This window comes from Citrus clementina, unplaced genomic scaffold, assembly GCF_000493195.1.
Source record: "Citrus clementina cultivar Clemenules unplaced genomic scaffold, Citrus_clementina_v1.0 scaffold_9, whole genome shotgun sequence".
NCBI classification, from domain to species: domain Eukaryota; kingdom Viridiplantae; phylum Streptophyta; class Magnoliopsida; order Sapindales; family Rutaceae; genus Citrus; species Citrus x clementina.
Window position 1 is genome coordinate 17231212 of NW_006261964.1, and position 72089 is coordinate 17303300.

The window sequence follows — 72089 nt, forward strand, 5'->3', positions numbered from 1 at the left end:
TAGAAAAGAAAAACAAACAAAAAAAAGAAAACCTACTATTTAAATAAAACAAGAATGTAAAGATGAAATTAACTAATCCTGATAAACAGGATCATCTAAAAATATCTTTTCAACTTCTGGTGTTCTTAACTCTAAAAATGGTTTTAACCTTTGACCATTGACTTTAAATAAATCACCATTTTTAGGATTTTCAATCTCAATTGCTCCATAAGGAAAGATAGTACAAACTATAAAAGGATTAGACCATCGAGAATGTAACTTACCTGGAAAGAGATGCAATCGGGAATTATATAAAAGTACTTTCTGACCTGGTGTAAAGGATTTTCTCAAAATGTGATTGTCATGAAAGACTTTCATATGCTGTTTGTAAATTTTGGCATTCTTACATGCATTATTCCTGATCTTTTCAAGTTCTGCTAGTTGTAATCTCTCTGAGAACTAGCCTGCTGCATGTCAAAATTGAATTTCTTGATAGCCCAATATGCACGATGCTCCAACTCTACTAGCAGATGACATGCTTTATCATGCACAAGTCTATAGGGCGACATCCCAATTGGTGTTTTGAAAGCAGTCCTATATGCCCACAATGCATAATTAAGTCTAAAAAACCAATCCTTTTTATCTGGCCGAACTTTTTTTTTCTAGAATTTGCTTGATCTCTCTATTGGAAATCTCTATTTGGCCACAGGTTTGAGGATGGTATGGGGTGGCAACCTTATGTGTAATGGAATATTTGTTCAAAAGAGTTTTGAAATGTTTATTGCAAAAATGGGTACCGTCATCACTAATGATTGTTCTAGGGAAATCAAAACGAGACAGAATATTACTTTTCAAGAATTTCACTACAATCCTATGATCATTGGTTTTGCATGGAATAACTTCAACCCACTTCGACACATAGTCTACTGCAACCAATATATACTGATAATGAAAAGATGGAGGAAAAGGTCCCATGAAATCAATACCCCATACATCGAAGATCTCAACCACAAGAATAGGATTGAGTGGCATCATGTTCCTCTTTGAAATGCTACACATACGTTGACACATATCACATAAAGAACAAAAAACATAAGCGTCATGAAAAAGAGTAGGCCAATAAAAACCACACTGTAAAATTTTTGTTGCTGTCTTTTTAGCACTAAAATGGCCTCCACAAGCTTATTCATGGCAAAATGAGATAACACTTTGAATTTCATTATCGGGAACACATCGCCTAATAATCTGATCAGCACAATATTTAAATAAATAGGAATCATCCCAAAAGAAATTCTTCACTTCAGATAAGAACTTTATTCTATCTTGCTTAGTCTAGTGTTCTGGGATTTAACCTGTGGCAAGGTAATTAACTATATCAGCAAACCATAGTACAACATTTACACTCATAAGTTGCTCATCCGGAAAAGACTCATTCAAAGGTAAAGATTCTGGAATAAATTTAAGATCAAGGCGAGACAAGTGATCCGCCACAACATTTTTAGAACCTTTTTATCTCTAAATTCAATGTCAAATTCCTATAAAAGCAATACCCAATGAATCAATCTTACCTTAGCATCTTTCTTAGTAAGGAAATATTTTAAAGCAGTGTGATCAGTAAAAATAATTACTTTACAACCTATAAGATAAGATATAAATTTATCAAGTGCAAACACCACAACTAGCATTTCTTTTTTTGTAGTTGAATAGTTCAACTGTGCATCATTGAGTGTCATACTAGCATAATAAATCACATAAGGCACACGATCTAATCTTTGTCCTAAAACTGCTCCTACAACATAATTAGGTGCATCACACATAATTTCAAAAGGAAAATCCCAATTAGGTGGCTGAATGATTGGTGAAAAAGTCAACAATTTGTTAAACTTTTCAAAAGCATCAAGACAAGATTCATAAAAAATAAAAGGTGCATCCTTAACAAGTAAATTACATAAGGGTCTAGAAATTTTACTAAAATCTTTAATAAATCTTCTATAAAAACCAACATATCTAAGGAAAGATCTTACTTTTTTTACGGATTTGGGATGTGGAAGATTAGAAATTAAATCCGCATTGGCTTTGTCAACTTCTATGCCTTTGCTAGAAATTATATGACCGAGAACAATACCTTATTTTACCATGAAGTAACACATTTTCCAATTTAGAACCGAGTTCTTTTCTTTACATTTCTGCAAAACTAATGTTAGATGCTGCAAACATTCATCAAAAGAATCTCCATGAACAGAAAAATCATCCATGAACACTTCAAGAAATCTCTCAACCATATCAGAAAAAATACTAAGCATGCATATTTGAAAGGTAGCATGTGCATTACATAAACCAAATGACATTCTCCTATATGTAAAAGTTCCAAAGGGACAAGTAAAAATAGTTTTCTCCTGGTCCTCTGGAGCTATAGGGATATGATTATAACCTGAATATCCATTTAGAAAATAATAAAAATCATGACATGTAAGTCTACCAAGCATTTGATCAATAAATAGAAGAGGAAAATGATATTTTCTTGTGAATGAATTCAATTTTCTATAATTAATGCAAATACGCCAACCTGTAGTTACTCTAGTGGGAATTAATTCATTATTAGCATTAGTAACTACTGTAACACCAGATTTCTTAGGAACAACTTGCACAGGGCTAACCCAAGAGTAATCTGAAATAGGATGCATCTAATAATTTGATTACTTCAGCTTTTACCACTTCTTTCATGTTAGGATTTAGCCTACGTTGCATCTCTCTAATAGGTTTAGCATTTTCTCTAAGATGAATACGATGCATGGAATCTACTGGATTAATACATTTAATTCAGCGATAGTCCATCCTATTGCCTCTTTATGCTCTTTTAGAATACCTAACAACTTACCTTTTTGCTCAAGGTCGAGGGAAGAAGAGATAATAACAGGTATGGTGTCAGATTCTCCCAAGAATGCATATTCTAGAGTGTCGGGTAGTGCTTTAAGTTCCAATTTTAATGGTGTCTCCATAGATAGGCTAATCTTCTTATCAGAATGAGTCAGTGGTTCTGACTTTGTCTTCCATTTAGTTGTGTCCATAATTTGAGGTGCATCAAATAAGACGTTGACTTCTGCAATTACACTGTCATCCTTAAAAGATACATGAGAATGAGTTAGACATACTGTTGTGCAAATTTTAATGTACTCGCAAGCGCACGAATCTATTGTAGTATAGACTAATGGTGACGAGTGTCGATCCCACAAGGATGTGTATTTTAATTGTGTGTAGAATTAATTTTGTAAATGGGTGATTGGATTTGTGGTGGAAATGATTTGGAATATGCTAAAACTTAAATTAAAATGGCGAGAATAAATTCTAAAATTGGAATTTAAATGGCGAGAATAAATTGAAGAGAATTCTATTGAAATGACGTACTTAGGTATCTGGATCCGTATCAACATGCACCATGGGCTAAATATTCCTTATTAATACCAATTAAATCATGAGGGGGAAATCCATACCTCATGAGCCACGCTCTAATCAATATAGTGCTAAGGGCTTATCGTGCCAAATAATAATAACCTTGTACTAGGGAGCCGGTGAAACCAGGGCGGTACTAGACAAGACTATTATTATTTATCGACGAGAAGTCAAAACATCCACAAAAACTAGAGGGGAAAAGAAAATAAATTTACCAAATAAAACCCATGACACATGTTGAAACTTCACTTTCAACCCAAATTTGAAAGAAAATTAGCCAATCATAATTGAACTAGGGGCAAAATAAAAATTTATTAAAATACGTAGAAAATACAAGATAGAGAGGGAATTATAGAAAATAGAGTCCAAAAATGGATTCAGAGCTATCAAATTAGGGGGGAGAGGCCCCCTTTTTATAGATACATGGAGTAAATCATGGCCATCGGATTAAAAACAGTTTGGACGCTCAGGATTGCGCCACGTCATCAGTCAACAGTACGCGGTTTGACCACGCGGATGAACAGTAACACGGTTTAACCCGGGTTGAACAGTGACGCAGTTTTGTTGAAAATAATCCTGTGTGATGCATGTACCGTACGCGAGATTTTTCGTCCACTGATATGCTGCCAAGTCACCATCAACAGTACATAAGAATTTTAGCCCAACAGGATCGTGACACCTCATCAGTCAATGCCACATTATCGGTCAATGCCACGTCATCGATTCGTCTATGTGAACAGTGTCATGAACAGTAACGTAGACAGTACCGTACACGTGAATAATACCGTACATGTGAATAGTGTTATTTTTCCTTTTATGCTCCTCCTAAGGTTTTCGACCGTCCTGAGTTCAAAAGTGATGTTCGTTTTGCCGTCTGATCTCTCGTTTATTGTGAAATGACCATGATGCCCCTAAAATACATAAAATACTTAATTAAAATCAAACACACATAATTAAATTGCAAGAAGCTTAAATACATAAAAGTAAGGGTTGTTAGTAAAACTTGAAATGTAAAATGATGATTTTCTCCTTTATAAATATACATTTTCTAACACTCAACACATACCTCTAATGGATCATCAATATGGTTAGAAATGAATAAATCTTCTACTAATTCCTCTATCAAATTTGCTTCGACAAATTCATCCTCTTCCTGTGGTTGCTTCGTAACATTAAAAATATTCAATTCCATGGTCATATTACCAAAAGATAGTTGCATGTTTCCACTCCTTCAATTGATAAAAGCATCAGCTGTAGCTAAGAAAGGACGACCTAAAATAATTGGAGTGTGTTTCTTAGGATCCTGTACATGCTGAGTATCAATAACAATAAAATCAACAGGGTAATAAAATTTATCAATCTGTATCAACATCCTCTTTAATACCACGATGTATTTTCATTGACCTATCAACAAGTTGTAAAATAATAGGAGTTGATTTTAAGTCACCTAGTCCAAGTTGCATGTAAACAGAATAAGGCAAGAGATTAGCACTAGCACCTAAATCCAATAATGCTTTATCAAACAATTGGTTCCCTATAACACATGAGACAGTAGGAGAACCAGGATCCTTAAATTTTGGTGGCATTTTACGTTGGAGTAAATTGCTAGTTTGTTAAGTTAAAAATGCCTTTTTGGTGACATGCAAATTTCTCTTTTTAGTGCATAAATCTTTTAAAAACTTAGCATATGAAGGAACTTGCTTAATAGCATTGAGTAAAGAGATGTTTATACTTACCTGCTTGAAGATTTCCATAATCTCACCTGTTGAATTCCTTTTCTTTACCTTTGTTAACCTTTGATGAAAAGGAGCCTTGGGAATGTAAGCTGGTGAGCCACTCTCTTCTGGATCCTTTGGTGATAAATCTTGTGATGGAACTGGATCTGAAGAAGTAGGCTCAGATGTCTTCTTTGTTTGAACCTCTACTTTGTTGTTAAACAATTTTTCTCTTCTCAACATCATAATAGATTTTGCTTCTTCATGCCGATGGCTTGAACTCAATTCAACTTCACGCACTCCTTTAGGATTAGGAATTGGTTGACTTGAGAATTTTCTTTTTTCTCTCTCAGCTACAGTAGTTGCTAATTAACCCAATTGATGTTCAAGCTTTAGAATAGCTTGAGTGTTTGACTGAAAAGCTTGTTGGGTTGACTGAATGAAACTTTAAAATGTATCCTCTAAAGAAGGCTTTCTTTGTTGGGGTGTAACAAATTGAGACATAGGTTGTTGGGCAGAAGGATATACTTGGTTAAGAGGGACAAATTGTTGATTGGGCAAGCTAAATTGTTGTCCTCCTTGGTTTGACAAATGTTGATTTTGCTTCCAAGAAAAATTAGGGTGATTCCTCCAATTAGGATTATATGTGGATGAATATGGACTATTGAAGGATTTTTCATACGATTGTAAGGCATGTACCTACTCAGAATAAGCCTCTGAATAGGCTGGTAATGATGGGCAATTATGTGCTGTATGAGACAAGTTAGAACAAAGAGCACAAACCTCATTAGCTATACTAGGGTGATGATTCATTGATTGGTTCAGAACTAAGGCATTTACTTTCCTAGAAAGTGTAGCTAGAGTGGATTTCACATCAAAATCATCCTTAACTTTATAGAACCCATTTCTAGGAACTTGAGATGATTTTTCCCTTTGATTTGAAAAATCCCACTATTGAGAATTCTCAAAAAGTGAATTAAAGAAATCTCATGCAGCCCCTTAATGTAAGTTCAAAAATCTCCCACCATTCATACACTCTACCATATCACGATTTGCATAATTAAACCATTATAAAAGCACTGTATAAGTCTCAATTTCTCAAAACCATGGTGGGGACACTTGAGGAGTAAATCATTGAATCTTTCCCAACACTCATAAAATTACTCATCTTCTCTTTGATAAAAATCACTTATCTCTCTCCTAAGGGCATTTGTTTTAGACATAGGGAAAAACTTGGTGAGAAACTTATTACTCAATTCATCCCATGTAGTAATAGACTCAACAAGAAGTGAATTCAACCAAGCTTTTGCTTTGCCTTTTAATGAGAAAGGGAACATACGAATACTAATTGACTCATCATTAAAATTTTGAAAACGGAATGTAGAGCATATGTCAAGAAATTTCTTAATGTGCAAATATGGCTCCTCTCTCTCTAACCCATGGGAATATGGTAAAAGTTGAATGACTGAGGGCTTAAGTTCAAAGTGTGTTGTTGTAGTTTATGGCAACACAATACAAGATGGTTGGTTGGCTGCAAGCAGTGGAAAATATTCTCTAAGGGTTTTCTCTCCTTGCACTGGTGGTAGAACTGGCAATATTCTATTTGAGTCATCCATCACTTGAGAATAACTAGCTTGACTACTATCAACTTTCGACTCCTTTTTAACCAAACGATTTGTTGAATCACGTTCCCAAACACTCATAAACTAATTAGATAAAGAAGAAAAGTAAAACAACAATAATAAAAATAAACAAAATTAAAATAAAAGAAATCAAACAACTAAACAATAAATTCAAAATAAAAAAAATTAATTTGTTTTTGTTTTTTCAATAAAAATTGAATAAATAAAATAAAAGACAACCTAAATTATAACTAGGGGAAGAATCAAATTAACCTAAATTAAACTGACTTTCTAGTACAATCCCCGACAACGGCGCCAAAAATTTGTTGTGAAAATTTTAATATACTCACAAGCGCGCGAATTTAGAGATAGAATAGTGGTAACGAGATCGACCCCACAAAGATTGTTATAAATTGAAAAGTCTAATTTAAATCTAAAATTAATATTAATCCTAATCTAGTTGAGCAAATTGAGTTTTAAAAGAAATTAAACTAATTAAACTAAGAAAACAATTAAAGTAAATAAGATTTCAATAAGACAAAAATTACCAAGGTTTTAGAATCCACCACTATTCAATTAGTAATTATCTAATTATTAATTAATCCCCAATTTTAGAGTGCCAACTCGAAGTCAATTTATGTCATCTCATGGATATAACAATTAAGCCCAAGTAATTAAATCTAATGTAGATTCTTTTTCTACTTAATAGTATGATATCTAAGAATCTCATGTAAACATATTGAATAACAAAAAATTAAAGTTTTCATAAGCACTCTATGTGAACAATTTAATGAAAAACATAAAATCAAAGATAATCATGTGTAAACTTTATAGATCCAAGCATAGATTTAATCGAATATTAATCTTAACAATCAATAATGCATGACAAAATTGATGAAAAGATTTTAATAACATCCAATTAATCATGTGAAATAAAAATCATAATCATCAAAGAACATATGTAGGGAATTAATTAAATAAAAAGAGATAATTATTTCATTAAATAAGATTTCATCCTTAACCTCAGCATAGGAAAATTAACTAGACATACTTGAATTGAATTGAGAGCAACAAAGCAAATAAAAACAGCCATGGAGAAGTGGAGAAGTCGAACTGCTGCTGCTATTCCTTTTCCTCTATGCCGAATCGCATTTGCTTCCTTTTTCTTCCTCTGGCGGCTGCCCTTCTCCGAAGCCCAAAAGCTTGCTTTTATATTACTCTTTAAAATAGGCCCCACCGACCTTGTTATTTCTTAAGCCAAAAGGCTTGGCCTTTTAATTTCCTTTGCTCTCACTCACGTGCTCACCAATTAAGCTTGCATTAGGATTCCTTTTTCCACTTATGAAAGCCAAGTGTGGGTCCCTTTAAGTTGTTTTCCATGCATTACAATAGGGGTGGGCATTTTCGGGTTCGGATCAACCCGATCGGATTTTGGGTTGATCAGGTTAGAAAAGAATTCATCCGAACTCAATCCGAAGTTGTAACCCGATCTGACCCGATCCGAATATATTCGGATCGGGTCAAATAATCGGATTAAATTCGGGTTAATTCGGATCGAGTGAAATAATCTTAATCTGCTTAATCTATTCATTAAAAACAAAACAAAAAAAAATCAATTGATACTTATAATTTAAAGCTTCCACAGACTTGATAAATTAAGCTCCAAAATTTTCCATACAAGAATTTTCCTCATTTTATTATTAACATTTAACAATACATATACTTAACAATTAACAGATAATATATAATATATTATTATATACCATCAAAACATCAAAAAAGAAAAGAATTTGGGTTTGCCGGTTCGCGGTGGAACTTGGTGATGGTGGAGGCTGCAGCAGCAGATCTGATAGCAGCGCAGCATATCCAGCAGCAGCAGATCCGGTAGATATTTAGCAACAATAGATCTGGTAGCTACAGATGTCGCGAAGCAGCAGATCCAGTCGCGGGTTAGGTGGCTGCATGCGTTGGCTGCGCTTCCTCCGTTCTCTTCTCTGCATTGGCTGCTGGCTGCCGCTTTGCTTTTGGCTTTTGCGATGTGTGTGTGTGTGTGTGTGAAGTCATGAGTGTAAGGATAAGGGCTGTGAGGATAAGGGCTGTGAAGGCAGCGAAGATTTGTTTGTGTGTGGCTGTGTGCGTGGGTTATAATTTGATTTTGCTTTTTATTTGTCAATTTTTTTTAGCCAATTGTTTTTGAGTTGTGACTTTGTATGTGCCCGTGTGTGTGGTGTCTGGTGTGTGCATGTGTGATGTGTGATGTGTTTATAGGTTTAGTGAGTTTTTTTTTTTTTTTTGCGACCCGATCACAACCCGACCGGGTTTGCAATTTTTCACCCAAACCCGAACTTTTTCGGGTCGGGTATTTTGCCCACCCCTACATTACAATGCCATGCATGTCCTGGTCACTTGAAAATTTGAAATTCTTTTTTAGTGCAAATTACTTTTGGCTTCACATGCTATAAACTCTTAATTGTGTCACGGCTTTGATTGATGCTTTCCCAAACTTGTTATTCTTTATGCACTTTTCACTCTTAATCTCCAATTAATTCCCTATTCAATAAAACAATTCAATTAATTAAAAATAACTAACAATTATATAATTAAGGGTAAAATATGTATATAAATTATGTTCATTAGGCAACAGAACTAGCTTTGCTTCTAGCCATTGTTTTCTATGGAAACTAATTGATCTTAATCTGTGACCACTTCCTGATCTCGCACACATTAACAATGCTAGTAACACTAGTGTCCTTAACTTGCTGCTTTCGTATAATCATTAACACCCTGAAAATGAATGAATCATTCTAGGCTCAATACTGGAACTTTTTCAACCTTATTACAGCTTATTTAGCAACAAATGGAGATGGAGGAGACGGCATGAATTGGAACTTATTCGAGAGAGTATGGATTACATTCTTACTTGCATCGACAATCCTCATCTTCTACACTTCATACACTTGGGTTCGTTTTTTGCGACAATGGCAAGGGCAGGAGCTAAGGCCTCCTAATCCAGGTACGTCGTCTCTCTTTTAGTGAGCATTTCATATCTATATATGGGAAATGGAGTTGCCATAATGGGAAGATGGTTTATTCCTAGTGAGAGTTTTGAAGGGATGATTGTAGGGGCAGGTAAAATGTTTTTAATTAGCATGATTTTCTTCTGCAATTACTATTTCCATTCTTCTGTTAGATCAGAGTAAGGCTTCGTTTTTAAGATTGATAGTTTGACTATGGAAAATTTTCTTTTAAAATACTTGAAAGTAGATTCATATTTTTTTTTAAATAGGGTTGGCAATTAGGTCCAGGCCCTGTGAAAGTTTGTCCAACTTGAGTAGGTCTAGGCTAGGAAAAAGGTTGCTCTCCTAATCTGATTTCTAAGATCTTCTGCCATGCGTTTTTTAGTGGTAGTATATAGGTAAGATTCAACTTCTTTTATTTTTTTATTTATTAACTACCAATCAACAATTAACTTATTTACTCAGGATATAATCAGATTAGGAAAAAATTCTGATCCCTGGGGCAAACCTGGGTCTTTAATAATTTTAGTAAATAAATTTTTAATTAAGCTATAAATTAAAAAAAATACTTAAAATAAGATGATTATTATTATTACAAAAAAAAAATTGCTCCTTTGAATGAGCCTGTCACCTCTAAGTAAATATTTGTATTTTTTTTCTTTATTCCTTTTTCTTTTCTTCTTATTATTTATTATTATAAATTAAAGTTATTTATTTTTTAGATACTAATTATGTTTATGTATTGTAATTTACATAGAAACTCAAGACCCATCTTTATTAAAAAAGATGTTAATCTGGAATGGAACGAAGAATTTAACTCTTTTAATTAAAAAATAATTTTTTAATTTAATTTAATTTTTTTAATTTGCAAAAACTCTTAACCAAGCCTACTCGGATTGTGCTTTAAATTTTTAAACCCATATCCATGATTTCATGATGCGGACCAAGCCTTAAACCCATGGGCCTGAGCTTGTCCAAACATTTTTACCCACCCCTATTTTAAAGATATTGAGTTTGCACTGTCACAAAGCTCATTTATGACTATTCATTTTAATTTTATTTGTAATGTAATTAACCACAAAAAGGAGGGCAATATATCCTCCTCTGCTTTGTCCGTACTAGGATGCATGCCCGTTCTAATATGTGACAAAGAGAATCAGAGATTTAGCAGCTTTATTTTATTATGTTTTATTTGTTATTCATCATAATAGCATGGAAATACGTTAAAAAATTGTTACTATTAAGTTGTGCAAATTAGTCGTATTGCTTGTAGGTAATTCATTTCTGAAGCAAGTGTTCTACGTTTGAGAATCAACAATATTAACAGTAAAACATTCATCAGGAGCAGTTATACAAGGTAAAAAGTTTATTTACTGCATAAATCAAACCATTATCTTAAACTGGCTATTCCAGAACCAGAACGGACACTGACTTCCACATACAAACGTAATCACCCCATCAATCAAAGCGGTATCCTATCTGGACATAATGGACACCGTTTATTGCCAGAATAGATTAAGATGGTTAAATCCATATATCTGAAGTGCAATCACCACCAGGATACCTCATCTCATGAGCTAGGGCAGGACCATCAGGTTCAGCTTCAAAGTCCACAAAAAATTTTGGATTGATAGCCATACCACCCTTCTCGGAGTTGACATCAATCTGTAACATGTGGGATCCTTTCTCCTTGAGTTCAGGATAAAATTGACAATCCCATGCACTAAAGAGCGAGTTGGTAACATAGAGCCGCTTCCCATCTAAGCTTAACTGAATCATCTGAGGTCCCCCTCTCAAACGATGCCCCTATACAAAATGAATAGAATTTTCACAAGTATATAAGACAATTGACAAAGTATCATCACATACTGAATTTTCAGATTTCCCATCGGCTGATAAGAGGCTGACACCGTAACATTATAGTTTTAAATAGAAAAATGAATATCATACAGACCTGGACCTCTGGAACATCAGACTGATATGGCTGACCATCATCTGTTACAGCCACTACAGGACTTCCTTTCCGAAACAGCCCCCCGACCCAGACTTGGCCTGTCAATACAGGATTTTTGGGATCCTCAATGTTATACTGTCGAATATCTCCATGAAGCCAGTTGGAGAAGTAAAGAAACCGATCATCAAGAGAAATCAGAAAGTCAGTAATAAGCCCTGGCATCTCAGGAAGTATCCAATTTTGCACCTTCAGAGATTTCACTGATATTGCAACCTGAAATGTTATAGCTAATTACCATATGCTGCAGATCATAGTGCAAGACAACAGAACAAAATTCAAGGCCAACCATTCACTCACACTGGCATAAACAGAGATTTACATACCTCATGATTCCATGATCCATCTTGGGTTTTGGAAAACCGAACCATGGTACTTGCTAAGGCACAACCTACAAACCCTATATCTTTAGAGGGATCATGCAAGAACCTTATCTGCATACAAGTGTGACCAAGAAAGCTTGTTCATCCATAGGCACATGTTAATTGTGAAAAATTGACTGTATATCCTGTTTACGATAATTACCTCCAGTGGTATGAGGCCTGTATTACCAAGATCTAATGTCTGTTTCAATTCACCATCCGGCCAGCTGTACACAAACAGATGCCTCCCATAAAGACCATCAGAGACATGCTGAAGGTTGAAGCCTTTGGTGAAAGCCAGGGGTGCTCCCCATGATGAGCTGATCATTGTTTTGTGTCGAGGTTGGTACCAGAAATCATAACCGAAAGCAGGACTGTGACCTGGTTTTTCCCATCTGAAAACATGTGCATGAAAAAGGGTTATACACTGTCACTTGATTAATGTGCGCTTGCTCAAAACTCAATCATATGTGAATATTTTTTATTTGCTGAACTAATGACAAAGAATATCACCGCCTCACATTATTCAAATAATTTGCAACATCACTTGCATGAATCTGTTTTTTAAGCTCAAGTTTACATTATTTAGAATAGTGAATAGCACGAAAAAAGCAAGATAGTAGCTCAAGTTTACACAAATCTATTGTTTTACCTTCCTTTCACATTGAATTCTGAGTCAAGGAGAAGAAATCCATTTCCCTCAGCATTTCCATCCTTATCTCCAAGGCATGACACCAGGATATCACCAGAAGCAAGGCAATGAGCCGTGTGAGGATAAGATAATCCTGTCTTCTGTACAATATCTGCAGGCTCAACAACTTTATGCAAAGAGGGAGCCCTTGGATTTTTTTGTGTGTCAACTACGTATATACGACCAGATCTGAAAGTAACAACGATAATTTATTTAAATTCTTTTTCTTTACAAATCTTGATGCATTTATATAATACGTGCAATGTGTTTTGATTTTCCTAGATGATGCCCTCACTTACCCCAAATGAATACAATTTATATAGGCTATGAATATTGTGCATTGGTATATCTGGTTAATGACAAACAATAACATTGATAACTACGTTAAGGAAGATAAGAAGTGAAAAAAATAGTTATATATAACAGATGGATCCTGCAAACTAAGTTATTAGAAAAAAAAAGGGAGCAAAACTTGTCAAATTAGGGGACATTTTGACCTTTCAAAATCAATCACTGTGTTTAGAGCCAAATAAGTTTTGTCTGTCAGGTAAATCTATGAAAACATTATCCTCAGTCGGAAGCGATATTCATTGACTAAAATGAATTATCAAGCATCTGAAATGATATTCAGATTTTGATATGACAAAAATAGAAGCCAAATTCTAAGTTTATTACTCATCTGGTATTCCTTACACTGAGAATTAGATGCAAGCCTGTAATATAAAGTAGATGTTGATTTCTTACACCAAAGAAGGCAAGACAAGAAAACGCCGTTGAGCAGATGAATCTCCATAGCATGAGCTACATGAATTCCATCCCGAATGATGTAGTTCATCACCAATGTATGGCACAGGGAGCCGATGAATAACTTTTGAATAAGAAGAAGAGCTAGGATCCGCATCCACTGTCGCTAGGTAATCAGGCTTCTCTCTTCCAGTACCTGCATAGAAAAATAGTAGAATCAACAGGGGAAGAAGTAACCTGGTCAGCAAGTCTGTTAATGAGCCAAATAAGTTTATATAAAGCCAGTACAAATTGAATTACAGGATCGAAACAAATAAACCAAACTTGGAGTCTACATCAATAAATCATCAAGAAGCATGATTTATAACTCTAATATAACTTCGAAATCGAAACACATCGTTTTCACCTAACCATCAATCTCACTGTCAAAACTGGAAAAATATAGAAACAGCTTTTCTTTCATCCAGATAAATCTGAATAAAAATAATTTACAATTTTCAGTTAAAATTTTAGCTTTATACGGCTCTAATCTCTTGTAACCCTTTTCCACAAGATTTCTTTATGGTACTATAACTTTTCAAATACTTTCATTTTCTTTTTTCATACAGACGGTAAGTCAGATTTAACATAGATGTCTCTAAAATTAATTAAAAAAATGTAAGTGAATATCCAAAAAATTGTTTATAGGCATCTAGGAAAATCTCGCCATCTGGGTCTCGCGAATTGAATTGCATAGCTAAGTTTTAAAGTATTGCTTCACTGAACACGTGCAAAATAATATTAATAGTAATTCTAAATTATAAATAAGAAGATGTACCAGTGTAAAGACAAGTGACATAGAGAAGTTTCTCTCTAGGACCAGACATGGCATCGAGTGGAGTTGCATACCCAGGCCCTTTCGCGCAGCAACCATGCCCATTATTGCTCGACCGGTGTTCAGCCACCACAGTATCAGTTGCCATTTCTTACAAGAAAAAAAACACAGACAGAACAACACAAAGACTTTGAAGAAAGATCAAGATAGGAAGCGAATGGCTGATAAGAACGCAATCACACGCTGATGCAAGAGCTGCACGAGATTTTATATCTTATAACTGACACATGGGATTTTTTTTTTTTTTTTTTTTTAACGGACAGTGAAGAAGTTACGTCCAGAGTTGGCATTTCCATTGTTAACGTCGTTTGGATGTGGTCAGCTTCCTTGGCTTTATCCTGATGTCTAGATGGGATGTATCGATTTCTGCGCTATAATACCCTTATGGGGAAAAAAACGATCTCGTCGTCGTCTTTCTATTTCTCATGTGCTAATCAAGGGCTGATTATTTAACACGTGTCAAATATATGGGCGTTAACTGATCTGATGGGATCTTATCTCTAGCGTGTCTGAGTTAATGGGACCTACTCTCAACGTGGTAGTCGATGTGTCATAGTTTTTGGATCAAATAATAATACTTGGCGGGAGTCTAGGTCTATGGCTCTGTGCTGTGAGATAAGAGATGTTGAAATTTGGTCAATTGTGATTGTTTGACGATTCTGACGGTGATTGCTAATTGGTGACTGAGAATGCGTTTGAGATTGAGGTACTGTAGCTTTTAAGCTATAGTTGTTGTAAAAAAAAAATTATAATTATGAAATAAAAATTAATAATATATAGTAAATATAAAATTTAAATAATAATTTTGATAAAATTATTAAAGATATAATAAATTTTATATTATACAAGTGAAAAATTATAACAATATAGCTTAAAAATTACAACAGTTAGTGTTTACCAAACACTTTAGTGCTGTAACTTTTAAGTTACAACTGCCCAACCTTAATCCCAAACGCACTCTGAAATTTCGGAGAAAAATTGAGGTTAGACCCGCCAGCCACACATCGGCAGTGGGTCAATAAGCGGTGTTTTATTATATGACAATAGGATTTCACTAATTTTTTAAAATTAGATTTAGTAGGTTATAAAGTAAAATAATACAAGATCTATTATTCTAACAAAGCGTCATTGGATTAATCTTGTGGAAACGGTAGACGGATCTCACGCTGAGTTTTTCTGTTTTTTTTAATCAAATTTAGATGTTCACCCAAAAGCTTAATGCACTGCATTTACTAGGTTGGTGCCATGAACATTCTAGCTTTTTATGATCGCTTTTTATTCCCTTTCATAAAAAAATATGAAACATGGGTGAATATCTTTTCAAGGGAGTAAATTTCTAAACTACACTTATTACAGGTCTAATATATCGCTTCCGACTGAGGATATATATATATATATATATATATATATGTATGTATGTATGTATGTATAAAAGTAGTTAGATTTTCATTGCACTCTAAACTATTATTTATTTATAGATTGTAACAAAAATCAACATCACCATAAACCACTAAAATAAACAAGCAGAATTAGGGATGATAAGATCTTTTACGTATTTGTGCCCCATCTTAAATGAGAAAAATTTTGAATAATTTTTAAGAAATGAGGTGGGGAATATAGGAAAAATAATCTTCATATTCTTAATAGGATGATGTTTGATTTTGTATTCCCACCTCAATCCCATTTTTTATTTCTTATTTAATAATTTTTGTTTCATCAATTTACAATGTTGGTTAATAAATATTCTGTTTATTTTTACCTAATATAAATAGGCTATAACTAAAAAAAGTCTTACACGATAATTCTTATTATTCAATCTTAAAACATTGTTATATTTTCTTTTTTCTTTTAAGATGTTCTTTTCAAATATTTTTCAATTTTGATATTATTTCAAGATATTGTTTCAAACTTTAAGAGTTTTTTTTTTATAAATAATTTAGATACTTTATAACATGGTGATGATTTTATTTAAATATCTAATTTTTAATTTACTGAAATCATATTTTCATATTTATTGTAAAATAAGTAAATGGAAAATGGGGTAAGAATGGAGAAATTATTCCTCACATGAGAATTTCTTATTCCTACCACACTAAATTTATTAGAGAATGGGGTACAGAATATAAGCGAAATTTTTAATTTGGTCGGATAGGCCTCCCCACCCTCACCCTACCCTCCCCACCCTCACCCTATCCCATCGCCATCTCTAAACAGCACAATTTCCGGCAGCAACCAGCACTTCGCCCTTCCAATTTCGAACAAAAGCTCCCAAGTCTGTCCAATTCTCGTTGAGTTTATAGCTTTAAACAGCCTTCTGTAGGCAGTTCCCCAACGAGAAAAAAATCCTAAAAAGTATTCAACTCGTGTGTCTCCTGCAGCTACAACATCACTTGTATAACAAGCCTAAATGTCTCTGAAAAATTTCAGCCCTGCATAAAATACTTTTTGAGGATCTTACGTTACCTTTTCTGAAAGAGCATAATTTCTACTGGTCCAAAGTGACCATAACACTGTGAGGCCATGACAAGAAGCTCCAGCTCAAATTTTGACAAAATTGAAATTACATACATTATTATTAAACTCCACAAATAGAAATTTTCAACCTTTCTCAACAATGCAGCAGAAAGAGATAAACACCATATCTAAAAGAATTCAATACTGTTTTATTTTTCCTGCAGAGCAAAAAGTTTTAGAAAACAGTTTCTTGAGTACAATTCTAAAATCTAGTTAATGTTACATAACAAAGACAAATAAGAGAAACTATACCAGCACAATAATATAATATAATCTATCTTAATCTTTGTCATATTGTCAAGTGTACAATGAACAAGGTCAAGCCTTTTATTATAGAGGTACAACCATAATGAGGTAAGTAGTGGATCATAAGGTAAAAGGGATAATAAGTTTAATTTATCCCAGGAATTTAAAAGGGAGTGCAGTCAAAATGTGTAAGAATGGTTGGATAGAAGCATCAAATATGGATTTAGAAATTTAATCTTTGGGAATGCCATAATCCAACAGATGTGAGCAGGAAGTTCAGATCCTAAATGAACCATGAGGGACACTAGACAACCCCCAAGTCTGCCATGCTAAACAATCCATTACTAGGATAATGAATATCCTGGCAACTGACAACAAAATTATATAATTACCAAAAGTCATTGCATGAACATTTCCCATCCTTGAAATGATGATATCTGGTGGCATCCCGGACAACAATTTCCCTCTTTGTGATATTGCTAATCATTTTCATAACGATATGACAATCTCCACAAACACGAAGGTTTTTCACTACCCTTAAGACAGTCCCTGGAACAGACTTCAGCAGCCCATATGCCACAGCCAACCGCTCACTATGCCAAAACAGCTGCCTTTCCTTCTCTTTCTGTTCCATATCGTGCAATACAGAGCTTGTATCAGGAACATAACCCCTTCTTTTCATTTCGGCATCTAACTCTGTTAACAGTTCGAATATCTCATCCTTCAAAGGATGAGATGTCTCTCCTGCATAAAAAATATGGCTTCCTTTTCCAAATTCAATGTAACTATATCCAGGCTCCTTTTTAACTTCCATAACTGACATTAATTTTCTCACTTTGGATACATGCTGCCACATAGCAGCACTGGCATAAACATTTGATAACAGTATGTAGCTTGAAGGATCTTCAGGTTTTAAACTCAGCAGATGATTAGCAACTCTTGTTCCCATTTCAGTGTTTCGATGGTGCTTGCAAGCACTTAATAATGCCGCCCAAGTTGGTTCATCAGGCTCAAATGGCATTGCTTTTATGAGATTCTCAGCTTCATCAAGATGCCCAGATCGACTGAGAAGATCCAATAAGCATGTATAATGCTGCAAGGAGGGTGTAATCCCATAATCCTCAATCATAGATTTAAAAAGTTTACGTCCTTTGCCAACCAATCCTACATGACTACAGGCATAAATCAGTCCAACAAAGGTTACTTCGTTTGGCTTAACTCCAGCTGAAACCATCTCATCATATAAGGCCAGCGTTTCTTCAGCTTGCCCATGCTGAGCTGTCCCAACTATAATTGAAGTCCATGAAACCACATCTTTTCTTCTCATTCTTCCAAAAATGTCTTTCGCTGCAATTATATCACTACATTTTGCATACATATCCACAATTGCATTGCTTATAAACAAGCAAGATTCATAGCCAAGGGCTATAACAAGGCCATGAATCTGCTTTCCAAGCTCTAACACTGCAAAATTAGCACAAGCACCAACAATGCTTGAAAGAACTAAAGGGTCTACTATATCCACACCTTCTCTTCTCATTTCAATAAATGAATCAAACGCATCAATCTCATTCCTACTTTGCACTAGTCCAGAAACCAAAGCAGTCCAAAGAAACAGGTTTCTTACTGGAGCTTGCTCAAAAATCTTCATAGCATCCTTTTTCCTTCCACTTCTAGCATACGCAGAAAGCATGGCAGTCCAGGAAACCGAGTTTTTCAACTTGATTGAATCAAAAACCGCGCGAGCATTATTGGGTAATCCACATTTCGCATACATGTCAACCAAAGATGATTTAACAACATCGTCATCACAAAACGGAGATAGCACGAAACAGGCATGCACTTGCTTGCCTAGCCTAGTAGTACCTAGGCTACCGCATGCCTTGACGAGGCTAGCAAACACGAAATGGTCAGGCTGCAACTTATCGAGGGCAAGCATGGTGGAGAAGATGGAGATAGTTTTCTGGGGGAGGTTTGCTTGGTTGTATGCTGTAAGAATCGATGCCCATGAGACGTGGTCTCTTTGTGGCATTTCCTCCAACAGGTGGTGTGCATATTGAACAAGATCGCATTTGCCGTAAGCATCGATCAGGGTATTGGGTAGAGGGCCGTATTGATGAAGACCGAGTTTGATGATTTGGGCATGCAATGTTTTGACTGTTAGTGCAATTTGGTGTCTGGCACAGACTCTGAGTCGGTGAAGATAGTGAGAAATTTGCATTCATCAGCTTGCGTTTTTGTACCAAATTTTAATGGGAAACGACCTCACATAACAACTATGGAATAATAATGCCGATACCCATCAAAATATTCAGTGGTTCTATATATTTAATAAATTTATTCATAAAATTTAAAATTTTATCTTTTGTTTTATGAAGTCATTGTATATCTAATATACTCTTATTAAAATATAATTTTTTTTAGGCAAATGATATGTTACAATTAATGTAACATACACACTCAACAACAACCACACAAATTGTGTGGGCTCATTATTTGTGTGGTTGTTGTTGAGTGTGTATGTTACATTAATTGTAACATAGGGGCTCCCTTTTTTTTATATTATTGTTTCTTAATAGTTCATAAAATAAAAAAGATGAAAAATTTTCTTTTACCACGAATTCATGGCATGAACTTACTTTCATTTTCATCAGTTTAGATACCCTACACAGCTGCCTACGAGAAAGATTTGATGACTTGGCTTACCATCTAGGGTCCGCCTACCGTGCAACAGTTACACGGTACCCACTTTTTGTCTTTTTTCAACTCAGCCAATGGATCAATGGCTAAAGTCTTCAACGGCCAGGATGTGTTCAATTGGTTATTAACACTTAAGTCCCTACTGTTTATTACAAAATCATAAAAGCTAAAAGTTTTAAATATTCACTTACATAATTTCTGTTGTTTTAAATTTTTTAAAGTTTGATCCATTGACTTAATTTGATCATAAAAATGATTGATGGTGTAAATATAATAATGTAATATCACATAAAATTTTTAAACACATGAAAATTTGATAAATGTAAATAATATTTTTTGTTATATAATATATATTTAATGTAAAATAAATAAATTGAATATGTTTTAAGAACATAGGTTATTAACCTTGATACTTTAGAAAATTATAAAATAAAAAAGGTCAAATTTTAAAATAAGAAACATGTAAAAAGTCTTAGGTTGTAAAATTTTATTATTTTAATATTACAAAACTTTACTTTTTTATTACATGTTTGTTTTTAGCATTAGTTGACATGTTAGTTTATTTATACATATAATATGTTAATTTACCTATAAAATATCAATATATATATAGCCCAACAAAGTTATAGAAAGATAAATAAAGAATAATATAAAAGGAAGTTAGTTTATTTTTTTAAGAATATTTCAAAAGCATTTGAGCTTCATGTTTCTTGAGAATTATCATTTTTTAAAGATATTTGAGCTTGTGAATCTTGCTGTAATGATAATTTATTATTTATTCTTGATTAAAAATAATTGAATAGTAAATTTATTGATTTCCAAATGCTCTTTTAAATATAGGGTAGTTACTTAATTTTTATTGTATTAGCCTAAACTTTGTGATGATAGCTAATCAACCATTGCAAAAGTTCTACTACGATTATCTTTACTTTCTCTATATCCCTCTAGACCATCTTCACTCAAAAAGTTAAAGGTCCGTTTGACACACTATAATATATTATATTGTATTATATTATGTAATGCACATGTATTATATTATATTATATTACATTAGCAGTATATTATAATAATTATTATAAAATTACACAATGTTTGGTAATTGGTATTATCCTGTACTGCATTAATTTTGTACTAATATTAAACAAATTATTTAAAATTATTATTAATTATATTAAATTATTATTTTCATATTAATTATTTTTAAATAAATATAATATGATATAATAAAATAATATTATAGTATAATTATTTTTATATTTTTAGTTATTACAATAAAAAATAAAAAAAATAATTAAAATATATTTAATGCTTAATTAAGGCAAAATAATAATAATGATAGTGTTATTACTTAAAAGTCAAAACAAAAAAAAATTATAAAGTTTAATGATGATGACGACGGCAATGACGACATTAATATTTATATAATAATTAGAATAATAAGATTAATAAATTTTATTAATATTAATAAAATAATATTAACAATAATTAATAATAAATTTAATATATTTTAATAATAGTGACAATAATAAAATCAATAAATAATAATAATAATAATAACTAATTAAAGCAATCATAACAATTAAAATAATAAATTTTAATAATGTTAATATTAATATAATAATAATGACATTAATAAATAATAATAATAACAGTTAATTTTTTTTCAAAAGTCATTTTATGATTTTATCCAAAGAAAAGGACCTATATATAAAAATTTGAACTCATAGTATTTATTTAGTTTTCTTATAAAATATAGGGTAGTGTAGTGTGATTTTTGGAAAAAGACAAGATTCAGGTAGTGTTTACTTTTTGGAGTGGGAGTGTGGAGTGTGGAGTGTGGATTCCTCCAATTCCAGTGTTTACTTACTTTAAAAAAGGGGAGAGTGGGAGTGGGAATCCGTGGGTCCCACCCAATTTTGGAGTGGGGAGTGGGATTCCCACTCCTATGGGGAGAGGTGGGAGTGGGAATCCACTCCCCCCTCTTCCCATTTTATCCTTATAAAAATAAATAAATAAATAATATTTAATAAAATAAATAAATAATATTTAATAAAATAAATAAATAATATTTAATAAAATAAATAATATCATATTTAATAAAATAAATAATATCATATTTATTAAAAATAATAATTATATCATATTTATTAAAAATAATAATTATATCATATTTATTTAATAAAATAAATATTATATTTAAATTAATAATATTAAACATTAATTTTAATAAATATTAATTAATTAACTATTTAATAATAATAAATATTTTATTCTAAAAAAATATTAATTTTTTACTATATTATCAATAATAATATTTCATTTGTGTTGCTATTATTAATAATTTTTATTCACATAATCTAAATTAAAATTAATAAAAAATTATGATTTACATAATTAAGAATATTAGTAATTATTATTAATTTATAAATATAATAAAATATTTATTTTATTTTTCAAATATATTTTTTATTAATTTTTTAATTACAAATTATAATTCTGTACATAAGGATAAAATTGTAATTTAAAATAATTTACTCCCAGACAAAGTAAACAAATAATTAGGATTCTGATTGACAATCCATAATTTTATTTAGTCTAAGTAAACACCCTACTCCCACTCCCACTCCACACTCCTAATCCAAGGATTCCCACTTCTCAGGATTCTCACTCCAATCCAAAAAGTAAACGCAGCATCAGTGATATCGTGCAACTGTTGCACGGTAGCCTGACCCATCTATCTATTACTAGCGAAGCACGGGGAATGTAAGTTATTAAATTTTGACATATGATTAGCGTACAAAACAAAAATATAACTGCTCATGAATTAGGGTTATTTTCTTTTGGAGAAGAATAGAAGATGATTTGGTTTTGAAAGATAGTTGTAAAGAGTACTTTAATTAAAAAAAAAAATCTTATCCTTTAAGTATTTTATTTTACGGTAATTGAGTAATAATTTTTTAAATTAAACAATAGGTTTAGAGTGTATTTTTGTACTATAATCAACTATCATAACAACAATAATACCCTCAATTTACTAAATTAACCCTGAAAGAAAATAAAAATTAATGTATTAGGGTTAATTTAATAAATTAATATCTATTAAGATTAACAACATAATATCTTGGGATATTTTTCAAAATATGTGACTACACGAAAACTAAAAATATTGAAACTAAACAATCATTTCATTTACCAAAAAGGAAAATAAAAACCTCACCCTTCAAATAATAGTTATAAAATAAACGAAACAAGAAAAAATATAAGTGTGTAACAAATAACAAGATGGTGCTAGATTTAGAAATTAAAGTAACTGTCATTGCTATAGCCATATATTGCTATCTAATTTTTTTTAATTTTTAATTTTCTATTTTAATTAATTAAATATATTAAATACTCGATATATTAATAGGCTTGAGATTAATTAAAAAAATTATTAATTTCATTAATATATCAATAAATTAATTAATATTAATATATCAATAATTTATTAATTCATAAGATAATATCACACTCATAATAGAAACTTTTACAAAATATAAAGGTAGTATAATTAAAGAAAATAGTATGTTAAACTGCATGATACAATTTTGATTTGATCTTAACTAAGTGAATCAATCACTTAATAATCATTTTATTAGATTGCATAGCTAAATTAATTACGATTCCATTGTAAGTAGTAACCCATCAAAGAAGATTTTTTTTGAAGGCAATATATTAACCCTATATTTCTCTTATTTTTCTTAACATACCACAGAAAATACAACAATAACTTCTCATTTAAGCAATAATAACCGATAAAATGTGTATGTGTAAACATTATGTCAGTACAACAAAGAAAATCAAACACATCATATATTTTATTTTCAAATTAGTTAATTATTAATTTATATATTAATTGGGTCTTGTGAAAAAATAATTTTTTTAAAAAAAATTATTATGTAACAAATCAAGAGAATTATTAATTTATCACCTTAGCCTAAGTCGGGACTAATAAAAATTATTATTTAATCAAGGTTGTCGCATTTATCAACATTTTACTGTAACACGGTTAATGTAACAGATATGGAGAAAAAATGAGATCCTCAATACGGAAAGATAAAATATCATTGTCCCAATCTTTGGAATAGTTTATTTTGATACAGGTTTGTCAAAACCTGATGCCTGAAAAGCTAAATCCACCAGTTTTGGCTGCCAAATTAAGTTTCCTTAACAACCATCACGTAAGCACTAGCAGAACCATTGCAACTAGCGTGTACGTCATTATTATAAAAGATCTTCTACTGGAACTAATCTAGGGCTATACGCATTGACCTTGAATCGATACATGATTGGATTTACAGCAAATACAAATGCAATTGTGGTCAGAAATTTACTTGTAGAGATTTTCTATTTCCTCCTTGAACTGAGCAGCAACTCTGTCCCTCCTAATTTTCATGGTCGGGGTCATAAGACCACTATCAATCTGCAATCAAAGGGGGATTTAAGCTCAATGATGGAACAGCTTCAAACGGAAGTCCTGATGACACTGCTAAAGTGCTAAGCATAGAAAGTTTACCGTAAAAGGTTCATCTACAACAAGAATCGGTCCGATCTGAAAAGAACACTTGGAAGTCCTGCATGAAAGACGATCACAGTGACAATACTGCATAAGGCTCATTGAATTTCTTGTTAAATGGACTCAAGTCAATCATCTGATTTTCCTAATTACAAAACATCTTTAAAGAATTTCTGTTATTAGTTTTGTATCCAGAAAGCATGCTGCATCAAATTTACAGCAAACGAATAACGAAATATCAAACAAATAACCACAAGAATACCGGATAAAGAGTTTTAACAAAGGTACTTACGCAAAGAAAACATATCTACAGGCACCTAAATTTCTTATCAAAATTAGCGAGGAATAATTCAGGCTGAGTGTTACCACTTCCGCAGTTCTCCATATAACAGGCTAATTGTCTTTTCTTTGCTGAGTTCGGAGGCTTCAGCATGTACAATGGACAGCCTTTTTGCTGCCATTAGCACCTCTTCTTTATCTGGAACAATGATAGCTCCAGGGCGGCGTTGATCCTGCATTGCACAGATGCCAACCAACTAAACAAAACTATTGTGGATGACATGAATACGAAAGGAGTGTTTAAATAAAAATATACCTGCCCTATAACAACAATCTGCCGAATAAGACTGCTCCTCAAGGCAGCTTCTTCAAGTTCCAACGGTTCAACATTTTCACCTAATGTCTCAAACATATTTTTCATGAATCAAAGTAATTATATACAAGCAGAACACCTGAAAATTTCGAGAAAATTAACTGTTCTACCAGAAAAAGAACAGGATTGGGGTGGGGGTGAGCTAGAAACTGCAAGCAAGCTTGTAACAACTTTATAATGAACAAGCAACATGGAATATAAAGAGTGAATCAATCTGATTAAAGGGCAACGAGAGAAGTGAAAATTTATTTCCAGCCTAAGACAAACTGTTCACTTTTCCACTGAAAAGGAAATTTCACTAGTAGAACCTAAGTATAACAAATTCCTTAATCACCGGGAAAATATAAAAGAAGAAACAAAAACAATGTAGCAGTAATTACCGCACTAGCTATCTCTGGAGATAGAAAATGCCTATTAACTTCTCGACCAAAGTTTGATCACGGAGATTAAATTAAACAGCATTTAATGTTAAAAAATTTACTTCAAAGTTACGCATAAAGAAAATTTAAAGTGATAAAATTCAAGCCAGGATAAATAGGCAATTGAGATCCATTTGTGGGAGTATATGTTTTAACCCTATTAATCGGTATTCTTTGATCTCAGTGATTTATTTGGCCAACAAGATGGATTATATAAAGATAGATGGTTGTTGATCCATACAAACCCAGAATAGATTTCTTAGTTAGGTACCCCTCCAAAAGAAATACATCAGACACACATACACAAAAGATCTATGCATTTTCATGTTTGATCATCTAAGGAAACATGAAGACCTCAGTACACCTGTTGAAAGAACTATAGTGTCCTTTGCGCGTCCTTCGAGAACCAGTACACCCCCACAACGTCGACTTCGCCCTCTTGAGTGGTGAGGAGCAATCCAGCCTATATCACCAGTATTTAGCCAGCCGTCCTCATCTAAGGCTTGCTTTGTAGCAGACGGATTCTAGTCCAACAATAACATAAATCGTCAAATTAGACATAATGATCAATGTAAGATAAACATTAGATGCTACACTAGTTTGTATTAGTGGTAAAACTGTGATAATATTTGAGTATCCTTTTACTCAAACTTATGGTCACGGATGAGTATTTTGTGCAGTACACCATGGGCAGTTAGACAACTCTCGCTCAAAATTGCTCAGTAAGCCTTGAGCTTCTTTGCTTGTGGGAAGAGAAAGAGAGGAAATATGACTAGTGTGCAATTAAGCCAAAGATAAGGGAGTATATTGTTCACAAGAGTGCGTGTGTACAAGTGAGTTGCCATACAATGCTTGAGTGTCTAGAGAATGCTTGGAATTGCTTGAATGAAATCCTAAGGGCCAAGCCTTGGAACATTCTAGAACCTTCTATTCCAGAGAATTCCCATGACTTAGAGAACCCTTATTTCTACTAAACTGTAGAGATTTCTATCTACAAAATGCTAGAGAGCTCTCATTGTACCACTATCTGGAGAGTTCCTAGATATTTACAAGTTAAAGAGAGTTCTAGATTAAAACATCCTAGAATCAAGACTTGCATGCTTGTCTAGTTAACCTCTTGGATCAAAATTGGGCGGTCCATAACATTATGCTTTCTTATCTACCAAAATCAGTGCCACTATGATAATCTAAACATTGTGGATATGGTAAAATACAAATTATAAGGAATGCACACACATGCAGAGTGACCACCACATTCACTAATGCATACAAGACAAATGCATTAGACCAATGCCGAGAAATAGTCAGTTTCGAGGGAAGGGGAAATGGTTTTCATATCGATAATAGTAATGTAACAACCATGGGCCAATTTCCATATCTACTTCAAATGTATATTTCCAAAAGGTTTAAATGACTAGATAAAGGAAAAAAAAAATTTAAGCAAGTTTTGTACTAAAAAAGGTGCAAAAGTAAACTTTTTCTATGACAAATTGATAATGCATCAGTTGTGAACTAAAAAGTTGTCAGTTTTATGAGAGACAGAAATACCTTGAAGTAACCTTTCATCACTTGTGACCCCCTAACTTTCACAATGCCTTTTGAGCCAGCTGGTAGCACTTCATTGGTTTCAGCATCAACAATTTTGATTTCAGTGTGTTTAATTGGATGGCCAACTGATCCAAGAACCTTCAATGGTTAAATCTGTGAAATTGTCATATGATGTACCCTCTATCCAGGACAGATAATTAAAGCCAGAATAATATTAGATAATGAAAACTGGATTTATCAAAAGCAGAAGAAATGCAAAGCGAAAAGGGCTCATCTCAAAAATGGTAGGCACTAGAGAAATAATTCATAATTAAAAAATAAATTTTCTTAATTGAATGAACTAAAACACATTTAGAGATGTGCAAATATTCAAGCTAAATATGTATAGTACACATTAGATAAAAAAGAAGTTAGTTCTAGTTTTAGCAAACTCGGGAGGATCTTCACTGGACTTAGTTGATCTTTGCAAGTAGAAAAGCTTCCAAGGAAGCTGATGAAGAATAATGTCCCTGGTAGCTTCAGAATCTACTTTCAATTTATATCTTGTTGCAAAAGTTCCGATAGCTGAATTATGAGAAATGTTTTATATTGCTGAAATGCAATCACATGCACAAATTGTATGTAAAAAAAATGGTTGAAACCTAAATACAAAGTAGACATGTCTTACATTACAGGTAGGGCGTCGAGCAGCAATAACAGGAGAGGACTCTGTTAAACCATACCCAACCTGCACTTTCACACCAATTGCCTGCATTTCCAGAAGAACACTATAAGAGTTCATTGAGTAGAAGTCTCTTCTTCAGTTAGCAAAGAATGAGAGTGTCTAACCTCATAAAACAAGTCAATATGCATAGGCAAACTACCTCCCCCACTAACACCAGCCTGCACCATGTCAGAGTCAATTGGAAACATCAACATCTACATATTTTCGTAGAAAACAAAATAAAAACAAATCAAGCTTCACCAGTTTAACAAAAAAAAGGGAGAGAATAATCACAAAAACATAGGTAATGAATCAAATGCAGTGTCAGTTGAAAGCAGCTATGAAAAATTCCCCAGATTTCTGCCAACAATCCAGTTTGTTTGAAGCAAAGAAGTGTATTGGGATAAGTCGATTATTATGCAACTCCAAGAAAAGAGCATAGTGTAAAACACTTTCTGTAATATTACGTGCTAGCAACAAACACCTCATCAACTATTAGGAGAAATAGAACTGATAACTTCATCAATGAAAGATATTACCTTTGAAATTCCAATAGCAGATTGAATTTTTTTGTACACAAGCTTCTCAGCCAAAAGATGCAATGGCCACAAGATTGCACAAATGATTCTTGCCCACAACCAGTCAATCAGTGCAACAAGATATGAAGGTTCTTTCTGATTTCTGGTCAAGCAAAACCCCTGGAAACAGAACCAACATGAATTAAGGCAACAAATTGAAAATGTAAACCCCATGTTAGTTACAGATATTTTTATGAGTAATGCTGGGGAATCCCAACAAATAAGTGCCAACTTGAATCCCAACTAATGTCGCATTCAGTTAGTGAATGGTCGAATTTTAATAGATGTGTACTATAGAAATAGTGTTCTTAAGCATTCACAATATTAAAAATGAATTAAGCAGGAAGTGCAATGTCAGCACAAAGTTTGGGAGAAGCTGTGAACCACGGGTAAATTCAGTTTGGTGAAGCTATTTGATCTTCTTGATTATTGGATACAAAATAAGCATCTTTTGTGCAATTATCCTTCCAGAGAGGTTTACACGAACTGAAATGAAAATGGTAATAATTGCATGATATTCAGAGCCTTTAGTTGGAAGGATTAAGCCAGAAACAATGCCTAGAGTCAAACCTCATATATTCTCTTGAATGCGGTATATGCAAAACTGATCCTTATAAGTGCACGTGCAACAACTCTACGAGCAGCGGAGCTTGTGAAAATCTGTTTCTGAATCCCACTACAAAAGAAATAGAAAAGTCTTTAAGGAATGCCCAAAAGTCTTTAAGGAATGCCCAAAAGGCAAATAGAATAACCAATCTAAATTACGCCTGGTAGTAAAGTAACAAGCCAAGCAGGAAATCCAAATTTTGCGAAACATGTTTATCATTTTAAGTAACGGATTCAGAATTGCAACTTAAAATATCAGAAGAAAGGTGCATCACTAGGGAATCTGCCAACGTTTACCGGGACAGCAAAACCTAATAATTTGATTCACATTTTCTCACATACTGAATTTCAAATTCGAAATTTACCCACATGCATGACCTTTTAGTGGATTTAAAATCTTGAAAAACCCCCTCATCAACCATTTATTTCCTACGCATTGACATAGATTTGAGTCCACGTGAGAAGTCCAATAAAACTTGACCATGCATGTAAGAAGATTTAGTTGGGCTCTCCTAAGCATAAAGCTCAATGGTTTCTAAGCATTATGGACAAGTAAGATCCCAATGGCTCCCAGAGATTAGTACATAAGCTTTTTGGAATATGAATAAAATGATAGCAATTTCAGAAGTCTTTTGGTTAGCGACACGCTAACTTCACTTAGGTACAATGCTTTAGATATCTAGGAGAGATTCCTAGGAACTTTTCAAGTGTTTTCAAAATGCAAAAAACCCAAGGTCTATAAAATTAAAGTGTGATAATTACATCTATTGACAAAGTAAAGTAGAGAAGAAGCTGGAAAGAGAGAAGTCTGATTATGTAATGGAAGATACAGAATATATAGGCTAGAAACTAAATAAGAAAAAGAAAGAAGTCATAGTAAAATCAAACCTACTACACCATATCAAATGACATCTCAAATTTCATATCATAGTTTCCAACAGTCCCCCTCAAACTGAAGCAGATAATCTCAATTCCCAGCTCAGAACAAAGATGAAGAAATATCCCTTTGTTCACAGCTATGTAAAAATATCTCCAACTTGATCCTTAGAACTGATATATCGCGTAATGACTTCATCCACCATGAAAATCTCTCAAATCAAATGGCAGTTATGAAATATTGGATTAACGGCAGAAAAGTTCTCTACTTGGTTATCCCAAAACATTCCAAATTTCTCATAATCCAAGAAGAAAAATGAAGTCATTGACAATGCCCACATATATCTATATTCCACACCAAGTCATTGTTTATATGTCTACACAAGCTCAACCCTCAGACCAAGTAAGAGAGAACTTACTAATTTCCTTGATTGAAGTTGATGTACACAGTGGAACATTGTTAAAATATCAATATCTCACAATAAATAATAAGCAGAAACTTCTTGATGCAGAATCAAGATGAAGATTTTTATAGATTTTTGGGGTGTTGCAATTATTAACTAATTCACTTTCCTTCAGTAGTCACTTAGTTGGATAGGTTTTATAATTCATAACACAAAGTTGACTTTAAATTCCTCTGTTGCAACACTCCACTGCGCGCCCCCCCCCCCCCTTTTTTCTTTTCTATCAGATTTTTATCCCCTTTCTTCTGGTTTGTCACTGGGTTCCTCTATTATCTCTCCCCTTTCTACCTGTGTTATCTTGTGGGACAAACGTCATACATCATTTCTTCTTCAAATGCTGATGGATAAACATACATGATACTTGTAAAAGAGGACATACCTGTACAGTGTCTCATATACTAAAGGAACAGAAATCATGTAATGTGGTTGGTACCGTTGTAAATCATCCTATCAATGAATTAAAAAAACAACAAAAAAAAGTCAATTAAGGCATATTGACATGGACAGGAGATAGCGTGAAATGACAAATGCAATAATATGCAAGCATATCCAGTAAAATAATCCTGTATAAAATGGTCTTTTTCGTTCTTTCATTATTCAAGATCATTGAAACAACTTCCAGCATAACATGAATGGTAAAAAAAACACAAAGTAAAGAAAAATACCTTCAAGTTTCTCACAGCTGTGTACATTAGCTCAATTCCACGAGAAAATATAAAATACCCACAAGCTCGCTCATATACATGCCAAGGTGGAAGCATGCTCAGAAATTTATCACCATTCTCAGCAGGTACGATATCATATAGGCTTCTTATCTGAAAGGTAGTCATCTTAGGAATTGGCATCCAAGTATTTAAATCAATTAAAACAAAACTAAATAGGGGAAGGTCCCTTCTAGAAAAGAATAAAGTTATAAAGATGACTTTGAACATTGAAAAGAAGCTTGACATGTAAGCCTATCCATGAAATAATCTTGTAATCTTGTTTAACATCTCCTTCAGATGCAAACACTACCAAATCACTAAAATGATAAGAGCAACTATTAAAAATCCACTACTAATTTCCAGCTATCATTCACTGATAAAACATTTAGCAAGTTTGATAAAGAAACCCCAATAGAAGGGAGATGGTGATGGTTAGCCTATGTTAAGGCAGATATCCAGTTGATTCCTACTCTGAAATAAGCAAAAGAAAGATCTAGCCCTATAGAATCTTCAAGGAAATAGGGAAGCACAGTATAAAGTTTGAAATGCCAAAAGAATTGCCAATGATTTGATATTCAGTATATCATATTTGTATTCATACAATTGTTAAAAAGTTAAAGAAGTTCCCAAAAGCACAGGACTATAGACGGATGCTTCCAAGGAGGAAGGAATAATTCAGGCATTAAGGGAACCTTTGGTTGTTGGACGGAATTGGATTGGATCGTATATGATTGATTAAGATAGGATTGGATTGGACTGAATTAGATAATATTTAGTTTTATCCCATGTTTGATGTAATTTATGATTGACTATATTGTATATATAATCATAGAATTAATTGGATATTTGAATACTAGTTGAATAACAAATTTAAATATGTATATTTGAAATCATATTATAATTTGATGTGAAAAAATAGATAAATAAATTATAATATTCGTAATATTACTTAAATTAATAGTGTTATTAGTTTAATATTTTCTATTTATTATGATAAATGTTAATTATATCTTTTGTAATATTTCTTGTTTATTTTATTAATTCAAAATATCTTTTAATAAATTTATTGCGCATGGATATTATATCAAAATTGATGAAGTACAATTGAGTTATAAAATCAATCCTAACTAAATCCAACACCCCTCATGGGATAAATTTTCTTATTTTATGAGATTATCATGTTGGCCAAGGATAAGCAATCTCAAGAGTCTTGAATGCACCAAACATGGGATAGGATTGAATTTGTTTAAATAGTCCAATCCCAAGCGTTTATCTTGAAACCAAATGCACCTTAAAAGAAAATAAGACCAAACTTTTATTACTAAATGAAGAATATTATGAATCAAGTTGGGCAGGATGGGGTTATCAAACAAAGAGTTAGCAAGTCAAGACTCTACATGCAAATACTATTGCAAGAATGACGAAATGTTCCATTTCCATCACTCTTGGACTACTCTCTGCTTAGAGAAGGCAAAGTGCAGGAATACAACAGCTGGCAAATGGCTTCTTGTTAAGGAGGAAGCACATTTCCCAAAGACAGTATGTGCCTAACCAACGAAGGATTTTTCATGATGGTTATTTACAGTTATTCAGATGGTACAAAAGGAGATCAGACTCCATTGAGCACCAGCACCAATTAAAGTTTGAAAAGAAACTGCCACCGACCCTAAAAAGCCAACCCCATCAGGCTGTGATCCATAAAATATTAGGACTTAAGAGTGAGAGGAAATTGATCCAAGTGATTTACATCACCTGGCAGATACCTTTGGAAAATAATGGTGCGTTTACTTCCCAAAAATCAAAATGGACAGAAATTGAAATGAGCTGGAATAAAAATGGGATGGAATTGGGATAAGGAATGAGAATCAGAATAAATTGTTTACTTGAGTTGTAGGAATTGGAATTAGAATCAACAGTATTCTCATTGATGTATTTACTTTTATCTTATAATTAGAATAAACTGTTACAAGTAACAACAATACCCTTAGTTAAGATTATGTATTTTTCACCGACAGAATAAATAACTAAACATTTTTAAAGAAAATATATGTAAGTTTATTATAACATTTGAGTGTAATATAACGATTTTTGAGTAAGCTACTTATTATTATTATTATTATTATTACATAATAATAATTATTATTATTACTACTACTATAGTAGTAGTATTATTATTACTATAATAATGATTATTATTATTATTAGTAGTGGTGTTGGTGCTGTGATTAATAATTATTATTAATATTTAATTTTTTTATTTATTATTACAATCCTCATTATTCTTTACTACTACTACTAATAGTAGTATGATTATTATTACTATTTTAATGATGATGACGATGACGATGACGATGAAGATGACGATGATGATGATGATGATGATGATGATGATGATGATGATGATGCTGATTATTATTATTATTATTATTATTAGTGGTGGTGTAATTAATAATCATTATTATTGCCATTAAAAATATTGTAATAGTAATTGCGATTATTATTTAATTTTGTTATAGGGACAAGATCGGAAATTTAGAAGTTAGGGGAGGGCAAAATGGTTAGTTCAAGGAATGGGAATCCCATTCCCGCTCCCAAATGCAAAATAAATAAGTAAACAATATAATCATTTTCAGTCCTCTATTATGATTCACCAATCCTAGAAGTAAATGCACAATAAATATACAGGGGCTAGCATAGCTTTTAGCAGTTTAATTAGCTGAATTATTGAACTTATCAATAAAATAAAAACCAGATCCTAGAAAGTAGTTATCTTAACTTAACAACTATGGCATAGGAGAAACTGTAAATAACCAATACACCTCCCCCAATTTCTCTCTTACACTTCTCTACCTATAAATTAACACTACGCTTTCTTTTTACTAGAAAAAGTGAAGGAAATAATATATGCAGCTATTTAGAAATTAATACTACTAGAAACATAAAGAGAGAAACAAAACACTTGAACCTGGTGTAACAGATTCTTATGCGTAAGCATAACGCCTTTTGGATTGCCAGTGGTTCCACTTGTATATACATACGTAGCAATATCATCAGAGCCGATGGTTTCATATTTGTAGTGTTTCCCTGCAATCACACGAGTTAAAATAGGCAAAGAGAAAAGCATAGAAGACCACTATAACTGAATTGCATTACCATTGAATTAGTACTTGACTTCTATAGTGCTAAATTTAAAACATGTAAGGAAGGCCAGCTCAATGACAGTAAGACCCTAATAACCACCAGCAAATGACACACTACACACCTTCAACACTCCACCTCAAGTTGAAGCATACATGTTTATAATACCCACCTTGGACAAGGATACAAGCATATTCTTCTATTTTGCACAATGATATGCTTCAACTTCTTCATTAGTCAACCATTTTTCTTGCTCATGTTCTACTCACTTACAATAGAGAAAAATAATATCCTAACATGCATTAGAGACAATTAATTTTTTCACAAAGTAGAGATGAGCCAAGAGACGAAGAGATCAATCTGAATGCGAGAATTAAAAAAAAGACAGACGTCACAAATGGGTTTTTACACTTGACAGACACATACCCAGATGAGAGACAACAGTGAGGAAAACCATATTCACAGCAATTTCAGATTTGATATAGGGGCTTGAAGCAGTGAGAAACAGCTGAGAAATAGATATATGAGATGAGTAAACTAGATTAAGAAAAAACGAGAAAAAAGATAGCCTTTTTGAGAATTACAGCAAGATCTTAAGACTTGGCTAAGGAGATATTGTGCAGCATCAACTACGTATGAACAAGTCCCTGGGTCTTTAGGGTGTAACAGTATCACCCTAGATTGTAGGATGGCTGCCGGAGAAAAAAGTGTTTGACAATTAGGTTATTTTTATCTTTGATACACACATAAAAACACACAACACATATATGTACAGTTAGTCTTTGACGCGGATGTCCTCATTTTAACAAAATACGGAGCCATAAAACACCAAAAAAAAAAAAATTTTCAATGCATTGTAGTTCCTTTTTTTTTCTTTTTTTTCAAGGGACATCCTCATCCGAGGATTATTCTATCTATATAAATATAGCTTCAGGAGTTGTGGACGTTTGTTCAGATCTGTTACTTCTAATCGTCTTTTTCTTCATTGTTTTGTGGCCACAAAGTTGTGGAACATATCATGCAAAGAGGCTAACATTTTGTAGGTCATACCAGGTTCTTGTGATGCTATTTTATGAAGAATTCCTTTGCTTTTGGTAAAGGAAAAAAGGCCAAAACTTTTTGGAACTGTACTGTGGCAACTCTGTTTCAAGTAATATGGCAAGAAAGAAATCTTTGTATTTTTGAAAGGAAAAATGCAGATGACATTGAATAATGGCGAGATAGAGTCCGTCTTCTAGCTTCATTGTGGGCTTCAATTTCTAAGGAGTTCTATGATTCATCTTGTTGTTCATTCATTAAGCTGGAAGAGTGCTTTGAGATAGGTGTCTATGCTGGTCTAGTATTGCAGAGGGGTGATTGGTAGTAGTTCTCTTTTTATTGAATTAATTCCTTCTCTTCTTATTGAGTTACTTCCTTTTGTGCTCTTATTATTATTTTATTGATCTTTTTTCCATGTTTAGTTAAATACTAATCTTTTTACCAATAATATCATGTACTAATAAACGAAACTTTATTTGACTAATCTAAAGTTGGTTGTGTGATGTTTAATGCAACGCTCTTTTGTTAGACCAATGAAAACTTATGTTAGGTGCAAATATAAAGGGGCAGGGGCAGTTTAGTAATTTTGTCTACTGTTAAGAGTACTTAGGAATTTTGGAAGAGATTGACCTATCTCTCGAACTGTAGGTCGGGATTGTTCTTTCTTTAAATTCAATCAATAAAAATCAGCCCTAATTTAGACCTAAGTCCTATCATCTTTCATTTTATGTTTTTAATTAATTGGATACATAAAATGCTTAGAAATTACACTATAAAGCAAAAAAGAACCAACCTATCTAAGATTTGTTAAACTTGATCTTAATTATTATATCCATGAAATGATATAGATTGATTTCGAGTTATCGCTCTAATTTTGGAATTCATAAGTACCGAATTGCTAAGTTAGACACTAATGGATTCAAAAACCCAGTAACTTCAACTAGGGTTAAATTTTATGCTTAATTTGTTTTGCGCCTTTACTTTTGGTTATTCTAAAAAAAATACAATTCTATGTTGAACTAGGTTAGAATTATAATTTACTTAAATTAAGATTTGGATCAATTCTATCACTCTTTGTGTGTTCAATTTCATAGCTCTCTTTTCTAAATCCTAGTAAACTTGTGTACTTACGAGTACAATTAAAATTTGTACAACAAGAGCTTAGAGCTATACAACCTGCAATGCTTCCAAAAAAATAAAATTTAGAAGCTGTTTATAAAGCTCTGCAGGCTAGCTTTAGTTCCAAAAGGTTAAGGCTCAAAAGCACTAAAACTTAGATAAAATCTGATTGCAGCAATCTAAAATATATGAAGAAACTTGAAAGATTAAAAATCAAATCAAAATAATTCTGATGGGTAACAAACAGACAATAGAACAGAAAAACCAAGGCACCTACCAGAGAGAAAGCCAAGTCGCCAGATCTTCCAGAGTTTATCCATTAACCCACTAATAATAAGGTCCACTTTTGACAATTTCAACTACATACTAAAGTATAAGTTGCTATTTACGTAGTTATTCCATCTCAATAGCAAGTTAAGATGTAGAATCCTGCCAAATGACTACCCTAGCTTTTGCAAAGTCATTCATCTTTTCCTAGAAGAATTAGCAACAGTAATATTTTTGAGTTAATCTAAATGGGCAAACATAAGCTCAAGAAATGCTACTAAAAATTTCTTATGCTTAATTTAAATATTCTAAAATAACTTATATTAAACAAAATCAACTCACTAGCATCATTAGAATCAGAAAAAGCTTTACGGCTCTCCCGACCCAAATCTATTATCTCATCGTAACTGAAAACAGGTATCTCCTCAACAATATCAGGAGCAACAGATGATTTCTTCCCCCAAAGTAGAATGATGAATCTCATAGCTGCCTTCGAACATAATGTTTCTGCAATCCGATTGAAAAATTCAGGATTTTCCACAGCAAGTGCAACACTGTCATCACGACAACATATAATTAGTACCTTCAGTAATTCAATGAAGAATGAATCTGCAGGAGTAGTCTTCAGGTACCAACTGTAATACTACCATGATACTCAAAAATGGTTGATCAAAACCAACAAAATCATTTTGTGCATCATGCATGTACATACATATAGGCCCTTAGAAACCTCTGAATTCAATTCCCTATAGGAATCAGCTACCTTTTAGACGTTGAGAGTATTATTACTTCAAAACACTGGCTTTGCAATGCTATTACATAAACAAAATGACACACCTGTAATGTTACAACTGTCAACACAAAATCTGAAGCCTCTTATAAAAAACTCAAAAACTTTTAACACAAAAGATTAAAACCCAACTTAAAGCCCAACATAAAAGTTGAAAACCGAACTTCAAAACTCCAACATGAAACTTGAAATCTCAATTGTGTAGTACTGGATGCCCATTTTCATAAATGTAGGGATACTCTAAATGAATCAGTAATAATTAGAAAGTTCAGACTAGTGAAGTTATTCATAGACAATTTCTAGTTTTTCTCGTGAACATGATCATAACATAGGAGTTCCCGCCACAATTTTTTTTTTCTTTTTTTTTTGGGGAGGGGGAATTGAGATTTTTTTTACAAACAATTAAAACCCATCAATGCAATAAATTCTGTTATTAAAAAAAAATGATATAGCTCTAAGCAGCTGTATCCGCTGTACTATGTAGGAACAGAGTGGAAAGTAATGTTTTCCTAAACCTTTCAGAGTGATTGTATATATGTAATAATTCTTCACTAGAGGACCTCGAGCCCCTCACCACATTGATTGCGCCGGTTGCCAACATTCCTAGGCAAAAATAAAAGATAAATGAGTTCAAATTACTGAAATTGAACTACAAATAAGGTCATGGTGGCCAAATATGAATAATTTTACATGGACACTAATTAATTATCAATGCAAAACTAATAAATGTTTTTTAAAGGTTAATGGATCTACTCTTCTTTCGTTGACTAGTCAGTAGAGGTGTTAAGACGCAACAGGTTCAGACCAGTCCCTCTAAATTCATATCCTTAGCCTAGCACATGCAAACATGGTAAATAAGTTCTAAGATGTATACAAGATTAGAATGATATTTGAGCTTGAATATGCATAACTATTGGACCAACTTTATTGCCAATTTAAGCATATGTGCTGGGCCATTTGTGGTTGATTTTTGTATTTGAAAGCATTTACCATGCCATAAAACAGCCATAAAAGAATAAATAAAAAATAAAAAGAAGAAAAAGAAAAGAAGCAAAAGAGAGTGAGAGAAATTAAAAGTAGAAAAAATAATGGGCACATTTGGGTCTCTCTTTGCAAAATAGTTTAATGTCCTCCAAACTTTGTTTTCTAGACTTGAAAATTTGAAAATTATTTCGAAAGTTATAATCAGAATTTTACTGTTTAAATTTCAGCAACTACCTCACTTTGAAACAAGCCTTAGAAATGCATATGGAACATAGGATCACTCATTTATCTGTAAGAAGCATTAACCTAGAAATACCATCCTGCTGATGTGGTTAACTAGCCTCAAAAAAATTGTCAATACTCTCAATAATATCGTCCTCACCACTTCAGTTTGGTAACAAATGATGAATGAAAACCCGGGGAGTTTTTGCAATACTGGGTGGTTTTAGTTCTCTTTACTTATGCCGGATCACACATAGCGTAGGATGTTGCGAAAATGTTAAATAAGGGAGGACGACTCAGACAAGGATAACTTGACAGAAATAAGTATTATCCCTGAAATTTAGTTCTTGGATTCCAGAATCTTGATTCTGCATGAAGAACATTATGGAAGATGAAACATACCTTACAATTGCAATGAAAAATAACTTAAGACTTCAATCAAATTTTGTTAATGTGGGGAAACATAAATAAAATAAAAGAAAGGAAAATGAGATGCAAAGAAATTTGAAGCCTACCAACATGGATCATATGTTTAGCTCATTAAAACTCAGTTAAAAAATAAAAGTTAGAAGATTTAAGAGATTATATCATCACAATTATTGAGAAGGTCCAGAATTAAAAAAATAAAATATAAAAAAGAAGAAAAAAGAGAACTGGGGGCATTTCATCTTTAAACTCATAAGCAAGGTAGCATCTTGAAATAAACACAGATTCTTGAAAAAAAATTACATAAACTTTATTGCTGGAATGGAAAATCCACAACTTGAGGGTGTGCAGTCATTTCAAAGAGTGCAAGAGTTCCAAGACTAGCTGAGCTTCAGCATTCTAAACATACAAACCAATAGGAATGTTGTACTCTCACAAAAAGGCGTAAAAAGGAATTTGGAGAAATAAATATTTCGTAAAAAACTATAAGCACCGGCCTGATAAAATGAGATAGCATGGTGTAATGACAAGCTTGATATGCAAGCACACTGGAATAGAAAAATTGGGGTCTCCTTTTAGTCACCCCAACTAGTGGCAAGAAAAAAGGAAGAACTGAAAAGCCAGACTAAATACATGTCATCAAAAAGGAGGTTCTTTGCTCATTAAAAGGACAAGAATTTAAGCCTTTCGACTCAATTACACGCGAAGCATTCTGCAGAGATTTGAGAGAGAGACGGAGAGAGAGTTACAACCATTGGCAGGTTGGGACAGCAGAAATGGGTTTCTGTTTCCGGATATCCATCACTCCAGCACAACAATAGCAATACTTCACTTGTTTAACTTTAAAACATTATTACCTTTGGTTTCAACTAATTATTAAGGAAGATCTGCTGCATTTAGACAAGCAAAAAATACTAGCGGAAAACCATTTTCTATTATCACAACAAAAGAAAAAAAAATATTGTATAATAATGCAGGCAACTGTGCCATTCTAGACATATTTGCTGCTCATGATTTCAAATTTCTAAAATACACAACCAGAATTGCCATGGAGGATATAAGGGGTCTACTTCACCAATATGTATTAACAATTTTAAATTAATATGTCCCAAATCCCTAAGAGAAAAAAAAAAGCTATGCAAGGATACTAAATTGCTGCCTACCTTGATCTGCAACAAGCCATCGACACGAGTTATCAGAAAAGAGTGAAAGCTTCTCCTCTGGCTTTACCCCAATAACTCTTAGACCTTCAGCAAAGTCCAAAATTTCTTGCTCCAACTGCATTACAGAGAGGCATGTAGTTGAACGGAAAGCTAAAAGAAAGAATTTTCTCACAAAAATTGCACAAATTCAGAATCTAAATAATCCAGTCCAACATACAAATTTAATACTTTATCCCTCATAACTTAAAGAAGATTTCACAGCGAAAGATATAAAATTTTTCTCCTATCCAGATCACAAATGTATCACATCTTTGTAGGACCATTAACTTGCAATTCATGTAAGAGTCCATATAAATAGTTCACTTATTCTACAACCAAGCTTGAAAAGTCATCTTAAGTTCCAGCGGTGCCACCTACTAAACTAAAGTTTCACCTGACTTTCTCAACAACAGTAATAGAATGCTAGTATATAGAGCAAATATAAATTCTTCACACCATGAATCATGCTAAAATAGATAGGCTTTCCTCCCATCTTCAAAGAAAAGTAGAGGCCTTCCTCCCATGTACTCTTCAATAAAATTAACATCATATAAATTCTCTATGTTGCCGTAATCCATTTTGCCACCTCATTGAAAACTATACTGCTTGACAGTATTGCTAAGCCACACGACTTGACTAGCAAAACCTTGTTAAACTCCATCAACTTCCTCAATCCTCATCCCCCAGTATGGGCAAAAGAGAAACAGCCCTGCCAGCTAAGAAGACAGACACCTAAACATAGTTTCTTTCCCCTTACACAAAAGATCCCATCTAATCTTCTCTCACCTTTCAGAAACTTAAAAATGAAGATTCTCAAGTCTCACAGTAAGTCAAAAAAAGACAACCCACAGAGATTTCTCACAGTAAGTCAAAAAAAGACAACCCACAGAGATTTTTACCCAAGTCAATGATAAAGGAAAACGATGTCGCAAAAAACAATTAATTTTACATAAAAGACACATGATAGCCAAACTAACCTGTTTATAAGTGAATTTCGAAGGCGGGTCATGGTATGGATCAATAACAGCGATACTATCAGCATATTTATCGGCAGTAGACCTCCAAATGTCAGGAACTGCTTTCCATTCATCAGAGTCCAAGCTACCATTACTTGACAATAATGACCTTTCTAGAAAAGGTGAGCACCTTCTAATCTGCTTGTGCTCTGTAGTCTGTAAAATAAATAAATAAATAAAGAAAATTCAAGTAAAGAGTTTTTTCCTTTTTAAGTTATAGCCTAATGGCAGCTCAATTCCCTTCTCGCCTATGTGAACGTGCTCGAACCCTAGACTTATTATTTCCTTAATCAACTGAACTAACTGGCACCCCATTCAAGCAAGAATGCCTTAATTGTTAATAGTCTGAATTTTACTTGGCTATCAAGTCGGTAATTTGTAAAATAGTACACGAGAATCACTAGAAAGAGTCTCAAATCTTACATAAACATGAAAGTTCGAAAATGGAGGAAAAAAATTATATACATCAAACAGTATTTATTAGAATTAGTTTTAACTTAACGAAATCCCACAGCATCAACATCAGCTAACACATACGCAGTAACTTGCCAATACAGTAAGTAATTAAAATTACCTTGGATTCACAGAAAACACGAAACCGGTGATTCCGACGAGAAATTCGAATTCTGGTGGCCACAGCATCAACACAATTTCTGGTGAAGACTCTGAAGCCATGACGATGATAATCCAAAGAACTCAAGATCAGACTTGATGAAGAAGCTAACGAAACACACGCCATTTAATTTTCACAGAGACTATGCCCGTGTCTGTTATGAATGACTACGAAGAAACCAATTCTCAAAATACAGAGACGACATGACAAAAATGTTTTTAATTTTAGGAAGTGGAAATCAAAAACCGACAAAGCGCTGACGATGTTCCCGAGATACTGTTTACCTACCAGCAATGAGTATGAGAATTTTAGAATCGAAAAGAAAGAAGCTATTACTTACAAAATTATCCGAATCAAAATAGTATTGGACCCACAAATTTAACAATCATTACTAGGTTCTGATTCCCACTTGAGAATTAGAATTTCATTTTGGAAAAATAACTTTTTATCGCATCTAAATTTCTTAATATTTATTTTATCATATTTAAATAATAATTAAAAATTAATAATAATGAAATTAATAATAATTATTATTATTATAAATTTTAATTACAATACTATTTTCATAAATAATAATAATATAATAAAATAACAAAATTAATAAATTAGAATAAATTATAATATAAAAATAAGTTAAAATAAAATAAATATTATTTAAAAATTATAATAATAACAAAAAAAGACAAGTAAAGTAAAAATGGAAAAAAAATTAATTATAAATATTTTAAAAAATAAAATAAAATGAATGTTAACAAAAAGACAAGTTTAATTTATTTCCTATAAAATCTGATCTGTCTCTTATTTACCATTTGAAATTTCATGTTTAATCTTGAACGTTTCATGTAATAATTTTTTAAATACCTTGAAATTTTTTTTTTGGCTATTGTTTCATGTTTAAGTTCAAGTTTCATGTTTGATAATTCATGTTCACAATTACAGAGGTACTCATATTTTATGTTGATTGTTGTTTGTTTTAAGTGCTATATTTCATGTTTATTGTTCAATGTTCCATATGCTTATTTTTGAAATACCATAAAAATTTTTTTTACCCCCGATATTTACGTTCAACTTTTATGTTTCCTGTTCGATGTTTCATGTTTGATGTTTCATATTCATTGTTACAGAGTTACTCATATTTTTTGTTAATTGTTGCATGTTTTAAGTAATTTCTTTCATCTTTCTTGTTCAATGTTTCATATACTGATTTTTCAAGTACCCAAATTTTTTTTTTTTTGCCTCCATTTCATGTTTACGTTCAAGTTTCATATTTTCTATTAGATGTTTCATGTTCACTGTTACAGATGTAGTCATATTTTATGTTTATTGTTGCATGTTTTAAGTAATTTATTTCATCTTTCTTGTTCAATGTTTCATGTACTGATTTTCCAAACACCCCAAAATTTTTCTTTTTTACTCTCGTTTCATGTTTACGTTCAAGTTTCATGTTTTCTGTTCGATGTTTCACATTTAATATTTCATGTTCACGGTTACAGAGGTACTCATATTTTATGTTAATTGTTGCATGTTTTAAGTAATTTTGTTCATATTTCTTGTTCAATGTTTCATATACTGTTTTCCAAATATCCTGAAATTTTTCTTTTTTTCCTCCATTTCATGTTTACATTCAAGTTTCATATTTTCTGCTAGATGTTTCATATTTGATGTTTCATGTTCATTGTTACAATGGTAATCATATTTTATATTAATTGTTGCATGTTTTAAGTAATTTATTTGTTTAATGTTTCATGTACTGATTTCCTAAGTACCCCGAAATTTTTCTTTTTTGCCCTCGTTTCACGTTCACGTTCAAGTTTCATATTTTTCGTTCGATATTTCACGTTTGATGTTTCATGTTCACGGTTATGAAAATACTCATATTTTATGTTAATTGTTGCAAATTTTTCTTTTTTGCCCTCGTTCCACATTTACGTTCAAGTTTCATGTTTTATGTTTGATATTTCACGTTTGATGTTTCATGTTCATGGTTACGAAAATACTCATATTTTATGTTAATTGTTGCATGTTTTAAGTAATTTCTTTCATCTTTCTTTTTCAATGTTTCATGTATTGATTTCCTAAATACCCCAAAATTTTTCTTTTTTGCCCCCGTTTCATGTTTAGATTTAAGTTTAATGTTTTTTGTTAGATGTTTCATGTTCACTGTTATAGATGTGTTCATATTTTATGTTAATTGTTGTATGTTTTAGGTAATTTATTTCATCTTTCTTGTTCAATGTTTCATGTACTGATTTTTCAAAAACCCCGAAATTTTTCTTTTTTACCTCCATTTCACATTTACCTTTAAGTTTCATGTTTTCTGTTCGATGTTTCGTGTTTGATGTTGCATGTTTACTGTTACAGAGGTACTAATATTTTATGTTTAGTGTTGTATGTTTTAAGTAATTTGTTTCATTTGTTTTGTTTAATGTTTCATGTGCGTATTTTCGAAATGTACTCATATTTTTTCACTAACTCTAGCAGTATATTTATTGTTGCATTTATAACTCACTCACTATTGAACCAATTAATGTCATTATTCCTTCGTAAATATACCTATGTATATATAATTTTTTTTGTCATTTTAAATGCCACATTCCCACCATAACTCACTCACCTTGGACCAAGATTTTGTTTCACCTCCATAGCTACTGCAAGTGCAAATGTCAGCCGTTGAAAAAATTTGTGTTGTTCCTCAAGTAAGTGTTTATGACTTAAATACTTGTTTTTATCTCTACACCTCAGTTTTGTTTTTATTGTTTTTTTTATGGCGAGTAGATTTTGATGGGCATTTTCATTAATTTTTTAAAACATATGAATGATGTCTGCTATTGGATGAATTTCTATTAATTTTTTAAAATGTACACATTGTCATTGTATTTGATGATTGTATTTGATTTTTATAGTCAAATTTCATGCTATTACCTTTCAAGATTTACAGATGAGTAAATCCTCTGATGTTCTTGAGTTACCTTAGACCAATGTACTTGGAGCTCAGTTTGATTGAGTAGAAGATGCAAATGCGTGGTACATGAACTATTCAAGAATGGTTGGTTTTAGTGTTAGAAAAAATGAGCTTCGTGGTTCCAAGTCTGGACGAACTACGATCCGTCGATGGGTTTGTAATTTGGAAGGATATAGGGCTGAAAAGTATTTGGGAAATGGTAATAGAGTGCAGGAACCATGACCAATAACGCGTACGGGCTGTAAAGCATCATTTCAAGTGAATTACAACAATTCCAGTGGCAAGTATACTGTGAGATAATTTAGAACTGAGCATAATCATCCGTTGAGCTCTTCGAATGAAGTACATCTTCTTCGTTCACATCGGCATATCAGTGAAGGAGATTTTGCTCAAGCTAAGACATTGAGGCATGTTGGCGTGAAGACTTGCCAAGTTGTAGATTACATAGGCGATCAAGTTAGGGATTGACAAAATCTCATGTTCAAGCGTAAGAATTTGCAAAATATATTAGATGCAGATAGACATGTTGAAATTGGTGATACTGATTCCGTGGCAACTATAGCATATTTCACAGCAAAATCTGATAACGATCCTGGTTTATATCATGAGTACACATTAGATGATGAGAATAAGATAAGAAACTTATTTTGGACTGACTATATGGCACGGTATAATTATGAATGCTTCGGTGATGTTTTGACATTTGATACGATATACAAAACTAATGCATATTAGAAACCACTTGTGACCCTTGTTGGCATTAACCATCATCGTAGGACTATAGTGTTTGCATTTTCCCTACTAGCAGATGAGACAGTTGAATCATGCACGTGGCTACTCCAAACTTTTTTGTCCGCTATAGGTAACCAAAAGCCGAAGTCCATGATTACTAATGGCAATAAGGCAATGTCAGAGGCAATTAAGACAATTTTTGTTGGAGCTACTCACCATCTTTGTTGATGGCATTTAAAGAGAAATGCACAAGCAAATATTAAAAACAAAGACTTCACTCATAAATTTCATGAACTTATGTTGGCAGGCATGAGTCCACGTGAATTTGACCAGTGGTGGTTTGCTTTAGTTAATGAGTTCAAGCTACACGAACATGGTTGGGTTAAAAAAATATATGCAAAGAGACATAAATGGGCTGAATCTTTTCTTAAAGGAATTTTTTTTGCTAATATGTGAAGCACTCAATGATGTGTAAGTAAGAATTGTTATCTCAATCGTTTTCTGCAGTACATGTTAAAATTATATGAATTTATGCTACAAATAGATCGTGCACTCCGCAATATTCGGACTACAGAAGCTGAAGACGAGTTCAAAACAAAATTTAGTACTCCCGTGTTGACCATACACTTACGCAGCCTAGAAAAGCATGATGTAGATGTTTTTTCAATTAAGGTATTCCATTGGATTAAGGAAGAAATTCATCAAAAAGCCACTTTGGTTTTGTTTAGAGCCTTCAACTGCACTGATACTCACTACTACACACTGACACAATTTGGGAACGTATACATAAAATAGATGGCGGGAATAAATTGAAGTGAAAATCTATTAAAATGACGTACTTTGGTATCTGGATTTGCATCAACATGCACCATGGGCTAAATATTCCTTATTAATGCCAATTAAATCATGCGGGGGGTTTCCACTCCTCATGAACTACACTCTAATCAATATGGTGTTAAGGGCTTATCGTGCCAAATAATAATAATAACCTTGTACTAGGGAGTCGGTGAAACTAGGGCGGTATCTAAACAAGATTATTATTATTTATCGACAAAAAGTCAAAACATCCTCAATAATTAGAGGGGACGAGAGAATAAATTTACCAAATAAAACCCATGACACATGTTGAGACTTCACCTTCAACCCAAGCTTGAAAGAAAATTAACTACTCATAATTGAACTAGGGACAAAATGGAAATTTATTAAAATACGTAGAAAATACAAGATGGAGAAGGAATTACAGAAAATTGAACTAAACAATGAATTCATGGATACCAAATTAGGGGGGAGAGCATATTTTTTTATAGATACACTAAGTAAATCATGACCATCGGATTAAAAATATTTTGAACGCTCAGGATTGCACCACGTCATCAGTTAATAGTACGCGGTTTGAACAGTGACACGGTTTGACCACGTGGTTTGAACAGTCAGGTGGCTCGGATAGTGACGCGGTTTGGTTGTAAATAATCTCGTGTGTATGCATGTACCGTACACACGATTTTTGGTCCACTGATATGCTGCCACGTCACTGATCAACAGTACAAAAGAATTTTAGTCCAATAGAATCGTGACACCTCATCAGTCTATGCCCATCATCGGTCAATGCCACGTCATTGATCCGTCTATGCGAACAGTGTCGCGAATAGTAACGTAGACAATACCGTACATGTGAATAGTATCGTACACGTGAACAATGTCATTTTTCCTTTTATGCTCCTCCTAAGGTTTTTGACTGTCCTGAGTTCAAAAGTGATGTCCGTTTTGTTGTCTGATCGCTCGTTCATTGTGAAATGATCATAATACCCCTAAAATACATAAAATACTTAATTATAATACAACACACATAATTAAATTACAAGAGATTAAAGTACATAAAAGTAAGAATGTTAGTAAGACTTGAAATGTAAAATGATGATTTTCTCCTTTATAAATATACACTTTCTAACACTCAACACTCTCCCGCTCGAATTAGAGCCTTTTTTTTCCTTTTTCTACACCAAATTAAGCCCATACATTCACTTAAATATCCTCCACTAACGTATGCTTGGGATCAAAATCATCTTTTATGCCAAAATGTTGTCAAATTGAGTTTGACAATTGTAGGTATATTGGATTTTGTCATAATGGTTGGTGGTGACAAATCTAAGGGCAAGCAATTAGCCAAGAAGTGAAAAGAACTCACTAAGGACGTTCCAGAGTTAATCTCTATTCACTTTTCACAGCCGCCTTAGCGGAAACACTACTACGACTCGTTATTGATTCTTACTATGTCAATATGGATAAGCTTGATAATTTATCGATTTGTTGCAAAACTCTTAAGACTTTACTTGTCAATATGGGCTGGACAAATGTCTTAGTTATTTTGGAACCAGTTTATCCGAACTTAGTGCGAGTGTTCTATTCCAATATGATTTTTTCTTCTAATACTACAAGTATGATTGTTACCAACGTTGCTGGAATTCATATTGAGTTTGATGTGGAGGATTTAAACATGATCCTTAGAACCAAGAATGAATGATTCCTTGTGTATACATCTAGAAGTAGGATTGATCATCCCTGGTACTTAGTGGTAGATGTTGTTCAAAATATTATCGGAATAGTTATGTAATTATGCCCTTAAATCCTAGGCTTTACCTCTTTAAGTTTGGGTCCTGCATAGTGTTCTTCAGAATGTAATTAGTTATCGAAAGGGACATGGTGATGAGGTTACGCGTCTAGATGTTGCCCTACTGGAAGAAAAATGAATGTAGGTTATGTTATCATTTAACATATGCTTACCACCCCAAATATATCGTCCCGATCTCTTTCTTTCGGCAGTATCATTACCTGTATCATCAAGCATTTCCGAGTCCCAATATCTGAACCATCTCATGATGAGCCTAGAGAGTTAGGGGACGAGGACATTGCTAGTTTGGGCTTTATCTGGGAAAGTGGCCAGTGGGTCAAGGATCAGAACCTTGTGAACAAACCCACGGAGCTTGCTCCCTTCGATGATCGTATCTTTAATAATGTGCTTCCCCCTGACAAGCTTCCCGACCTTAGTGCTTCCTTGTGATCACAAGCTCCACCACGTCGTTTGGATGCTCCATCGTTATCTTCAGCCGGTCCAGGGGATCAGATACAATAGCTATTGACTGAAGTTCGTTCCGTATCCATACATCAAAGCGAATTGTAGTCCAAGTTCGCATCGTTTTAGGAGCAGTTACTCTCTGAGCAACAGCGGCTATTAGCACAGAAGCAGCAGATTCTAGATGGGTAAATGCAAATCTTTCGGACTCTTGAGCTTCAGCCCCCCTTCGCATTATCATCGGAGCATTCTGACAAGTGATTTTTTGTTATGATCCCCAGTTCTATGCATTGACATTATTTATATTATGTATTTTATTTTTCGGACTTGTATTAGCATGATGTATTTTCTACAATGGATTCCGTATTTTATTTTTCGGACTCACAGATTCCATGTGTATCTTGATGATGGATTATGGATATTTGAGTTGGATTATCATTTTGTATTTGTGAGCATCTTTCATTTTGAAGGTTGTGATGCCTTGGCATTTGAGTTTATTGGTGGACTTGTTTTGCTGACGAAGGTTGCGGTATGCGATATGTAATTTGATGCTCCAGTATTTCTCAAGAGAACATATGTGTTTGGCTTAAATTTTTCATACATGGAAAATTTCTTAAGAGGCAAATTTTTTCGGCTAGCCGATTTCATCTGCATTAAAATTCAATCTTGTCCCAGAAAGTTAACAGTTAGCGGCTTATCATTTAGCGGCCAACTGCTTATATTTCAAAAATGTTTTGGCTACCCATTATTCTTGTAGCGGCCGGTCGAATTCGGGATTTATTTTCTCCCGTCCAGAGAGTTAACTATTTCAAAAATGTTTCAGCTAGCCGTTATTCTTGTAGCGGTTAGCCGAAGTTGGGATTTGTTTTCTCCTGTCTGGAGAGTTAGCTATTTCAAAAATGTTTCGGCTAGCTGTTATTCTTGTAGTGGCTAGCCAAATTCAGGATATGTTTTCTCCAATATTTCTCAAGAGAACATATGTGTTTGGCTTAAATTTTTCATACATGAAAAATTTCTTAAAAGGCAATTTTTTTCGGCTAGCCGATTTCATCTGCATTAAAATTAAATCTTGTCCCAGAAAGTTAGTGGTTAGCGGCTTATCATTTAGCTGCTAACCGCTTATATTTCAGAAATATTTTGGCTACCCATTATTCTTGTAGCGGCCAACCGAATTCGGGATTTATTTTCTCTCGTCCAGAGAGTTAACTATTTCAAAAATATTTTAGCTAGCCGTTATTCTTGTAGCGGTTAACCGAATTTGGGATTTGTTTTCTCATGTCTGGAGAGTTAGCTATTCCATAAATGTTTCGGCTAGCCTTTATTCTTGTAGCAGCTAGCCGAATTCTCCCGTCTAGAGATTTAGCGGTTAGCCGCTTAGTAGTGCACAACTAACCACTTATATTCTAGAAATGTTTTGACTAGTTGATGTGCTTTTAGCGGCTAGCCGAAATCGAGATTGGTTTTTCCAATCCCTTCACATGCTTTTCGTGCCAATGACGGCTACCCAACTATGATAAAAGTGGCTAACCACTTGTTATCCAAAGACATATCGAGAAGATAGCTGACTTCAAGCAGCTTGCCAACCTCTGGCGGATTATTCTGAGACAATCAAAATCTATATCTTACCTTTATAAATCAGCTAGTCGATAAGCTAAATTCGGCTAGGCACCTGATACTGGAATTTTTAAATTGTGTAAAACACTTAAATATTCGCCTGCGACCTAAGGTAGCATGAACTATAACACCTTTGTATATTAAAATATACATTATACAAATAGAGTGCATTCGAAGCAGTATTCATGACAAAAAATTATATGAATACACTCATAAGAACAATGTTAGTAGTGAGTTATTAGTAATGTATACTACAAAAGTCAGTGCGTAAAATAAACAATTTTGTTTCCACAACTAAACCTACAACAAAATGTGGAATTTCACACAAACCCCATCAAGAAGACTTAACATATATGGCTGTAATCTTTTTGGGTTTTTTTCGGCTTTTCCCTAGAGCTTTCGTGCCCATTATATATGTGTTTGCCTTCTGCGCAGAGGCTATGGCCCTTGCCTGGGCAACATGTTCATCAAATGTTACATTTGCCTGAGCAAGCAATCTGACTCGTCCTTCATTGAAGGCCGAGTCAATAAGTTGAACTGCTATTCTTCCACGAACATCTTGCGAATTGTGCTACGCAGGAAAAATATTTTGGAATAAATTGTTCTACTTGATCAATACAATAAGGTGACAATGTGTTAAAATATCTCTATTAAAATTTTTAAGTTTTACCATGTATGATTTGTTGAAAATGAGCCCTGGAGTCTCCATGAATTTGATGATATAAATTCCACAATCATACCTATTTAGTTGTTTTAGAACCCACTCACCAGACCAGATAGGGAACCAAATGAACCATGTTGATGGCTTGGCATTTCGAGGTAACTTAGAATGAAATATGGAATCAAGAGAATGTAACTACCAAGTTAAAAAAAAATGGCAAATTAGATTATTAAACAATAAAAACCTACACAAAATTGAGGAACAACATGTACACATGTAACATACTATGTGTTCAGCTTGTTGCTCGCGTTTTCGATTACTTTGGCCATCAGGAAGAGGGTCCCAAATCTCACCATAGACTTCTTTGACATTCACGATGAGAATGAGCCAATGAAAGGCACAATCGTTAATTGAAACATAAATTTAACAAAAAAAAAATCAGCATCTTTCTCATAAAAGATGTTTTACAATAAGTAAACCAGTAATTAGTTGAGATTTTAGAAAGTAACTTTTTGGCACCTTCGAAAGTCTGGCATGAAAGGTTTTCCGACACTAGCTGCTTGTGCAAAACCATCAACGTCGGCTCTAACGGTAAGTATTGATTGCTACAAAAGAACAATAAGTAAACAAGCAATATGTCAATAAATAGCACATTGAAAAAACCTTTTGTACAGTGCAATGTTTGAAAAATTATTATAGATAAACAACAACTTCGATTGACATAGAAATAATAGTGCTGGATACTTATTGCATAGAGTGTCGGTAAATACCAGTTTATTGGTGCATCATCGGGTTTAGCCCATTTACAAAGTGTGAGGTGATATGCTATCATGGTGAGAATCTAAAACAGTGATCAATAAATGATAACTTAGTATTCTGTTTTCCAATAAGCCATCCAAACATATAGTATGTAAAGTGAGTGCCAATATACCACAAACTTCTTCGCTCAAATCTGTGTTAGGCAAAAGGCTCATGAAATTATGCCTGGAGTTAAATTGATCATCAGTAGAGACAAGATTTCACTGAAAACACAAACAAGTAATAAAAGTGATAGCTAATCAATACATATGTACAGGGGAATAAAAAATACAAAGCTATATAAACCACAAGCACCTTCTGTTACCATCTTTATTAAATGCATATTGAATGAGCTTCAATTGGTCAAGATAAAGTTGGTTATTTCCATATAAAAGATAGGCTTTAAACTTAGCCTTCGTTCCCTGAGACACTTTATCATAAGGAGAGAGTTGGTATCGTCCCGGCCTTCTATTCCGTGTTGGTCGTGTTACCAGTGCACTCATGCTAGTGGAGGTTTGGAACTCTTACTTAGTGTCAATAGGTTCAACCAAATTCTATAAATGTCCAAGCTCAAAATTAATTCATTATCATTAAAACCAAATTACAACTAAAGTTCGCTTAGACAAACCTCTCCCTCATCTCGGGGTAGTGGTGTTAGATCGAGAGCATGTCCTCCATCAAATTGAAATAAATTAAACGGAGTTTCGTTAAAATGTGCAGTAGTCCCAATACAGCCCAACATGGCATCAAAGGCTCATAAACTTGCTTTCACTCTATGATCCACAGAGTCATCATCACTGACCAAAATCATCTTCCCTTTAGTATTTGACATTGTTTTTCCATCCGGAGATGTAGGATTTTCACTTTTCAAATTTGAAGGTGGATCGGGAGCAGCTGGTTGTTTGGTTGATTCTCCATGATACTTTGATGCTAACTCCTCCAATATATTTTCTATGTTTTCTAATCTCCGTTCAAGGGCTTGGAACTACTTTTTGTTTTGGTCGAAGAATGATCTAAATCTTTCCATTAGTACTTGAAAAGCATCATTATTCACATTATTCCACCCAGGAGGTTTTGCATGTTGAGGCTTATGAAGCCGATTAGGGTCACGCATCGAAACCTAAAATAATTCATAAATAATAATAATTTAGTCCTAAAATATGGTAAATCGATTTCATTAAAATAGTATGCACGTATTCTATACCTTATTGCTTTTGATGCCATCAATCCTTTTTTGTCATTTTAAGAATCTTTGAATCTCATCATTATTTCATACACTGATAGGACACATTTTTCTATCAAAAGAAGGTTGATCATATACAATAGAGGAAAAGTATAATAGTTGTCCATCAATGGCAAAGTACGTATGTAATAAACTGAAATAACCAAAATACAAGAAACAAGTAACAATAATTTTTTTATTAAACAAGAACATTAATAAAAGAACGCAGCCGCTAACGGAGCTCACTTTATTTTCTTTAAACTTTTTCACACCTTCCCATAAAAAAGGTAAAGCACTGACTAGCCTAATTTTTTTCTCTAATAGAATTTGTATCTTTCAGTGCACGAAGATACAACGGATTAATGTATATTGTACTTGTGGGACATAATATGATTCCCAACGCAAAAAGACTAAAAAGTATCTTAAATTCATCATCAGAAGTTGAACTATTCATTAGCCTTTTTTTTTCACCTCCGCTATATTAATTCCTCTAGGTCCACTGCTATACATTGCACGCAAATCAGTTATATCAACTGCTTGGTCATTTAAGTCCACATGTGTGCCTCCATCTCTATCCCCCATTATAGTTGCAAATGTTGTAGGGCTTAAATTTTATTCTTTCCCATGTAAAATTATATTTTTCCTACCTACATCACATTGTTCAATTAATGTTGCACATAACTCTTGTCTTAAGCGTCCACATTTCAGGTCAAGTGGACTTCAAAGCCGGTTTTGTTCACTGCTGCTTGTTGATCACTTGAAAAAGATAAAACTACCTCGGAGAATGAGGCTACACAACATCGAGATAGAAGGTTGCCACCATCAACCTTGTTCTCATTAGATTCCTCAATATTTACTAGCACCATTATTTTCACCACTATTTAAGGTGGATCTCTCATTCATATTTCTAAGCATCCATTGATGCCTCTCATCGGGGGTTAATTTCTTCCAATTTTATTCAACATCATCTCTAACCTGCAACAATGATACTATATATACCTTCAGTGGCATATTATTTTAGGTAAGAGAAAATTAAATATTCGACAAGTCATATTTTGGTTACATATCGTTTTATCCACCTTTTCTACCCCTAATAGCCTTAGTCGTTTTGCTTCCGCCTTATTGTGATCAATATTTAAAGTTACATTAATTAAAAAAATTAAACCTTTTAACATAATGGGTACATAAATGCATATAAATTATACTTACAAATAGTATATCCATGCTTTTTTATTCACTCCTTGCTTTTCTTGATGTAATGATTTTTCTTTTGATTTTTTCCTCTTATTATCAACATATTCCATGTCTTCTTGTAAAAGCTATAAGAAAGCAGTTAATAAGCAACAATTACTGCCTCTCGAACTCGTATTGGTGCAACAAGTGCCTATTGCACCAAAACACAGCTCATAGGTGCGATGGGTATCAACCAAAACACAACTAAACAAAGGCACGCATGATGTCTTTCACACCAAACGAATGCATATGGGTATACGCCAACCTACCACACAAAACTACCACACTCAAACGGCCAAGTCTAATTTTTTTTCATTATCAAATTATTATAAAAAAATAGAAAACACAGCTGCAGCATTTTGTCAACCAAAAAAAAAAAGGTAACCTATAATCTTAGAAGACAACAAATAGTTATTTGTGGCATTTTGTCAAATATTGTGTGTGCATTATATTTCTACAGTATATCATTAACAAATCGTTTTCCCCAAATATAACAAATTACAGATCTAATAACTTTAACAATTATAAGGTTAAGTTTAAAGTTGAGTAACCTTGATGAGAAAAGTGAAAGTTAGAGCCGGGAGCTGGAGCGGGAGTGAGAGCAAGGGAGAGTGGGAGTGTGAGTTTGAAGAAAGGGCAAGAGCAACAGCAACAGCGAGAACGGGAGCCTAAGCATGAGAAGGAGCGGGAGTGGGAGTGTGAGTCGGAGTGGGAGAGTGAGCGAGAGCGAGAGTGAGATAGTGTGGGGATTGAGAGGGAGAAAGATGAGAGTTTTTTTGTTCAATGTTCTAGAGGGTGAGAAAGAGAGGGAGGGAGAAAATATTTTTCTTCTCTGAACAAATTCAACCAGTTGCCTTATTTTTTATGCTTTTATTCATTTTTTTCTTTTTTTTTTCAAATTAAAACCCCAACTGTTGGATTCAAATAAGCTGAATCCAATGGCTCAAGAACAGCCCCTGCACCATATAGGGATTTTATGTCCTGCATGGTAGGTGAGGCCTCACATATCAAATATGTACCTCAACATTTTTTTTTTTAAACCCATGTACATTTTTCTTTTTCTTTTTCTTTTTTTAACCCATGTACCTTAAGGTTACGTTTGGCACGTTGATTTGAACTAATTATTAGGATTGAAATGAATTAAGTTGGATTGGATAATCATAATTATAACAAATAAATATAAATTAATAAACTATTTAATTAATTTTTATAAGATATTTTAGATATATTTTATTTTATCAAAAAGTTAGCAAATAATGTATATATAAAATAAATTATTTACTTGTATTATTAATTTCCATGATTATTTTTAATATTACATTGGTGATTATTAAATTTAATACAATCAATTATTGTAACAAATTATTAAATAGTTAATTTTATTGGAGTAAAAGTACCAATTTAATTAGACTATAAAAACAAAATAAAAAATAAATTCAAGTAAATCATGAATAGTATAATTAATTAATTAAATTTTAGGTTACAAATAAAAAATAATGTTATATATGAAAAAAATATGAATTTTTTTTCTTATTCTAATCCCATCTAAACCCACTTATAAATTGGGATTGTTAATCCCATGATTTAAGGACTAAATTTAAATTTAGTCCTCCCTAATCCAATCCAAGTAAAATAGTTAAACATGGGATAAAATATTTAATCCCAAAGTTAATCTAATTCTATATTTAATCCTAACTCCCAAACATAATCTAACTTATTTAACTGGACATCTTCTTTTACCCAGGGTATTTTCATCTTTGTATTTTGCAAGAAATAGGATATATTTAAAATGAATCACCAGCAACATGGGGTAGATACTATTGGATACATTAATATTCAAAATAGGTCAGTCTCCTTCTTGAATGCTCTTTTTCTCTTGAAAGAGAACAAAAGAATGGAGTAGGTTAGGAGTTTTAATATCTCAATATCTGACTCATTAGACTGAGTGTTTTGTTTTAACCTTTATTAGGGGTTTTAAATCAGGGAGTGTATTTATGAGAGTGGAAAAGGGGATAAAAATCTTGGGGCAGCAAACATAGGGTAGTTAGTAGGTGGAGGTTTAGTTTGGGTCCAACATCCATGGACACAGATGAGTTAATACACAAATGTAATGTTATCTCTATATGAGAAGGCAATGAATGCAAGCTGTCGCTTAGAAGTGGAACTCAAGGGGAACTCAAGGGAAAGGAGAACGTATAATGGCAAACTCTTTGGTGGGGAGAATATTGCTAGCACAGAGCATACACACGGAAGAAATCAAGACCGCGCTAGCACAAGCATGGAAGACAATAAAAGAGGTGAAAGTTGAAACATTGGGCAACAATATGTTTCTCTTTAAATTTGGCTTGGAAATAGATAACCGAAAGGTGATGGCAGGGAGGACCGTGGCATTTCGATAGAGCATTGATTTAAAAGAACCTAGTGGGATTGGAAACATGAGGAAGGAATAATTTGCACATGTAGCCTTTTAGGGGCAGATCCACAATGTACCTATAGTAAGCATGGAACAGGACAATGTTCAAAAGCTAAGGAAGTTGTTAGGAGAGGTCCCAGAAGTGGAAACGGATGATGATGGGGAATGTATTGGTCCATATGCAAGAGTCAGAGTTGCCATCGACATTACAAAACCATTAGAAAAAATAATTTTTCTTGGAGCTGGAAGATAATGATGTGGTGGAATTACCAGTCTTGTATGAATGATTCCCATATTTTTATTTTTGTTGTGGTATCATCGGGCATCAATTTAAAGAATGCGTAACATACAAGGGGCAACCAAAGGAAAAATTGTCTTATGGGGCTTACATGAGGGCTCTATCCAAAGCAGAAAAACTAGGGTGAATCGAGAAAGTAATAAATGGAACAAAAGGTGGATCAACCCAACAATGGCTCCACGGAACTAGAATGCCATGGAAGAAGTCAGTTACAATAAATTGGCTTGGACCCATATGATAATGAACTCGGGTCAAAACAATCTAATTCGGGTGAGAAAGAAGGCCAAACAACCAAGACCTGTGAGCAATTAATGCAAATGACTCTAGAACCAAGGAAATAACTAGACAATAGTTAGAAGCAACCTTGCACAACTACTGCTGAAAACATAATTGACAGCCTAAGTGGCCATGGGAGATAGGGAGAAAAAGTGGGAACAGGAAATAAAGAGGGAACAAATTTTAGAGTGGCGCTAAATTTTGGAGCCATATTTAATCTCTATCAAAAGCCCCAGTAAAGACCAAGGCAGCTTGAGTCCAAATGAAGTAGTGTATGATGGGCTGGGCATAAAACTACTAGGCCCAAAAGAAGAAAATGGAAGCTTTAATACAGAAATATAAATACAAAAGGGCACATAAGATATGAGTCAATTGGAGAAAAAAAGGTCAAGAGGTGAATCACCAAAGCCAAACCCAAACCATAAAAAGAACCAAATTGAAAGCCCCCATAAAGCTATTGTAGTTGAAGCAAACACTAGTAGTCGGTTTCCACACAGACACAAACTATATTAGGATGGCTTGGGAACAGTGGAAAATGCTGAAACTAATCATGTTGCAACTCAATCGGTGGAGGTTGCGGAGTAGCCCTGCCGACAACCATGAAAATATTAAGTTGGAACGTCTGGGGGATAGGGAATGACCGAGCGTTCATCGCTCTAAAAATGTTCCTACAATTGTACAGGCCTCAGTTGATTTTCCTGTGCGAAACTAAATTGAAGACTATATATATGAATAATGCTGGCAAGAATTTGAAGATTGATAATTATTTTGCTATGAGTAGTAAGGGAAAGAGTGGGGGTTTAGCTATGTTATGGAATTCTAAAACAAGGGTAAACATAACCTCATTCAACAACCACCACATTGATGCTGAAATAAAAGCTGAAAATAGAAATTAGATGAGATGCATTTGGGTTTACGACCATGTAGAGATGAGTAAAAAAAAAAACACACGTGGACTCTCTTAAGAAGATTAGTAGGTTTGTCTTCATCTCCATGGCTATGCTTTAGTGATTTTAATGAAATTCTGCATTTGGATGATAAAAATAGAGGAAACGACAAGGAGGCTAGTATGATTAAGGAATTTAGAGATGCTGTCCATGATTGTAACTTGAGGGATTTTGGCTGTAAGGGTTACCCTTTCACATGGTCTAATAGGAGGTTTAGTAGCCACTTTATTGAAAAACGATTGAATAGATTTTTGTGCAGCAAAGACTGGACCAATTTTTTCCACGACCAAGTTGCAACCAACTTGGTCACGTGGTGTTTATATCATAACCCAGTCTTGATGGATGTAATGGGCAAAGGTGAAGAAAGACATTATAATAGGATAACTTTATCAAGAACTCATTAAGAAAGACATGTGGAGCTCTTACTACAAGTGTCAAGATATTGTTAAGAAAAAATGGTCCAAACACGGAGATTAGGTGGGGGAATGATATAGTCCAGCTTTTAAAGCAAGTCAGCAAAGCCTCGCTAGTAGAACTAATACAATGGAGTAATAAGACTTTTGAGGGCAATAAGAAGAAGCTCGAAAAATTGATGCATAGAATTAAGGACCTCCAACAGTATAAATGGAAGTATGAAAGTAATGAAGAGCTAAAGAGGATTGAAAAACATATCCACATTCTCTTGCTAAATGAGGAGATTTATTGGAAGCTGAGGTCTAGGGCTGATTGGCTTAGAGGGAGAGATAAAAACACAAAGTTCTTCCACTTAAAAGCCTCATCTAGAAAGAGAAAAAACAAAATCTAGGGCATAGAAGATGCACATGGAAAATGGATTGAAGAGAGTGTAGAAATTGGAAAACAATTCTATGAGTACTTTGCGGATTTATTCTCAACCTCCAACCTCACTCATGACCAGATGGAAGATGCACTGAGAGGAATGATCCCTAAAGTGTCACTAGAAATGAATGCATACATGAGTCAACTTTATACAGAAGAGGAGATTACAGAAGTTTTGGCACAAATATGTCTAATTAAGACTCCAAGGCCTGACAGTTTACCTGCTGCCTTCTATCAGAAGCATTGGAAATCTATCAAAGAATGAGTCATCTTTACATGCCTTCACATCCTCAATAAAATAGATACCATTGCCCCTTTAAACCACACTTATATTGCCCTAATTCCAAATAATGCAAAGCCTAGGAAAATGAATGAATTTAGACCAATAATTTTTTGTGATGTCATATACGGAATTGTTGTAAAACCAATTGCGAATAAATTGAAAACTATTTTACATGCTGTCATTGATTCATCTCAAAGTGCATTTATCCCCAACAGATTGATAACCGATAATATCATTGCTGGGTATGAATGCCTCCATAAGATTAGACATAGTAAAAGGAAAAAAAAATAGGTTTGTGGCTTTGAAGCTAGACATAAGTAGAGCTTATGATAGAGTTGAGTGGGAGTTTTTAAGGCTGACAATGAGCATACTAGGCTTTGAGGAGAAGGTAGTGAATTTAATAATGAGTTGTATTACTACTTCAACCTTCTCTGTAATCATCAATGGAGTTCATAAGGAGATGATCACCCCTCAAAAGGGTTTAAGGCAAGGATGTCCATTATCTCCATATTTGTTTATCATATATGCAGAAGTTTTTCAAATTTGTTGATACAGGCTGAGAGAAAAAAAAACAAATTCAGAGGCTAAGATTTGGACAACAAATATTTATCTCTCATATTTTATTTGCAGATGAAAATTTGATTTTCTCTCGAGCCTCATCCAAAGACTACCAACACTTGACGGATATTTTTTATCACTATGCTACAGCTTCTAGTCAAATCTTCAATTTTGACAAGTCATGCATGTTCTTTAATGGCAATGTTCAAGCAAATAAGATTTCAGACATTAAAAGAATTTTCCAGCTCAATGTAGTGTCAAAGCACGAGAAACATTTGGGGTTGCCGTCTATGATTGGAAGAAAGAAGAAGACTTTTTTTCAATGAGATTAAGCTAAAAATTCAGAGCAAGATATCTAATTGACAGTAGAAATTTTTCTCAAGTGGAGGGAAAAAAGTTTTAATCAAAGCAGTGGCATAAGCCGTTCCAGCCTATGCTATGAGTGTATTTAAGATACCCATGGGATTATGTGATGACATTCAATGAACTATTGCCGGATTTTGGTGCAGCAAAAAGAAAGAAAAAATAGGCATCTCCTAAGCAATATGGAATGAGATGAGTCAAGCCAAGATTTGAGGAGGGATGGGGTTCAGAGATATATCAAGCTTCAATCAAGCTTTAGTTACGAAACAAGGATAGAGATTGATTCAAAATCCAGATTTCTTAGCAGCTAGATTCTAAAGGCAAGGTACTGTCAAAAGATTGACTTCCTTAGTGCTTCAATAAGCTCAAATTCATCTTATATTTGGAGGAGCATTTGCGAGGACGACAAGTGATTCTCAATGGCTATAGATGGAGAATTGGTAATAGGGAGAATATTTCAGAGTACGGAGGCAATTAGATCTCAAGACCATCCACTTTCAAGCCTCTCTCCAAACCAAAAATGCCTCTTAATGCCATTGTATCAGTGCTGTTAGACAATGACAATATGTGGAAGGTGGATTTAATCCAGCAAAATTTTTCGAAGGAAGATACAAATGCTATTATAAGCATTCCCCTTCTGAGGAGACGAAGTGAGGATCAAGTAATCTGGCACTATGACAAAAAAAAAGAATATATTAAGTTAAAAGTGGATATCAAGTGGCTCTAAATATTAAATTTTCAGATTCACCTAAATGCTCTAATAGTAGGAGCAGCAACTGGAGCATAATTTGGAATCTTACCCTCCCTGCAAAAATCAAAATCTTCATTTGGAAGGCAACAAAAAATTTATTGCCAACAGTTGAAAATTTGTGGAAGCATAGAATTGTCTAGGAAGCTCACTGCAAGCATTGTGGAAATAGAGTGGAACATACCATGCATGCTCTGGTTACTTGCAAAGTAGTAAAGAAAATCTGGCAACTCTCAACTTTGGCAAGTGCAATTCAAGAAATGTGCAATCTAGATATTCTAAGAGACTTAATGATGCTGCAGAAGAAACTAAGTAGAGCTGATATTGAGCTCCCGGTGACTATCTTTTGGGTGATCTGGCATGCTAGAAATAAATTTATTTTTGAATGACTAAAGTTAGATCCAAGTTTATCAATGGCCAAAGCTGAAGCAATTATTAAGGCTTTCAAGAGAACACAGTTTCCAGAGGTTCTGAACAAGAAAAAAGTATGGAAGACAAAACAAACAGCATGGACTCCTCCACCCCAAGGATGGCTAAAGATCAGTGTTGATGTAGCTATTGATATAAAAAGGCAATATTCTGGATTAGGAGCAATAATTAGAGATTCCACAAGAAAATGCATAGCTGCATGCATTAAATCTGCAAAGTTCAGGGGAGATGTATCTCTCATGGAAGCAGAAGCAGCTGAATGGGGAATTCAAATTGCACAATAGGCAAGCCTGCAATCAACAATATTGGAAACAGACTCACAAGAGGTAGCAGTTTTGATAAATAACAGAGGAGGGAGCTTATCAGAGATACGCTGGATTATTTCGGAAATTCAAGACTTAAAGACGAACTTCAGAATTTTCGAAGCAAAGTATGTTTTTAGAGCCTGTAATGTTGGTGTCCATTCTTTAGCTAAGATAGTATTGGAGAAGACTGAATCTTTTATTTGGTTGAAAATTTTTCCACCCGAGATCAAACATGTATCCACCTTATTGAATTAATGAAAATTTTACTTTCCCATAAAAAAAATACTATTAAATACTATTTGTCAATTCAGGATTCCCATTAAATCAGTCAGTGGAAGCCGAGTTGGTGAAGTGAACGTACAATGCTGGCCAATTGGTTACTCATCGCTGACAAGTGACAACGTAGTTTGTATGTACACATTCATAATTGTAAAAAAAATATTTAGAAATTATTTATAACTACAAAAAAAAAATTATTTTTTACAATTTCAAATAAAGATGAATTCTGACAAATTGACTAATTAAATCTTTTTTCATTTTGTTTTTTTGACTTAGGCCTCTTGACTATCTTTGACTACTAAAGTATTTTTAACATACGATTAATTTCAATATTTTAATCTTATAAGATAAAATACCCATAATTTTTTTTTAATTTATTCCAAATTCTACTTTCAAATAATCTTATTCGTCTTTTTGTTATGAGACATTAATGTGGGATCAAATGGGATATGTATTTATTTTTACTTGTAATTTCTTTTTGAATGGGTGTTTAAACGCATTAAATTCATTTTTTTTGTTTAAATGCATTAAATTCATTTTTTACACTCATCTTTTAATTAAAACCTTTATTGTGAAATATAATTCGCTCACATGTTTGACTTTATATTCTCCCTCTCTGTATCTCTTTTTCTTAATAAAATTTATTTTGTAAGATGAAATAATATTGCATTTAACACACAAAATTGTTGCAGATCTTAACAAATCCAGCCCCATATCTAAAATACAAGATAAATTTATTTTTAAGAGGTGAAATAATATTTTGCATTTACAACACGAAGTTGTTATAGATCTTAACAAATCCAGCCCTATATGTTATATCAAAACACAAAATGAAAGGAATAATACTCATCATGAAGTGAAACATAAAAATCTTTGTATCATTTTGAATTTATTGGAGATTTTCTAGTCAAATCTCATAAACACAAATACTAAATAATAAGAAGAGGTAAGAGCTGGATAGTATAGGTGATAAACAGAAAATGAAAGTGAAACTATATGTCTATATGTGTTCTTTCAAATATGAAGGGTAAAGAAGATTCGGGCCACATATTATTGAAGAAAGGCTGGATAGAGCCTTTTGCTGTAAAAACTAGGGTGGAGTGTTTCAAGAATTGCCTGTCCAACACATTGAAACATGGAGCTCAGACCATTACCCTATTGTTATGGAAGTAGTGGAAAGGGGGAGAAGAGCCAGATATGAGAAAAATGTTTTTCCAAGAATGCACTATGAAGACATGTGGAGTCCGTACGAAAAATGCTAAGAGATTGTGAAAAGAGAGTGGTGGGAACAAAGTAAATGGAAGGGTGCAGATGCCGTAGAGGTTTTTAAAAAAGCCACAAAGAAGTCCATGGCTGATCTGAAATTGTGGAGCTCAACTGAATTTGGGGGGAGAGAGAAAAAGGTTAAGAAGCTAATAAAGGAGCTGAAGAACTTGAAAAGAAACTATGACCATTATGTGAATAGGGACAGAATCAGGGGGATGGAAAATCATATTGACAATTTGCTAGCTGATGATGAAGTGTATTGGAAGCAGAGGTCTAGAGTCGACTGGCTTTTGGCGGGAGATAAAAATATGAAATTTTTTCATGCCAAAGCTTCAGCGAGAAAACAAAAGAATAAAATTTGGGGAGTTTTGAATGAAGACGGAAACTGGACTAAAGAAGCTGAGGAGATCGAGAGCAAATTTTGTGATCATTTTGCAAACCTCTTCACTACAACAAGGCCTTCAAGACAGCAAAGGGAAGCAGCTGTGGAAAGTGTACCAAGGAGAGTCACAGTAGAGATGAACGAGGAGTTGACTAGACCATTCACAAAGGAGGAAATTAAAGAAGCTCTTTTCCAAATGTGCCCAACGAAAGCACCAGGACCGGATGGTCTCCCTGCGGCTTTTTTTCAAAAGCACTGGAAATTCGTCGGAGAAGGAGTAACAGCTACATGTCTGCAAATTCTAAATGATCGAGGTAACCTCGCTCCACTAAACCATACGTACATTGCTCTTATCCCAAAAATAAAAAAGTGGAGAGAGGTAGCTGACTATAGACCCATTAGCTTGTGCAATGTCATTTATAGAATCATAGCAAAATGCATATCTAATAGGTTAAAGCAAATTCTGCATGATGTAATATCCCCAAATCAAAGTGCATTCATTCCAAATAGACTCGCCACAGACAACATTATTATAAGATATGAATGCCTTCACAAAATTAGAATGAGCAAGGGAAAGAAAAATGGGCTAGTTGCGCTGAAGTTAGATATAAGCAAAGCCTATGATAGGGTGGAGTGGAATTTTCTAGAGCAAATCATGTATAAGCTAGGATTCGAAAAAACTTAGATTGACTTGATTATGAATTGTATCTCTACCTCATCTTTCTCTGTACTGATCAATGGGGCGCCTAAAGGTTTGGTGAAGCCAGAGAGGGGTTTACGACAAGGCTGCCCTTTATCCCTATACTTGTTTATTATTTGTGCAGAAGCTTTTTCCAGTATGCTGATTCAAGCAGAAAAAAAGAAGCATTTCCAGGGGTTGAAGTTCAACAAAGAGCTTTTCATCAATCATTTGTTGTTTGCGGACGACAGTCTAATCTTTAGTAGAGCTGCAGTGGAAGATTACAAAAAGCTGAAGCAGATTTTTTATTGTTATGCTGCTGCTTCTGGCCAGATCTTCAACTTCGAAAAGTCATCCATGTTGTTTAGTGGAAATGTTTCAGCTAGGCAAATAAATGAAATAAAAGACATCTTCCAGCTAATGGTGGTTTCGAAGCATGAAAAGTATTTGGGGGTTGCCTTCCATGGTTGGAAGAAAGAAAGTCGGCTTTTTCAAGGAAATAAAGTTGAGAATCTTAAGCAAAATCTCGGGATGGCAAAGCAAATATTTCTCAAGCGGAGGTAGGGAGGTTCTAATAAAAGCAGTGGCCCAGGCTGTTCCAGCCTTTGCAATGAGTGTGTTTAGACTTCCTACAACTTTATGTGATTATATGCAACGAGTAGTTGCTGGTTTTTGGTGGGGAGTAAAAAAGGATCGGAAAAGTATCCATTGGACAAAGTGGGAGAGTCTTTGTCACACAAAGGGTAGGGGAGGACTTGGATTTAGAGACTTTGCATGTTTTAATCAAGCCCTGATAGCCAAGAAAAGCTGGAGAATAATCCAAAACCCTGAATCTTTGCTGACGAAAATTCTGCAGGCAAGATACTTCAAGAGCTGTGAATTCTTACAAGCCAAGTTGGGATCAAAACCATCATTCATTTGGAGGAGCATACTTTGGGGGAGACAAATCATCCAAAAATGAATGAGATGGAGAATTGGATCAGGGGATTCGGTTAAGGTATACAAGAGCCAATGGATACCAAGACCTCAAACTTTTAAACCTATTGCTCCGGTAACTCTAAGTGTTGAAGCCACTGTAGCAGACTTGATAGATGCCAATCATCAGTGGAAAGAAACACTCATACATTAGCATTTCAGCAAAGAAGATGCTGAAAAAATTCTGCAAATCCAGCTCCCAAACAGCCCCCAACCAGACCAAATCTTGTGGCATTATGATAAAAAAGGCCAATATTCGGTTAAGAGCGGATACCAAATAGCTAGGAAGATCAAGCACCCTGAAGAACCATCTTGCTCTAAAAACAACAGTGGGCAATGGAATGTGATATGGGCAATGGAGCTACCAGAGAAAATAAAAATTTTCATGTGGAGGGCTGTAAAAAATCTGCTCCCAACAGCAGAAAATCTATAGAAAATGAGAGTGTTGCAGGATCCAATATGCTCGAGGTGTAAAATGAAGGCTGAGAATATCGTCCATGCCATATTGGAATGCAAACCAGCAAGACAGATGTGGAAGCTAACTCCCTATTATGCAGAAATGAAAGTGCTTATAAATCAGGATTTGTTATCTATGATGAAGGAATTAGAAAAAAGTAGAAGCAAAGAGGAGTTGCAGAGGATAATTGCATTGTGCTGGGCAGCCTGGTATTCAAGAAACAGGTCTATCTTTGAATATGTAGAGCAAGATCCTCATATCACAGTAGCCAAAGCTGATGCCATAGTTGAGGCTTATGCAAGAGTAAAAATGGGGAAGATTTTAGCAGCAGCAAGCAACACACCAGAAAAGAGCTCAAGCTGGTTACCTCCTCCGCAAGGTTTATTTAAAGCAAATGTCGATGCGGCCATAAATGAAGAGAAAAGGGAAGCAGGTCTGGGAGTGGTGATCAGAGATAGCAATGGAGAAGTGATAGCTGCAGCTGTAAACCGAACACCCTCCTACAGGAATGTAGCCCAAGCTGAAGCAGCAGCAGTGAACTTTGGGATCCAGATTGCAATGGAAGCTGATTTGCTACCTCTAACTGTCGAGACAGATTGCAAAGAAGTCTTTGATTTTGTCTTCCATAAGCAGAGCAGCAGAACGGAAATATTCTGGAATATAGCTGAAATTCAAAAAAAGATGAACTCACTTAACAGCAGGGCAAAAATTCAGCATATCTCTAGAGACTGTAATACAATTGCTCATGCACTAGCTAAGATAGCCCTAGGTAGTGACAAATCTTGTGTTTGGAAGGGATCGTTCCCTCCTCAAATCATGTGCTTATTTTCAAAGCTTTGTTAATGAAAGTAAGTCTTTCTATCAAAAAAAAAAAATATATGAAGGGTAAAGATTGCTATTTTTAGGTTGTAACGTACTCAAGTTTTTGGACCTCCTAATTTTACTACTTTTATGTTATAAGTTATCTATTTTATAATTTTATGATTTTATAGTTTTCTGCTATTGTTTAAAGTGTAATGTCCAAATGATTGAACAATTAACAAATCTTTAGTCATTCAAAATTTTAAAGAACGACAAATTTTTAGGTTGTAACGTGCATTTCAATGTGTCAAATACAAGAATTACAATAAACTATAACTTTATTACACAGCTGTATATTACAAAGACTGACTCAGAGTAGTCGGATCACGGTTACACTATTACAATAACTATCATATCATGCACGTAGGTGTCCCTATTCAAATTAGTCTACAATATATATATCCTTATCTTGAATAATACATACACAGACTTACTAGAAATTGTTCTCAAGCCAATCTAAAATTTTTATACAAATATATTTACAATAATGTACCGTCCCTGACTAGAGCAGAACATCATCTTTGACCGGAGGAATACATCTACTTTATTCTTGCTTGTCAAAAAATAAATTTCCACTAAAATTAGGATTTCAGTTCACTTTACACAACAAAAAGAACGTAGAAGCCTAAATTCTTTTCTCCACTCTAATGGTGTTTTTACTTGTAGAATTAAGGAATTATAATTTAAAATGAGCATGATTGATGATGTTTACTGATCAAAGTAGAAGGGAAAATAAGAATAAAAAATGTGGGTTTCACGTGCTTTTAGAATTAAAGAATGGGGATTTGATTTCCATGGGATGTTGGTAATCAATTTCTCATTGATTGAATTCCTCATTTTACCCTATTGAATTTTCATAATCCCCAAATTGCCCTCAATTAAGCTTTGTCACTTTTACATTTTTGTCCCTACAAAAGTTTTGTTATATTTACAAATAAGTCCTTCATTATTTAATAATAATAATAATAATGAAATTTATGAATAACAATAATAATGATGATGATTATTATTATTATTATATTAATAGTGTTATTATTAAAATTTATTAATTTTATTAATTTATCATCATCATCGTGATCATCATTATTATCTACTCTCGATCATTACTTATCTCAAGATTCCATAAAAGTCTACCCTCCAACTCGGACTCATTTCCCTTGCATATATAGACTGCGTCACACTATTACAATAACTATCTTTATCACGCATGGTCCACCTCCCTATTTAAAATAGTAAAAGCGTATCTAGAATAATGTATAAATTTATCTACAACATTATATTATCTCGGTCTTGAATAATACATATATACCCTTATCTAGAATTGTCTAGTAAACAAAATGCCCTTATTACCTTACATGATAAGATAACAAACATCATAAACTTGGCAAGCATTCTCACTTCCGTACAATTTTTATTATTGTTACCTTATATTTTCACGGCTATTAAATTAAATTTTAGCACATGTTATTTATTGATATTTGTTACCTTATTATGTAAGGTAACAATAATACCCATACAAATATATTTACAATAATATACCATCTTTGACTAGAGTACTACATTATCTTTGACCAGAGTAATAGAATGTTTTACTCTTACTAATCTACAATGCCAAGGAAAAGATGTCCACTAAAATTAAGATTCAGTTTCATTTTACACAATCAAAAGGGAAGTAGGAACCCAAATTCCTCTTCACTCTAATTCTCTCCTTTGATCCCATCAACCAAAAACCTCCTTCTGGTTGTAGATAAACTAAAACTTTTTGTAGTAGCTACGTTAGTGTCAATTGTTAAACTATGTACGGGAAAAATAAAGAGTATTCCATTTTATGAGAGGCTCGAAGAATTGGCAATATTATTTTTTCCAAAAATAATAATATATCAACTTTTCGATTTTACAAAGTTGAAACATGTATTGAAGAGGTTCGATGATCCCAAATTCATATGTTGTTTATTCCAACTCAATCACATGTTGAAGCCTTAATTTTCACGACAAGAAGGAAAATGATAAAAGAAGCATAGATACGATAGAAGGATAACATAACAGAATTAAATACCGGCCCTTAAAAGAATACTAATTTAGAAAATAAATACATTTTTGGGTAATTGATCAGATATATATTGATGCAAGACAAAATGGTATCAAAGTCTGAAAATCAATTTTTGGGTATGAATAAAATATGAATAGCTTAATAATCGATGTTGTGTATGATCTAATAGTAGATTATGATGAAATATAGAATAATATAATTAAACTTATGTAGTATTATTTATTAGAACCACTTGATCTAAATATTAAACAGTTAGTGCAACTATACCTCCAACATGCATATGAATTTAGAGTGGGGGATCTCATAATCATAAGAAATAGAAATTTAAATATAGATCCTATATTATTAAGTAGGACTCCAGGAGAAGTTTTTAGAAATAATTTTTCATGGAAACAATGGTCTATCAATTCTGTTGATAAATATATTGATGAACTTGTAATCGACTATAATAATTTTTTTTCTAGTAAGGCAGCAAGATGAATATAATTGGAATAATAAGAGAATTAGATGCAAATACAATCCTCCTAGTAATAGACTAATACAATATATAGATCAATTTATACATAAATTCTACCTTATAAATAAATTTTTAGAAACGAATAATATTCCCAATGATCAAACAAGTATTATAGTCATAACCATCTTATTAAATCTAATGAAATATTAGAAAGATATTATAATGAATAAATTGCTAGAACCTCTAATAATCTCACTAATCACAAAAACCAATAGATTACTACCTTCTAGCTACAGGCAAAGAGAATTTACTTATAGAAGATTTTAACCTTTCGATCTAATAAATGATTCAAAATATGTGGGAAAATAATCAGTTAAACTGGATTTCTCTATATTTATTAAATAAGTTAGGTAACCCAAGTTTATCGGTAAATGATATAGAAAGTACAAATGAAATATTATAAATTAATAATTCAATTATGAATATATAAAACAAGTTAAAGGATTAGGAGATCAAATAATTAAAGAAATTTGATCAAGTTAAAAAACTAATAAAATATTTTAATATTGAAGATCAAAACAGAATGCATTAAAACAATAAATTATAAATACCATGAATAGAAACTTAATAGATATAAGATTAAACAAGTTAGAAATTCAATTAAATAAGATTGAAAATATTGTTGAGCAACTTGGTAAAAAAATTGCTATAAATATATATGAAAAACTTTAAGAAAAATTGAAGTACAAAAAATAAATAATAACATGGAAGAATTACTCATTGTGATTCAAGAACAGAATAATATTTTACAAGATACTATAATTTATTTCCATGGAAAGAAAAATAATAATGAAATTCAGCCCATTGGATGTCCAAAAAAATTCTATAAACAAAAAAGGAAATTTAAAAGGAAGAAATTCTTTAAGACTAATAAAGAATTTTATAAGAGAAACAAATATAAGAGAGAGTTTCTCAAGAAAAATAAATCTAAAGCTAATACCAAAAAAGTGTAAAAGTTGGCTTTGTAATGAAGAAGGGCAATATGTAATTGAATATTCTAAGAAAAAAAAAAGCAAATATTAAGTTGTTTGAAGACTTCAATGAGCTAGAATTAGTCATTGATAGTGAAAATATTAGTGAAAGCGATAACATATATTACCTTTCTAATGAAACACTAAATAGTTCAAAGTCAAAATGTGTGTAGAAAAAATTGATAATGGAGATCTTTATCAAGATGAAGAATTAGAAGAACAAATTTCTTTTCATAAATACTTGATTTTTTATTAAAGAAAATACCTTTAAGATTATTAAAAAGGGATTAGAAATGTCAACAATATCAGTTAATAAGTTAGCACGAGAAATTGCTAACATGATTAAAAAAGAATATAATGTATTTCAATTTTACTATAGTAGAAGACCGATTGAAATTAAGCATGCCAGATGAAATGCAAATATACCTTTATTATTAAAATCAGACATAGAAGATAAAATCAATAAAATAAAATCTGGTGATAGATCTAAGACTGGATGTAGGAATAGATAGTCCATTAAATATAATTGAACTAGATAATGGGAAAATGACAGTTACACTCCTAAGGTTGGAAAAATACTCACAAAGACCCCAAGTTTTAGAAACTAAACACTAAGACCTCCTTTTGATCATAATACACTTTGAACATAGTACTTAGAAAATTAACTTTAAAGGTTTTTAATTAATACAAATTTAATATAAATAATATAATCTATCTAGTACACTAATAATATTAGATTATTTTTAACATTTACAATAATATTAAAATTTTAAATTATTATATTTATTTTAATAATATATTTGTATTTATTATAAATATTTTAAATAAATTTTTGGGTTATATAGATTTTAAAATTTAAAAAATCTCACTTTTAATAATATTAAAATTAACTTTTACCTAATATTCAAAATAATTTTAATTTAATTTATTTACTTTAATATTATGTTTTTATTTATTCTTAAAAAATACTTTAATATAATAAATAGGTCTAACAAATTGTAAAATATAAAAATATTTTTAAAATTAAAATTATTTTAAAATGCATATATTATTATATTTATTTTAAAGCCATATTTCTATTTTATAAAATTATGGGGTCAAAGTTTTTGGATTTATAGAGGCAAAGGGTGTTATAGTTCAAAGGGGTTTTGATGTCCTTTACTAAAAAGTTAGAAGTCTTTGTAACTATTTTCCTAAACTTTGGAGATACAGATACCCTTTTTCCCTAGATAATAGAATAAAAGGTAGAAAACATTCCTTGGAATGATACGAGAGAATCTTACTTATAAAAAAATTGATATTTAAAATACATCCTAAATATTCAATAAGTTTGAGAGACAAAAATATGAATAGGACTTTAATGTTAAGTCATGCTTTTAAATATTTTGATATAATGCACGATGGATCCTACCATATAGCGTTACATATGCTATAGAATATGCATTGACAAATTCAATTAAAAGTGAAATGTTTGTTGATGAAGAAATTATTGAAATTGATAAACTATTTAATAAAGTTAAAAAATATAATCCCCTGATATTTTAAGAGAAATAGTTTTACCATAATAATAGGAAATGGATTTGAGTAATCAATCTACTTTAACTAGCGGAAACACTACTAGAACCATAGAATATACACGGAAAGGAGAAATAATTTTAAGAAGTAGAAGATCATTGTCTATACCTAAAAAAGAACTAGAATTAAGTAGAATTCAAAGTTTTACTAGATACAACCAACTTGCAGTACCACCATCACAAGAAATATTGGCAATGGCTAGAAGGAATGTCTGAAATTTGAAAATAAAGACTATTTATAATAATGGAAAGTCATGGCATGAGACTTTACTATCCTAGATATATGAGTTACAAAATCTTATGCAGATGTCAAAATGATTGAATACTTAGAAAGAAGAATTGTAATAGAACCTTATACATATGTAGGTTATAATGGAGAAAGCCACTTTGTCAATATTGCAAAATATCTTTGAGGATTAAAGGGATAGAATTCGTGTTTCCTTTCTTCATTGAAATGGAATACAAAACAGAAATAAGTCCTTTA

General features: G+C 33.0%; 3 protein-coding genes and 1 non-coding gene across 9 annotated transcripts; 1 reads left to right on the plus strand and 3 right to left on the minus strand.

The window, feature by feature from the left end:
* The first annotated feature begins 6245 nt into the window (after positions 1-6245).
* Positions 6246-6352, plus strand: LOC112101614. Its single transcript, XR_002907639.1, has one exon. It is a non-coding gene; the product is annotated as a small nucleolar RNA R71 (small nucleolar RNA).
* Positions 6353-11044: 4692 nt separating this feature from the next.
* LOC18031978 (selenium-binding protein 2) lies at positions 11045-14701 on the minus strand. Its single transcript, XM_006420970.2, has 7 exons — positions 14409-14701; positions 13592-13787; positions 12809-13036; positions 12320-12551; positions 12121-12228; positions 11738-12010; positions 11045-11589 (listed from the first exon to the last, which is right to left on the minus strand). The coding sequence occupies exons 1-7, from the start codon at positions 14551-14553 to the stop codon at positions 11308-11310; spliced, it is 1464 nt and encodes a 487-aa protein (XP_006421033.1). The 5' UTR covers positions 14554-14701; the 3' UTR covers positions 11045-11307.
* A 2502-nt stretch (positions 14702-17203) lies between these two features.
* On the minus strand, positions 17204-19540 carry LOC18032797 (pentatricopeptide repeat-containing protein At4g14050, mitochondrial). The gene has a single exon (XM_006420971.2). It carries the CDS (start codon positions 19444-19446, stop codon positions 17614-17616), a length of 1833 nt encoding a protein of 610 aa, XP_006421034.1. The 5' UTR covers positions 19447-19540; the 3' UTR covers positions 17204-17613.
* Positions 19541-24001: 4461 nt separating this feature from the next.
* Positions 24002-42175, minus strand: LOC18033521 (probable acyl-activating enzyme 16, chloroplastic). 6 transcript variants are annotated; one of them, XM_006420974.2, is made up of 18 exons: positions 41807-42175; positions 41194-41388; positions 40178-40292; positions 37898-37985; positions 36935-37146; positions 33996-34114; positions 30992-31141; positions 30706-30773; positions 28951-29056; positions 28342-28500; positions 27928-27981; positions 27767-27847; positions 27100-27237; positions 25916-26075; positions 25076-25155; positions 24847-24992; positions 24481-24538; positions 24002-24387 (listed from the first exon to the last, which is right to left on the minus strand). In XM_006420974.2, the coding sequence occupies exons 1-18, from the start codon at positions 41969-41971 to the stop codon at positions 24295-24297; spliced, it is 2187 nt and encodes a 728-aa protein (XP_006421037.1). In that variant the 5' UTR covers positions 41972-42175; the 3' UTR covers positions 24002-24294. The 6 variants fall into 6 exon arrangements, 4 of the variants coding, with proteins under 4 accessions (XP_006421037.1, XP_024047787.1, XP_024047795.1 ...); XM_024192019.1 differs by having other exon boundaries at positions 27928-28017; XR_002907323.1 differs by having other exon boundaries at positions 24353-24387; positions 24773-24992.
* Between the last annotated feature and the right edge of the window lie 29914 nt (positions 42176-72089).

Coding starts and splice junctions, on each gene's coding strand:
- LOC18031978 (XM_006420970.2), bottom strand. CDS start 14,553: ATGGCAACTGATACTGTGGTGGCTGAACACCGGTCGAGCAATAATGGG. Junction 13,037..13,591: donor CTTGTCTTGCCTTCTTTGGT/GTAAGAAATCAA, acceptor TGTTACTTTCAG/ATCTGGTCGTATATACGTAG. Junction 11,590..11,737: donor CTGATGTTCCAGAGGTCCAG/GTCTGTATGATA, acceptor CATTTTGTATAG/GGGCATCGTTTGAGAGGGGG.
- LOC18032797 (XM_006420971.2), bottom strand. CDS start 19,446: ATGCAAATTTCTCACTATCTTCACCGACTCAGAGTCTGTGCCAGACAC.
- LOC18033521 (XM_024192019.1), bottom strand. CDS start 41,971: ATGGCGTGTGTTTCGTTAGCTTCTTCATCAAGTCTGATCTTGAGTTCT. Junction 41,389..41,806: donor GTGTTTTCTGTGAATCCAAG/GTAATTTTAATT, acceptor TTTATTTTACAG/ACTACAGAGCACAAGCAGAT. Junction 24,539..24,846: donor TATGGAGAACTGCGGAAGTG/GTAACACTCAGC, acceptor TCTTTCATGCAG/GACTTCCAAGTGTTCTTTTC.